This window comes from Lactuca saligna, chromosome 4 (genome assembly GCF_052625555.1).
Source record: "Lactuca saligna cultivar CGN05327 chromosome 4, ASM5262555v1, whole genome shotgun sequence".
In the NCBI taxonomy this organism is placed as follows: Eukaryota; Viridiplantae; Streptophyta; class Magnoliopsida; order Asterales; family Asteraceae; genus Lactuca; species Lactuca saligna.
Genome location: NC_136420.1, coordinates 99,935,126 through 100,006,375, shown reverse-complemented (window position 1 = coordinate 100,006,375; position 71,250 = coordinate 99,935,126). Strand labels below are relative to the sequence as shown.

Genomic DNA, 71,250 nt, shown 5'->3' with positions numbered 1-71,250 from the left:
TGTCATAATGGGCTATGGAGAAGACCTGGGAAAGGCATTCCATTGGTACAAGCACGACTTTGGAAAGAGCGAGCACTAACGGAGAGTATTTGAGGCACTCCACCATAGGATACATGTAATTCTCGTAAGCCTTAGGGTTGAGATCAATCACCAGACTTTGTTGAGCACGGATTGGAAGAATATTTGTACGGGAGGAGGTTTCCTGAACTGATGAAGAATCCGCCATGGTTGAAGGTAGAAGATGATGAACAGTAGATGAGAAATCATCCGATTTTGCTCGTTTGAGATTTGAATGTGGTAAATTGGGAATGAAGCAGATGTGTTCCTTTTATACCGTGGGTAGAGGAGAGAGAAAGATCATCCCCAAATCTTATTGATACAATAAAACGGTTTCGGATTTGACTGAAGCGCGACGGTTGGCACCCCCGATGATTACGCATGAGAGAGAAGAACTGTTCCGTTTTGCATGCGTGCCCATCACCTCACTATAGAGGCCGTTACTCTGTCGGCTGAGTCAGCATCTTATCTGTTTAATAGCTGTCATCCAAACATAAGATTAAAAAGTAACCGAACGAGAGGGTTGGAAAATCAAAGATTTTCGTGCATAGAGTGTGAAAGATAAGCAAATAAAGCGAGATATATATGGGAAGTTGTGATGTCAAAATAGACACAAAACAGTTGATCCCGGGCACGAATCACTTTCTTCAAGGTCAAGAGAGACCTTAAAGTTTTTGTTTGGCTTCCCGTTGAATTACGATCAATCACTTTCTAAGAAGTGTGGAAAGGCATCTTTTTGTTAGGCATAAAAGGGTGGCTTTCGCTTCAATTTAGAAACACGGACCTTGACATAAGACCGAGACTAAATGAAGTACTTGTGAGACCGATGTGGTCTGTTGAACAAGTAGGCTGGATAACAGATATAGTGACTTGGAGAAGATATATGATGGTGAAATCTCAAAAAAAAATTGTAAACTGGATTCTAAGGGAAGAAATGTTATGGTAAATAACAAATTCATAAGAATCGCACAACCAAAGAGAGATTTCATGTTGACCGTCAATTCATGATAGGTATTGAATTTTGGGTTGCACTAAGCGCGTAGTGACACGTGGCTTAGATCCTAAACACAGATATTTTGTAACCATAAACCTCAGTGGTTAATTCTGAAAGTCTCAAGGGTTACGATATGGGACCGAAATATGATGGAGAAGAGTAAGGTGGTGAAGAAAAGCGATAGTACCTCTGCTGAAAATAGTGACCAAGCAGTAAACTCTCAACCCATATGAGAAAAGAGTAAGGTAGCTCAGGATTAGAATATATGGAACAACCTTATTGGGAAGACAAGGTTTGCATATACCTAGTCATTAAGGCTTTTATTCAAAATCAGTTGAGGCTTTGGACAACATGCAGCAGCATGCTTCTAGGGACGCTTAACTAGTTAATATAAAGTATGAGAATCAAACCTATCCCAAGTAATTTTTAAACAAGAATGAGATAAAAATATTTTTGGAGATTTTAAGATTGTGAAAAGAGAAAAACCAAACAAAATAAGTAAAAAAAAAATTAACTGAACCCGAAATCGACCGAACGCTCGGTTCATTTTGGTTCCTAAAAAAAATATTTTTGGATTTTTGGAAAACAGCTTTACAAAACGGAAAAACTAATACAGAATAAGAAAGAATAATAAATAATAAAATAAAAAAAATTGAACCGAACCCGAAATGGACCGAACGCTCGGTTCATTTCGGTTCCTAAAAAAAATATATTTTTGGATTTTTAGAAAACGGCTTTACAAAAGTGTACAACCATAGACAACACCTTTTTGAGATTGAGTGAAAATATGTGTTATGGGACCGAACCCGAAATAGACCGAACGATCGGTTCATTTCGGTTCCCATGTGAACCGAACCCGAAATGGACCGAACGTTTGGTTCATTTCGCTTCATGTCGCTCCTTACTTTTAACTTTGGGATGGAGTCTTTGGTACCGATTCGGATTCCATCATTCCCAGACCATGAAGGATTTTATTGAAACTGGCTTCAGGTAGGGCTTTGGTGAAGATATCTGCCAGTTGATCGGTGGTTCGAACAAAGTGAATTTCGACATTTCCATCCTCCACATGATCCTTAATGAAGTGATACCTTAGTGCTATATGCTTGGTCTTAGAATGTTGCACTGGGTTATGACAGATCCTAATTGCACTTTCTGAATCGCAATATAGTGGGATCTTTTTCATGTTAAGTCCATAATTCCTGAGTTGGATTTGGATCCATATGACTTGAGATGTGCAGGAGGCGGCTGCGATGTACTCTGCTTCGGCTGTAGAAAGGGAAACGCAGGTTTGCTTCTTTGACTGCCAGCTGACCAATTTCCCATCAAGGAATTGGCAACCCCCTGTGGTGCTTTTTCTGTCTAGACCACATCCTCCGAGGTCTGCATCAGAGAAGGCTTGAACGAAGAAGCCTGAGTTGGATGGATACTATAGACCGAGAGAGGTAGTTCGCTTCAGATACCTGAGTATATTCTTCACTGCAAGCATATGAGGTTCTCGTGGGTTCGCCTGAAACCTAGCACAATAACATACGGAGAACATGATGTCAGGCCTGCTAGTAGTAAGATACATTAATGACCCAATCATTTGGCGGTATAGCATAATGTCAACTGCTGGCTTCTCCAGTGAAGGGGTGAGTTTGGTTCCGAATGCCATTGGAACCTTGACCTTTGAATCTCCCATCATACCAAATTTGGTAAGAAGAGTTTTGGTGTATGCTTCCTGGTTGATAAAGATGCCTTCGGGTCCCTGTCTAATATTTAATCCAAGAAAAAATTTAATCGAACCCATGGAGCTCATTTCAAATTTAGTCTCCATCAGCTTTCTGAATTCAGCTGTTAAGCAGGGATTCGTTGAGCCAAAGATGATATCATCGACGTAAATTTGTACAATCATAAGGTGGTTACCTTCCTTTTTACGAAAGAAGGTTGGGTCAACCGAACCTTGTTTGAATTTAGACATCTTTAAAAACTTTGTTAGCGTTTCATACCAGGCCCTAGGAGCTTGTTTCAGACCATAAACCGCCTTGTCCAGAATATAGCAGTGATTTGGGAACTTCTCATTGACGAAGCCAGGAGGTTGCTCCACGTAGACTGTTTCTTCGAGTTCTCCATTCAGAAAAGTGCATTTGACATCCATTTGGTAGACCTCAAAGTTTTTCTGTGCTGCATAGGCCAGAAAAATGCGAACAGATTTCAGCCTTGCAACTGGAGTGAAAGTCTCTTCATAGTCAATTCCTTCCTCCTGACAGTATCCTTTCACTACCAGACGTGCTTTGTTTCGAATCACATTCCCTTCCTCATCCATTTTGTTCCTGAATACCCATTTGAGACCAACAACTGATGCGTTTTGAGGAGTTGGAATGAGGCGCCAAACTTTGTTCCTTTCGAATTCGTTCAGTTCGTCTTGCATAGCTTGAACCCAATCGGAGTGATCGAGAGCAGTGTTAACTATCTTGGGTTCAACTTTTGAAACGAAGGAATTAAACATACAGAATTCTACTTTGGAGAATAAGGAAGTTTGTTTTGCCTTAAGTTGTGATCGGGTCATAACCTTTTCAGAAACATCACCTACAACTTGAGAGACCGGATGATTTCTGGTCCATTTGATGAGAGGAGGGTAATTTGGATCAAAGGAAGGATCCAATTCAGCGTTTACCATTTCTTCTGGTTCGGATTAACTTTCATCGTCATAGAGCATATTGGCATTCTCCCCCTCGAATGAAGAGCTTTCTGGAATAGTCGGACTTTCGGGTATAGTGAAGAGTTCGGGTGCTCCGGTGCCTTCAGATGTTGTTGAGTGTTCAGGTGCTACAGTACCTTCAGGTGATCTTGTGCCTTCTGGTGTTATGGAACGTTCGGGTGCTACAGTACCTTCAGGTGCTACAGTATCGGCATGCTCCCCCTCGACTGAAGCGCTGGAACTGGGCACTCCTTCATTCATTCTCCTTGTAGCATCTTCTACTAGTTGCTTCAGATGATCCACCGTGTTATCTGCTGTGCTAGCTTCCAAGTTAATAGCCTTCTCTGGTTCATCAAATAACTCGACAAACTTCTCAAAGAGATTTGCAATAGATGCTGTGACTTGACCTGTTTGAGGAAAGATTTGACCAGTTGAGTCTTCGTTTGCTGTTGACTTTTTGACATAGCTATCATCAAAGGTCACGTAATACGTCTCTTCTATTTTCCTTGAATGTTTGTTTAATACCCTGTATGCTTTAGAAGTGAGAGAATAGCCCAGAAAAATCCCTTCATCGGCTTTGACATCAAATTTGTTGCAATGCTCTTTAGAATTGAAGATGAAGCACCGGGAACCGAACACATGGAAGAATTTAACATTCGGTTTCCTGTTGTTGATGATCTCATAAGGAGTGAGCGTGAATCGCTTATTGAGATATGACCTGTTCTGTGTAAAACAAGCTGCAGATATAACATCAGCCCAAAAATATAAAGGTAAATAAGCAAAACATAGCATGGTTCGAGCTGCTTCACACAAGGATCGGTTTCGCCTCTTGACTATTCCGTTTTGTTGAGGTGTGTAGGGAGCTGAGAAGTTGTGACTAGTTCCTCTTTCCGCCAGGAATTCTTCGAATTCTTTATTTTTGAACTCCAGGCCATTGTCGCTCCTGATGTTCCGAACGACTTTCTTCAGCTGTACTTCCACCTGCTTGATGAACATCTTTGGCTTGTGAGTCGCTTCAGATTTAAGCTTAAGAAAGAACACCCAAGTAAAACGCGAAAAGTCATCAACAATAACAAGAATGTACTTGCTACCGCCGATACTTTCAATTGATGATGGACCACACAAGTCAATGTGAAGTAACTCTAGTGGTTCAACAACTTTTGTGTTTATTATTGATGGATGACTTTGACGACTCTGCTTCCCCATTTCACATGCCGCACACAAATGGTCTTTATCGTACTTGAGCAATGGAAGACCACGAACGTGACCTCCAGTGACAAGTTTGTTGATATCTTTAAAGTTGAGATGAGAAAGCCTTCGGTGCCAAATCCAGCTTTCGTCAGATTGTGCTTTTGATAACAAGCAGATTGCTGGATTCCCTTTGATTGGTTTGAGATTTAGGGGAAACATTTCACCTTTGCGCTCTGATTTGAGAATAACTTTGTTCGTTCGCTTCTCAATAATTTCTGAACCCTCATCATCGAATGAGACCTTGAGACCAGTACCTCCAACAAGTTGAGATACACTGATGAGATTATGTTGCAGTCCTTCTACATATGCAACCTTCCTGATCGTGAAGTCACCGTTTGTAATCATTCCATAGCCGTTTATGGTTCCGAAGGAGTTGTTCCCGAAGTTAACATTTCCACCGTTTGAAAAAGACTTGAATTCCCTTAGCTCTTCCTTCCTCCCTGTCATGTGACGTGAGCAGCCACTGTTGATATAACATTCTTCGTCGAACTGCTCGTCACTGATAACCTGCACAAATTAAACAGATTTAGGAACCCAAAGTTTCTTGGGTCCACGTGAGCCTTTCACAGGAACAGGAGTAGTAAGAGAGATGTCAACAAAAGATGTTCTTTTTATTAACGTTGTTTCATCTTTCTTTTTGATGGTGAAAACCTTAATCTTAGTGTGATTTGATGCTTTTGGTTTGGTCTCGGATTTAACTGACGAAAACTTTGATTTCCCTTTCAGGTCAGTTGGAGATTTAGGTTTTTGAGTTTGAGTAGAATTGGATTTAGAATGGGGTTGAGAAGAAGAATGATTGGAAGAATTAGAAGAGTTAGAATGAGAGAATTTAGACTGAGATGATTTCTTGACTTGATATTCTAGGTGACTCTTTCGGTTTTGATTATCAGTGGGACCGAACCTAGAATTTTGGTCTCTTTTTCTCTCTGAACCGAACTCCTGCTTTCGATTGATACTGTTCTCTGAACCGAACTTCTGCTTTCAGTTGATACTGTCCTCTGAACCGAACTTCTGCTTTCGGTTGTTATTTCTCTCTTAAGATCCAACAGTATTTTTCTATGACTTTAAATTTTTGTCACGATATGAGAAATAGGCATTTTGAGACTGCCAAAACTGTTTTCTTTCAGAAAGATTCTTCTTGTATCTCTGATTCCTTTGTCGTTTTTGATTTCTCATCTGTTTCGGCAGATGATGGATGTTCGCCTTTTGTTTTTGACTGGTGTCAACAGGTCCAGTTTGAACCGATCATGATTCACTTGAATCTGCTTTTTCTTTAGGAACATCTTTTGTACCACTAGTACTCGGCACGTCAAAGTTATCAGGCTTGTTCAGTGGCTCAGAAATATATCTTCCTTTTGTCTTCTAGGATGTTTGCTCTGATAGACCAACAGTTTCATCAGCATTGTCGATAGGAGCCGACCAGAAGAACTCATCACAACCATCAGCATTGTCTTCGTTTACAATGGCTGTGAGTTCGACTGTATGATGTTCGGTTACACCTGTGACCTTATACACCTGATTTGGTGTTGTCCTTACCTTTTGGTAAACAACAGCTTTTTCTTCAAGTTTCGGGGACTTTTGTTGGGACAAGCGAGCGAACTCCACAGAATTTTCTGAGATGAGATTTTTGTGGATTTCAGGTTCACTCTTGACAAACTCAGAGCAGTCAACTTCATCCTCTACAGAGATTTCACTCATGTCATTATCCTCATTAAGCTCAGATGCATTTTCAACATCAATTTTATTTTCTGAGCTCAAATTGGCATTCAATGAGTCAAATTTTTGTATGGTTTCGGTCCTTAGATTCAGTTTGTCATTTTCATCCAAAAGGTTTTTCAACATGTCCTTATGGTCTTTGGACTTAATAAAAGATTCAATTTTGTCTAGACCATACATATACGTCGGATTAACATCCTCAAACGAAACCACACTTTCACAATTTAATGCTTCAGCGTCGATTTCATCCTCCTTAAACTCAAGAAAAGGCAAAATCATACGATGAATTTTCTGCCCTATATCACAGTTCAAATGAAGTTGAGTGATATTATTGTAAAGACACTTAGCAATCAAACAAAAAACATTTCGCTGTTTCAAAAGTTTCAAATTATCTCTTTGCAAATAAATGTTTTCGTCCTTGGTTTTGATTAACTCTGACTCCTTCAGTTCGATCCACATCCTTTGTTCCTCACTCTTCAAAGACACCCTGCTTATTTGGTCAGTTAGGTTAGAATTGGTGACTCGAGTTTGAGTTAAGCTGCTGTCTAGATGAGAAATTCTTGAATTAACATTTTTTAATTCTTTTTCATATGAGCATTGTGGGACTTTAAATGAAACAAAAACGGATTGTACCTTCTTGATCAGTTCATCAAGCTCGTTGAATTGCACACTGAGCGGTTTTGCTGTAAAGCACATGTCCTGTTGCTCCTTCGTGTCTTTGTTCCCGCCATCTGTGTTATATCCCCTCATCTGAGATACATCGGACACCATCAAGCATCTTCCACTGCTATCCTTCTCTTTCGCCACATAAGCTTTTCCATGAGAAGGCCTTATTACTTCATCATCCTCGGAGTCGGTTGACCAAACCTCCACTCCTCCGAATTCATCATTTGCTATCGACCCCTGCACAATCAAAGCATTATAGACGGGTTAGCAGTAGATTTCATCTTCCTGATCTCATCCAGCTTTTTCAGCAACAACGCTTATTCATCTTTTTCCTCTTCCTTTTCTGCCATTTTCTTGAGGACACAATCTTTAGCATAGTGATTCTTTCCTCCACAGTAATAGAAGCTCACTCCCGAATCTCCTTCAGCTTTCGGTTCCTTCTTTGATTCTTCGGCTTTCGGTTCATCTTTGACCTTTTCAGAGCTATAACTTCCCTGCCAATTGCGGTTCTTATTGGTGGGAAATCTTTTCTTGATGAACCTCTTGGGGTTTGATACCATCATAGCATAGTCTTCAGAAGTAAGATCATAATCTTCTAAGTTGAGGTCTTCATCTTCCATAGCCGCTTTACTTTTGGATAGTAGGGCCAAGGAACCTATGCTTGAAACTACATTTTTCTCCTGTAGTACGATCTTCTCTTGAGATTTCAGAATGCCCACCAGTTTCGCTAGAGAATAAGATTTGAATTGCTCATGCGCTTTAACTGTAGACACTACAGCTCTCCACTCAGATCTGAGGCCGTTCAAAAACGTTACTTTCTGCTCAATTAACTTCCTTTCAATATCATGTTTAATCATCTTGCTAAGAAGATAATTGAAGCGATCGAACGTTTGAGTCACAGTTTCTTCGACTCCCTGCTTGAATTCACCAAACTCGGATAAGAGTAAGGTTTGAATGGAGTGTTCAGGATCTTCGTCCGTAGAATACAATTCGCGAAGCCTGTCCCATATTTCTTTGGCAGTAGTGCATGAACTCACCAGCCTGAAAGTGTCAGATTGAAGAGCGAATCTGATTAATCTCAATGCTTTAATATTGCACTAAAATTTATCTTTTTGGTCTTGGGCAACATCTTTAACATCTTTCAAAAGATCATTATACTCCTTCTGAGTTTTAATAATCCTTGAAGTTGCAGAATGAGCAAAGGGTCCCGATACGATTGCTTCCCAGATGAGGTATCCATTATCCTCAGATCCTATAACATAATCTTCAAAGTGATTTGCCCAGACTTCATAATCTTGGGTGTAAAGGATGGGAATCATCGTTGTTGATCCAATGTTGTTCGAAATATTAATGGGATTAGATAGCAACTCGTCCATGCTTGATTGAATAATCTGTTTGAAAGATCAGACTTGTAATATATAATATTAGGGCAAAACGAACAAGTAATGAGATACGTCAATTATGGGGTGACGGCTCAATAAATATTAGTTAATGCGGAATAAACCCTAATAGCTTCTTTCACAGAAGAGATGTGTATGAATTACACAGCCTCCTGCTCTGATACCAATTGATGAGATAAAAAATCTCTTAGATCGATTAGATCTTTGAAACATGTATATAAAGAATGTAAAGCAATGTAAAGCAATACTCAAGAATGGATTTGAATGTGCCGAATGATTAGAACTTTCAATCCTCAGCAGAGCTCGATGAAGAACTTCCGTTGTAGAGGATTCTAGGGTTACAAAAAGATATCTTCTACAATTACACCGTAAAAACCCTGATCTATTAGTTACGTAAAAGATGCATGCAAACATCTATAAATACACAAACCCTAGAAAATAAGATACGGATGGATAGGCCCATACCGCATAAAAGATGGGCTAGGAAGCGAGCCCAAGACGCAACACCAAGAACCCAACACAATCCATGCTTAGTGTTCCATCGAACCTTCACAATCGGTATGCGACTTTGTTTCGTACGCTTCACTTCCCTGTCCATTATCTCAACCGGTTCCTCGATGAGCAGGAGATTCTCGTTTATTTCGATCTCTTCTAGAGTAATGACAAGGGTTTCATCTTATAAGCACTTTTTCAGGTTTGAGACGAGGAACACGGTGTGTACGTTGCTGAGCTCCGTAGGTAGTTGTAGCTTATAAGCCACCGGACCAATTTGGGTAAGAATCTCAAACGGTCTGATGTATTGTGGATTTACTTTTCTGTGTTTCCCGAAATGGATCATTCCCTTACAGGGAGAGACCTTTAATAGAACCTGATCTCTGATTTGGAATTTCAGAGGCTTTCGTCGTTTGTCAACATAACTCTTTTGTTGGTCTCGCGATGCTTGGAGTTAGATTTTGATTTAGATTATCTTTTCTATCATTTCTCGAATGATCTCTGGTCCTGTAAGAGTGTTGCTTGGTGATTGCCCTTTTGCCAGCTGGGTGTCACCCACCTCAGCCCAGTAGAGAGGCGATTTGCATTTGCGACCATACAAAGCCTCAAAAAGAGCAACCCTTATGCTGGTGTGATAGATGTTGTTGTACAAGAACTCAATTAAAGGAAAATGAGTATCCGATCATTTGACAAAATTGATCACACAGGCTTAGATCATGCCCTCAAGTGTCTGGATGGTTCATCCGATCTGGCCATCGGTTTGAGGGTGTTAAGCAGTGCTAATGTCTAGTTGTGTTCCCATCGCCTTCTGGAACGACTGCCGAAAACCGTGAAGTAAATCTACTATCTCGATCTGAGATATTAGATACTGGCACCCCATGAGGTCTCGCGATCTCTTTTATATAGATTCATGTTAATCTTTCAGTCTTGTACGATTGTTTTATTGGCAGGAAATGGGTGGATTTGGTTAACCTATCAACAATCACCCAGATAGCATCCAATCCATCTTCTATCTTAGGTAATTTGGTTATGAAGTCCATGGTAATCCTTTCCCATTTCCACTCGGGTATCATTGGCTATTGTAATAACCCCGAGGGCTTTTGATACTCCAATTTCACTTTGGCGCAAGTGAGATACTTGCCCACATAAGTGGTGATCTCTACCTTCATATTTGGCCACCAATATTGTTGTTTGATGTCCAAGTGCATTTTATGCGAACCTGGATGAACGGTATATCATGTTTTATGAGCCTTGTTCATGACTATCTCTCCGAATCCCCAAATTTTGGGACCCAGATTCTATTCATGAAGTAGTAAGCTCCTTCCTCTTTGGCTTCCATGTTTTTATCCATCCCACGCAGTGTTTCATTTGCAACATTCTTTGGCTTCAATGCCTCTAATTGGGCTCCCATAATCTGTGAGTTTAGGTCGGAGTGGATGGTTATCGATAATGTCTTCACCCATCGACCTAAGTATTCTTTCCTGCTCAGGGCATCGGCTACCACGTTAGCCTTTACTGGGTGGTACTTGATCTCACATTCATAATCATTTAGCAGCTCCACCCACTGTTGCTACCTCATGTTCAGCTCCTTTTGGTTTAGAATGTGCTGGAGGCTTTTGTGATCCGTGAAGATGGTGCACTTTGTATCGTAGAGGTAGTGCCTCCAAATCTTTAGGGAAAAGACCACAGCTCCCAGCTCGATATCATGGGTGGTGTAATTTACTTCATGTGTCTTTAATTGTCTGGATGCGTAAGCTATCACCTTTCCATGCTGCATGAGGACACAACATAACCCTTGGTTCGAAGCATTGCAATAGACTATGAAGTCTTCGGTTCTCTCTGGTAAGGATAGCACTGGTGCACTACAGTGGGCTCACTTCAAGGTTTGGAAGGCAGCTTCTTGCTTATCCATCCAGTTCAAATATACACCTTTTTGTGTCAAAGTGGCGAAGGGCTTGGCTATCTTGGAAAATTTCTGAATAAACCTTCGGTAATAGCCTGCAAGACCCAAGAATTGTCAAATTTCCGTTGGTGTTTTCGGAATCGCCCAGCCTTCAATTGCCTTGATCTTGGAAGGATCTACGTGAATCCCTTCCTCACTGACTACATGACCCAAGAAGTTTACACTGCGAATCCAGAACTCGCATTTGGAGAGTTTCACATATAGCCTTTCAGCTCTTAGGGTTTCCAAGATTTGACGAAGATGTTGACCGTGCTCTCCTTGCTTTGGGAGTATATGAGAATATCATCGATGAAGACAACTATGAAATTATCTAGGAATTAGTGGTAGACTCGATTCATGTGGTCCATAAATGATGCGGGGGTATTTGTCATACCGAAGGGCGTCACAACAAATTCCTAATGATCGTATCGAGTTCGGAAAGCATTTTTTGGAATGTCCTATTCTCGGACCTGGAGTTGATGATAACCAGATCTTAGATCTATTTTGGAGAAGTAACTAGCTCCATGAAGCTAGTCAAATAGATCGTCAATCCAAGGGAGTGGGTATCGGTTTTTGACAGTGAGTTTATACAATTCCCTATAATCGACGCACATTCTGAAGGATCCGTCATTCTTCTTGAAAAACAAGACTAGAGCTCCCCAGGGTGAGAAGCTTGGTCTGATGAATCATTTTCTCAATAATCCGCTTAACTGACTAGATAACTCCTGCATTTCGGCAGGAGCTAACCTGTAGGGTGACTTGGCAATTGATGTGGCTCCTGGTATGAGGTCGATTCGAAATTCAACTTGTCTTTCTGGGGGTATTCCCGGAAGGTCTTCAGGAAATACATTCGGGAAGTCGCATGCCATTGGGATGTCTTTAATGTTTATCTCTTCTTTAGCTTTGTCCACAACATGAGCGAAGAAAGCATACTTCTTCTTGTACATGCACTTCTATGCCTTGATGCACGAGATAAGATGAAGATTGGTGCCAGGTTTATCACCATAGATTATTAGGGTTTCGTGATTGGGGAGGTGAAGGCGAACGGCCTTCTCTTGACACATAATATCAACATGGTGGGGGATTAACCAATCCATGTATATTATCACATCAAAAATCCTAATATTTACTGGCTTCAAATCTATTTGAAATGTATCGTTGTTTAGTGTTAATGTGCACCATACATAAACATCTTTGGTTGTTTCGGTTTTCCCATTAGCCATCTCCACCGTGAAGGCTTCATTAAGCTTCTGGAATTGTTGGTTTTGTAAGTTTTTGAATTTGTTACTAACGAAGCTCCGCTCAACTCCATTATCGAATAAGATGCATGTGAAATTGTTGTTAAGTGGGAAAGTACGAGTAACAACCATTGGGTCTTGAATTGCCTCACCCTGAACAAAAGTCAGGATCCTTCCTGATCCTCCTGTCCCTTGGTTGTTGGCTTTGGGGAAATTGTGTTTGAAATGACCGCTTCCTCCACATCCATAACAAGTGTGACTAGCCCTAACGTTATTGTTCTTATTATTGTTGCGGTTGTTATTGTTGTTGTTGTTGTTGTTGTTGTTGTTGTTGTTGTTGTTTGGCTATTAGTTTTGTTGGGGCTAAGATCGGCAGTATCGAGCGGTATGGCCCTTACGGTTGCAACTTGTACATTTCATATCTCTACATTCTCCATAGCGGTGGTAGTTGCATTTGTTACACTTGGACAGGGTTCCCGAGTATTGCCTGGTAGTAGTTTGTGTAGTGGAGGCTGGAGCATGTAGTACTGAGGCAACCTGAGCTGTAACAGCATGGATTGCTATAGTTTGTTGCCTTTTCGATGACTATTGGTTTTTTTGCCCCTTTCGTTTGTTGGCTTTGTTTTTCTTGTTATCCTTTCCCTCTTTCTTGCCTTCAGTTTCTCCATCTTTGTCACCCTTCTTGTTGTCATGTTTGTACAACTTCTTGGCTAGTCGTTTAGCACTATCGTACGTTTCTGGGTTTGTTGGGATTACATTTCCTTGAATTGGAGAGGTCAATCACCAAATGAAGCTTTCAATCTTCTTTCCTTCAGACATGATCATTCCAGGATACAGGAGGGACAACTCATTAAACCTCGAGATGTAAGCATCGATGTCAGAGTTTTGAACTGTGAGATTCCACAGCTCCTGCTCCATTTTCTGGATCTCCCTGTTTTGACAGTATTTCGACATTAACATTTCCTTAAGCTCCTCCCATGGCATAGCATTCGCCATAGGGAGTGCCATGGCCTCTACGTGACCATTTGTGACAACCCGTAAATTATTCCATCGTTGTAACCTGTTCCCGTCAGTAAAACCCGTTTGTCTTTCAATTTTTCTTCCGATAACATTTCAGATTAGGTCATTTAATTTAAGAATTTTATAATGAACTCATGAGTGTTTAAATCCATTAGTAACGCGTGAAAACACCCCAAATTATTATTTGGAAAATTTTTTAGTTTTATTTCGTTGGGTTACAAACAACTAAATCGGGTACGACCAAAAGCCTCATTTAACGTCAGTATCGGGTAGAATTCCATCGGGCCTCAAACTTAAACCATATATAAAGTTGAAAGAACTTCATTTGAAGCTTTTTCACCCTCTCTCTACTCTCTCTCTACAAATCCAAGCTTTTGATCCAAAAGCCACACAATTCAAGCTCCAAATCGGTAAGATATCCATCAAAGCTCATAGATTAACATGTTTAGCTTTCAAATTCGTGGCAAAATCATGAAATAGGACCAAGAACATGTTTTTACGGCCCTGGAACAGCCCTAGGCTGCAAACACACATAATTAGGGTTTTTGAGCCTCAAAACCCTTCCAAACCACTTTTGGAGCTTAGATAAGACTTAGGGGCTTACAATACTAGACTTAGAACACCAAAACCTTAACATTTGAGGGGTAAACATGAGTTTACGGCCCAAGAACATGCTTGGACCATAAACACCCTTTCTTAGGCCATAAACACATTTTAAGGTGTTAAGATGCCCTTTAAACACCTCCTAAGCCATGGAAAAATGTCTAGAACCATCCACCAATGTGTTAAGGGCCTTAAACATGAAAAAAACCATCCCCTTAGGAGTTCACAGCCGTAAACTCCCCAAGTAATGGTTCTTGGGCTGTAAACTCCTATAAGGTGGTTAAATGGTGCCCTAACTTCCTTCTATGGCTTGTACTTAGGACTAGAAACACATGTGATTAACCTAGGACCACCAAGGCACAATAAGAATGGGTACATAAGAGTTTACGGCCGTAAACTCCTTAAATGGTCCAAGGGTTGATCAAGTTCCCTTCCAATGCCTTAAAACCAAGCCTAGCATTACCCCATAAGAGTTTTAAGACCATTAAGCACCCAAGAACACCCCCACCATGAGTTTACGGCCGTAAACTCATGGGGACATGGTCTTAGGGCCTTAATCTCCATATGGAGTTTACTCTTAAAGAACAAACTCCATATTTAGGCCATACACCCCCTTAGATGCTACCCGGGTCACTCCTAAACGTGAAATAAAGTGTTTTCGCGCCTCGGAGTGTACTGTCTTATCTAATTAGTAGTTCAAAGTCTAATTATATACAATTATGTATCTTTTCATATTATATAGGAACGTCGCGCGTACTCAAGCCCCGAACTGACATTTAGCATCCTAGCCGACACATTTCTCATCTGGTGAGTTCATACCCCTACACCTTTTTCCGTGTTTTCAATGTTTTCAGGGGGAATACAAGAAAAAGTACAAGAATATCCTGTACTCAAACTTATTATTTCGATTGTAATGTTTCATTTTCCATATGCTTGTAACACTGGAAACCGTTTTAACCAACCGTTTAACTTGCAGGGTTAGTCTTCAAACTAATTGTAAATCTCATTACAAAATATTATAATTTATGTTATGTTTTATAATTTACGAAGGATTCATGCTAATCATAAACTAGGATTATTACTAATAAAACACGCCTTTGGATAGTACCAGAACTTCGAAAATGCAGCTAGTGCACGCCTTTGGATGGCACCAAAACTTCAAAAATACAACTAGTGTATGTCTCTGAGTGTCACCATAGTTTCGGAAATAATTCGAAAGTACGCCTTTGAATGTCACCAAAACTTCAAAAATATAGCTAATGTACGTCTTTGATTGTCATCAGAGTTTCAGAAATACGTCTAAAACACGCCTTTGGATGTCACCAGAACTTCGAAAATACAGCTAGTGTACGTCTCTGAGTGTCTCCAAAGATTCAAAATTTCGTTTATTAATATATTCCTTTGAGCGAAATTAGAGTTTCGAAGATAACATTCTTGTTAAGTATAGTAGATATTCGAAATTCGTATATAAGATAACCAGACTTTCAGAATACTTATCATAATACTACAAGTATGGTAGATACTAATACATTGCATTCCGAATCGATAACCAACCACCGAGCTTCAGGCAAATAAGGGTTTTTCCTGGGATAACAAACTATTCATAACCAGACTGTATAATAAATGGATAACCAAACTTACATATAAGAAAATATGGGATTTTCTTGGATAACGAACTGTTCCTAACCGGATTGTGTAACAAGCGGATAACCAAAACTTTACATATAAGAAAATATGGTATTTTCTTGGATAATAACTGTTTTAGAAAACTAAAGGAAACTTGTTCATTTTCATAAAGCAAACCGCTTATGAACTTACCAGCTTTGTGCTGATTTTCAAATTGCTTGTATTCTCAGGTCCACATTAGACAGGTACACAGCGATCTTTTGGAGAAGACGGAGCATTTAGTAGACTCATCTTAGCTTTTGTTCATATGATATATATGTATAATACTTGTAACACTTTGTTTTAAGACAATGTAAATATTCTATGTAATGTAATGGTTGTGTTTACTACGCTTACTATATGCATTGGTTGTAATACTTTACATGACGTCCTACGCCCCGGAACGTTTCCGCCATCGGTTTCGGGGTGTGACACCATTCCACCAGGAAAGTGATTGGTCGACAAATATGCAGGATGCAAACTTAACCTTGCACTCTTTGAGGCATCTGTAGGTCTCGAATACTGATTCAACCTTCTCTATCCATCGCTTAAGGGTTATCATGCCTCCCGTTCCATTGAAGGTTCGAGGCTTGGCCTTCGTGAAGTCTTGGTTAGTACAGACCTTTTAGGTCCTTGGTTCATCCCCTGATTTGAACTTCTGGCTCCTTTCCCGCTACCTCCTTCGTTATTCCCGTTGTGAAACTGTGCCAGTGTTGCGGTAACCGCAGTTGACACTGCTGCTTGGAATGCAGCCGAATTTACCTCCGGTGGTGTTGGTGCCATGTTGTTTCCATGATTTGGTCTTTAAGGCATCTTCCTGTCATGGAACGGAAAGATGTGTATTTAGTACATTATAGTTTTGAGATTCCTTAATTATAGAACGGTTTCGTTGATTTGGTTTTATGTGTAAATGAGTGCATACAATTAGCATGAAATAAAAATAATAGAACACATAGCGAAGAACAACATATATATATATATATATATATATATATATATATATATATATATATATATATAGGGAAAATGGAATATACATTACAGCCCCACCTAAGCTTAGGTACTAAACCTCTTGAAAATACATTGTTTTACTATATAAAGATTATGATTAATGGATTCACGACTAATACTTCAAGATGTAAATTCAAGATTGTAAGGTCGAACCTTATAACTGATCACTCAGCATCAGCACGTAATCGAGCGTCAACATCAGCATCAGCACACAAGTTGTTCAGTGTATATTTTTATATACAATATTTTGTAACGGACTTAGTATTTATCTTGTTTCCATAGTTATCGTTTATTAGTTAGCTGGAATATCCCTGATTTGTAGGGATTGTCTAGAATAGTTCTATATAGTCTTTTTGTACAAGTTTGTGACATGTCGTCTTTCATAAACCCTAATAGTCGCTTTGTGCAAACAGTAATCTCTTTGTGAGATTATCATTCTTAGTGAAAGTTCTTTGTGAAACTTCTTTGTTCTTATTGATAGTCATTGTTTGATAAATTGTTTGATCTAAGGTTCTTTCAATTCGTATCAAAGCAGGTTTCTTTTATCAAACAAATGGCTTCATCATCTTCCTCTTTAAACTCATCAAATCATCCTTCTGCTAAAATTCCTCCTTTTGATGAAACCAATTTTGCTATGTGGAAAATAAAGGCTCTCTATGCATTAGAATTTGTAGATGAAGACATGTTGGACATCATCGACAAAGGTCCATATGTTCTGATGTATCAGCCCTTGAAAAATAATGTTCCTGATGGTGTCATGAAGAAAACACCTAGAGAAAACTGGACAGCAGATGACAAAAGAAAGAATGGTCTCGATGTTCGTGCTCGGGCTGCAATCAGCTATGCTTTGCCATACAATATCTTTGGGCTGGTTCAGAACTGCATCTCAGCAAAAGAAATGATGGACACGCTGACTGTATCTTTTGAAGGCACTGAAGAAGTCAAGGATACTCAAATAAATGATCTAAACAGAAGGTATGAACATTTTTTTGCAAAGAAAGGTGAAACCCTGACTCAAATCTTTAACATGTTTAATACTCTTGTTAATGATCTGTGGAGACTAGATTAGTTGAAGCATCGAACTGTTCTAGTGCATAAGTTTTTGGATTCTCTGGGTGCAGGTTGGGAGAATCATGTTGATGTGCTGAAAAATAGTGAGACGGTCAACACAATGGACTTACAAAGTCTCTACGGAAACCTTCGATACTATAAGGAATCCAAGCTTCAGAGAAAGGAGCTGATGAAGGATGCTCAGCGTGAGTCATCAGTGGCATTATTCTCAAACAAAAAGCAAGTGTTAGAGTCAGACACTGAAAACCATTCATACACTGATTCTTCTAAAAGTGAGACTGGTGATCTGGAAAAGCTTGTTGCTAGTGCGGCTTTAATTGTGAAGACTTTTGAGAAATCAGGCCAAAATTTCTCAAAGTTTCAGAAGAAGATGAGTGGGAAATCTTCAAAAAGATCAGATGTTGACAAGAAACATGCTACTGAGAGGAAAGGGAAAGCTCGGTGCTTTAACTGTGGTAGCACTGATCATTTTGCAAAAGAATGCAAGCAAAGAACCCAAAGCTCGGATGAATACTGGAAGCAGAAGTACAGCAAGTTGGTTGAGAAACTGAAAGCAGAGAACTTGGAACATAAAGTTCTTATCGCTGAAGAAGAAAAATGGAAGACTGATGAGGAGTCATCAGATGATGAAGTTAAATGTCTGATGACCAAGATAGAAGACACTGATGAATGTAAAGTCAGCAACAGTTCGTTTGATGCTGATATGTCTGATGCAGTTGAAAACCTCAGGAAGCACAACACTGATTCTCCTTCAATGTATCAGGTTCAAAACTTTGTTTCCTATTCAATGAATGAAAAAATCAAAATGTTTTAGTATTTGGGTGTTCTTAATTCTAAGAAGAATCAAATCATAAGAGATATGCAGAATCAAATTGATCTTCTTAAAACTGAACTATCCTTGAAAAATAACATTATTGACACTACTCAGGAAAATCTAAGAGTTACTAGTTTATCAAATTCCTCGCTATCTGTTGAAATTGATAAACTTAAAGACCTCTTGAACAAAGAACAAACTGTTTTAAAACTTTGGGCTAAATCTCACAAAAATGCTAATTATGTTATTTCTGCTCAAATACCTCATTCATGTGAGAAAATCCTTGGGGGAAATTTTGTTGAAGCTGAAAAAGTTTTTAAATCTCAAGAAAAGGAATCTGAATTTTATTCCATGAATGAATTAAAAGATAGTTTCAAAAACAAATTTATCAGCAACACTTTTATTAATCAGAGTCTCATTGATGAATACTGTGTTACTGATTCTAATGGTGTTACTGAGTGTAATATTGAAATTACCGGAATTGATTCTACTTCTTACCCTGCACATCTTGAGAGACCAACTCCTCTCACTGAAAATATTATCGCATTTCCTATCTCAAACGGAGTGTTTCATGCTGTTCATGAACAACTTAAACATTATCCTGACTGCAGTGTTTCAGTACATAAGTCTAAATCTGATACTGATGTCAGCTCCTTATCCATCACTGATCATAGTTCTTCTGACACTGAATTCTGTAGTAATTCAATGTCAAATAAAAGGACTCAAAGTTCACTTGGTGAATCTTTCAAATCCAAATGTGTTAAATCTAGAAATGTGCTTACCAAGAAAAACTTTGGTACTAGAGTTTGCTACAGATGTGGTGACACCACTCACAAAATCAGTGAATGCAAGTTTGATAAAACATCATTAAGAGCTGATAACATCAAAGTTAGAAATGAAAGATGGACTCTTAAATCAAATTCTTTAAACTGTCTTCCTAAAGAGTGCTATAATATATTGTCAAATAACTTTGTGAATGACCCATCTTACAATGGGTCAGTGTGTTCTAACTAGTTTTTTTAGTACTACAGGGTCAGGAGCATCGTTGGCACTTAGACAGCGGTTGCTCAAGACATATGACAGGATCCAAGTCTCTCCTGGAAGACTATGTCAAGAAAACTGGTCCTGCAGTAACATACGGAGACAATGGAAAGGGGTTTACTAAAGGATATGGAAACATCAAGTGCAATAATGTGGTGTTTCAGAAGGTTTCATATGTAAAGGGTCTCAAACACAATCTCATCTCAATCAGCCAATCGTGTGATGCTGATTATGAAGTTCATTTTACAAAGAAGGAAGGAAGAGTCGTCAACACTGACAAGAACATTGTACTCTCAGCAAGTAGAAAAGATGATATATATGTTCTTGACATGTTCTCAAGTGAAAAGGCGCTGATGCAATGTTTCTTTACAAAGTCTCAAACCAATCTCAGCTGGATTTGGCACAAAAGGTTCTCTCATTTGAACTTTAAGAATCTATCTAAAATATCCAATCAAGATCTAGTTAGAGGTCTCCCAAAACTCATCTTTGTCAAAGACAAGATGTGCTCAGCGTGTGAACAAGGAAAACAAACCAAGTCGTCATTCAAACCCAAGTCATGTTCTAGCATATATGTTCCTCTTCATTTACTACACATGGACTTGTTTGGATCTATTCATGTTCGTTCCCAAGGAGGAAACAAGTATACTCTGGTGGTTGTGGATGAGTTTACTCGATTTACATGGGTGGTTTTCTTGAAGAAGAAAAGTCATGTTGCACAGGAAATCATCTCCCTGATTCGTCAAAACGAGACACTGATTGGTCTCAAAGTTAAGCAGCTAAGGAGTGATCATGGCACTGAGTTCCGGAATTCAACTCTTGAAGAATTTTGTGATTATAAAGGCATTGGGCAGAACTTTTCAGCTCCTCGCACACCTCAACAAAACACATACTGATGAGAATTTTACAGTCTTTGCCGATGGTTAGACAAAACACCAAGCTCTATCACATGCAACTATCCCCTCTTACCAATCTTACACTGATTCTGAGATTCAGTGTGACAAAACACATGCTGATGAGAATCTAACAGTCTTTGCCGATGGTTAGACCAAAACACCAAGGTCTATCACATGCAACAATCCTCTCTTCACCTTCTTCTCACTCAGTGTCTAATGATTCAGTAAGAAATACCACTCACTGTTAAAGACTCGACACTCTGTACCAATGGTTAGATAATTACACCAATATCTATCACACGCACCAATCACCTTGCTAGCCTTAAACAAGCAAGTTGTACCTTGAATTGACGACAAACTATCTTTCAGCATGTAACTTTTCGTGACAATGATCTTAGCGCTTCCGCAGACACTGATTGTAGTTTCCTCTTCAGTACAACAGCTCTTTTTACCCAACGGTTAGTTTTTTGATTTGACAGTCTGTCAAGATACGCAGTTATTTTCGATAAAGATAATCATTACCTTTTTTTAACCGTTTAATCCCATATTTAAACCTTTTCACCTCTCTCCCAAACCTTCCTCCCATTATTCAAACTTCTCTCTCTCTCTCTCTCTCTCTCTCTCTCTTAAAAAAAACCCTAGAACCCTAACTCTCTTCAATGGCGGCATCACTGTTCACTTTCTCCTCCACTTCAAGAATATTCGTCCCAGCTCCAAACTCTCCTCCTCTTCCCATATACATCAAAGCCACAAATGTCGTTTTCAACCCTGATATACCAGATGCTCATCGCGGTCTCGGACTTGATGATTTTGTCAATTTCTTAGTCTCCTGCCAACTTCGATACGCTATCAGTGAGGTTCCATCAGAGTTCTTTCCCGAACAAGTATGTGAGTTCTACTACACCGCAACGGTTAATGATGAAAACAACGTCATCTCCGGGACTATTGGGCGTGGCCGACGCTTAGTTTTTATCACCGCTGATCTCCTCAGTGTTGCGCTCAGGTTACCAATTTTTGAACCATTCTCTGAGCTTCCAACTATTGAACGCTGTCGACGCCTCTTTGATCATCTGGGCTATGATCACTCAAAGGCTGGTGCTCGATTAGCTCTCATTTTGCGTCAATATATAACTCCATGATGGAAATTCTTCACCGGGGCACTGTGCAAATGTGTGGGTCACAAATCTCGCAGTGGTGATCAACTGAGTACTTATGAGCAACAAGTTGTCTGTTCCCTTCTTCTCAACAAACGTCTTGATTATGGGGCTTGTTTCTTTATTCAGCTTGTCCAACTTCTTCATGCCAATGTACACGCTGATCATGTCCCCTTTCCACACTGGATTGCTCTTAGCCTGGATAAATTTTTTGCTGAAGCCTCTACTCCCACTCTGGAAACCCCATCCAATCCCCACGCATGTCAGTACGAATGTATCAGGATGATCCAATGGCAAATGACATCGGCATCTCTGATCGAATGAGAGAATGGATCGCAAATCCATATACTGTTCATTCACTAACCGTTGATACTGATGAAGGAGTTGATGGTAACAACGAAATTCATGCTGATCAACAAGCTGAAATGCAGGATGGTGGTCATCTCTCCCCTCAACTTTCTCATCATACTCTTTCTGTCACTGAAAGGGTTCACTCAGCTCAAGGGGAGCAACCATCTCAGGGGGAGCAACCTTCTCAGGGGGAGCAGCATCGCTCACAAGAACTTCCAGGTACTCAGTTCATTCAAATCCCGACCTCAGCATTTAATGAGCTTCTTACACTGACTCGAGACATAAGTCAGCATCTTCTACGAATTGAGGCTGATGTCCATTAACTGAAGGGAGTTCTTTTGTCAACTCCTTCCCCTAGCCCAATCCATGACGATGATCAAAAAGGGGGAGAAACTGATTCTGTTGAGCTTGGATCTAAAGATAACATTTTAAACCAGACCGAGCCACCACAGCCTGTGCACCAGTCTGATAAAATAGCAGAAACTGAAAAGCCTACTGACGAGTCTGATAGACCAGCAGATACTGAAAAGCTTGCTGAAGATAGTGAGCATGATGATGAGGATGAACATGATGATGAGTGTCAGATGATGGATATGAACTTGATTGATCCTATTGTTCCAGTTCAAGGAGAAGCCTTAGATGATGATGAAGATGAACATGATGATGAGTGTCAGATGCTAGACATGAACTTCATTGATCCCATTGTGCCAGTTCAAGGAGAAGACTCAGATGTAGCTAGCGAGGATCTTCAACCTCTATTTCGCAAGCGCAAGGCAGCAGATACTGAATTGGCTGTTTCACATACTGATACTTCTCTTCCCAGCAAGAAACCTAAGTCCATTGTCAGCATATCCAATTTGGCAGCTGAATGGAACATGTCTCCTAATCAAGTTAAGCAAATTCTTGATGAAGCTAATAAAGCTCAGCTTCTAAAGAATATTGCTTAAGCTGATGAATCCCTCATTCAGCATAAACTTCAGGCCAAAGGATCCTTTGAAGCTCAAATGCAAAAGTTTTTAGAATATCAGTCCAAATCTAAATCTTCACAGCCTCCTCCCAGTAGCAGTAAGTCGAGGACTGATAGTGTTCTCGACAGGATTGATCGCAAAAGGTTTCAAGATGTTCTTAAACGAAGAGTGAGCAGTGATAAGATCATCAAAGTTAAAGCCTCAAAACCTCGTAACGAGAAAATTCTTACTTTGTTGATCACTCGTCAAGGTCTTCAACATCCGTACACTGAAGTTGTCAAGAGAGATGAGTTGGTCAGATACGGATACTCTGAATGGATGGAATTGCTCGAATTAGCATCCAAGCAAACTTCAGCTCTCTCTTTAGAACTGACCTGTTCTCTTCATTTACTGATCAAGAAAGTTCAGCGTCTGGATCTTGTTCCTACACAGTGTCCTCAACAGCAAGGCCCAAGTTCCTCAGTTCTAAAAATCAGAAGAACTAGATTTCAAGTTGATAGTGAAGATGTATTGGTTCTAAATTTTGGTGCTGAAGGAATAAACAACTCTCTTCCTATCGGTGTTGAGCCGGTTCAACATAAGTTCATCTCTGTTCCTGAACATGGAATGTTTTATCTTGATAAAAACAGGAAAATGTGTTTTCAGCGCACTACAGAAATTCCAAGAGCTCCAACAGAACATCTTTTTGGTTTAAGACAGATGTGCATGAGTCATCAAGATCTCTCTGGAGAGTTTTACATACTGGTTGCTATAGAGTTACTGAATACAAAACATGAGCTGCTGGATAGTCCTTACTGGCCAGTGAAAGTAGAAGCTGAAGCTGAGTATGAAGAATTTATGTCCAGAGGTGTTCTAGTATAGCTGTTTTTTGAACATCCTCATATTGGGGGAGATTGTAAGGTCGAACCTTATAATATGATGATGTTTGAAACTGATCACTCAGCATTAGCACGTAATCCAGCGTCAACATCAGCATCAGCACACAAGTTGTTCAGTGTATATTTTTATATACAATATTTTGTAACAGATTTAGTATTTATCTTGTTTCCATAGTTATCGTTTATTAGTTAGCTGGAATATCCCTGATTTGTAGGGATTGTCTAGAATAGTTCTATATAGTCTTTTTGTACAAGTTTGTGAGACGTCGTCTTTCATAAACCCTAATAGCCGCTTTGTGCAAACAATAATCTCTTTGTGAGATTATCATTCTTAGTGAAAGTTCTTTGTGAAACTTCTTTGTTCTTGTTGATAGTCATTGTTTGATAAATCGTTTGATCTAAGGTTCTTTCAAAGATCGACACGATAGGGTTTAGGGTTTAGGTTTATGTTTAGGGTTTAGGGTTTAGGGTTTAGTGTTTAGATTTAGGGTTTACGGTTTAGCTTTAGTGTTTAGGGTTTAAATTTAGGGTTTAGGTTTAGGTTTAGGGTTTAGAAATGTTCACTTGGATGAAGTAATAAACGATAATTAAGGAAAGAAAACGGAGATGATAAAACGATAATGAAAGAAAGAAATGTTACGGAGAATAATATATTTACCAAGTGAAACCAAACCGGGTATATTTAGCATGTTAAAATGACTATTTTAGAGGTTTAGTACCTAAGCTTAGGTGGGGTTGTAATGTATATTCCCTATCCCCATATATATATATATATATATATATATATATATATATATATATATATATATATATATATATATATATATATATATATATATATATATATATATATATATATATATATATATACACTTGGAGTTGCATATTTGCGTTATGCATATATGTATAATAATAATAAAGCCATTTATTAAAAACAATACTAACTGTGAAGAGTGAATGTAAAATTTATCTCGTTTAACTTGTCTAAATCTTGTTGCCATTATTATGTTGTCTAAAACTTTTGTCGTTCATGTGAAGAGTGAGTGTAATGTTTCATTCAAATGACTAGTATATAACTTTTGTGCAAGATAAGCCTTGTTATGAGCATTTTTGCTTTCTACATTTTGAAAAAAAATACTCCTTTACAATTTATCTTGTGCCTATTCAACTTTGTATTTTCGTTTTCCTTATAATTTCATATTGTTTCTTATGAGAGCATCTCACTTTAAAGAATCCATTCTTTATAACAATAGGTAACCTACTACTCTGAATTATCATAACATAGCACAAGTTAATACGATTTCATATCCTTTTAACAACAATTTATACACTCACATTTCTTCAAATTACTTGAAAACAGACAATTGCAGATTATTATAGAAAAGTAAAATGAGTTTCATAACAACAAGCATATGATATGGCTACAGTTAAAGTCTCCTCCAACTTGTTTAGATACATATATTTATATCCTGCAACTTCCAACTCCTTTTATAACACTAGAAAACATCCGAAAAAATAAAAGGAGAAGATACACCAGATATATGTGATCTTGTTATCTGTTTTAAGCCTCAGCAGCCTTCTTGTCTGGAAGTGATTTATTATTAGAACGTTTAGTTTCATAATCCTTGACTGCTGCTTTAATGGCATCCTCTGCAAGCATGCTGCAATGGAGTTTCACAGGTGGAAGAGACAAGTGTTTTGCAATCTCTCTGCAACAAACAACAACCATTATCATCATGGAGTCTCTATTATTATATATACAGAAATCTAATATATTTTCTGGTTTTCTTAAACATCAGTATTTACATGTAAAAATGACTATTAAGTGAATAGAAAATGCAGTTGAACTCACGTGTTCTTGATAGTGAGAACTTCTTCCATCTGTTTTCCTTTGACCCATTCAGTAGCTGAAAACAAAAAGTCAACACTTAGAACAAAGATCTTAGCACAATCCATCGATGAACTTCAGCATATGTAAATGTTAGAGGAGTAGGTTTTCAGATCAAACAACATAAAAGAACTGAATGAAAATACATGACCATTTTATCCTTCTGTCTAAAAGTGATGCTTAATGACCTTGATCAACTTATATTGCATCAGATGGGAGGATAAGTTTCATGTAAGGAGAGCAAACAATCATATTAACACTTAATAGAGTGATTTAAAGAAAACAAACATTCATAATAAGTACTCAACTCAAACCTATTTCCAAATTATAACTAGAAGATTTAAAATAGGCATATGATGGGTTTTATGCACTTAACACATATGAAAGAGGAGGCATCTGATAAAAAAACACTGAAAGTACAGGTTGCTCTGTACACAACTTTGTATAAACTGAATTTCGGATCCAACCTTCGATTCTGAACAGAAAGGCTTCAGTTTTACTATGTTTCACTTTCGATCTTAATCAAACAAAATCAATTGAACTATAGATGACTTCTCCCATATTCTTGGAAGCCATTTCCAAATTTGACTAAAACAGGTATTCTAAATCAAGGTATAAATTCTAATATTATGAACATCAAAGGGCTTGTTATAACATCAAGAATCTACAAAGAATTCGTCTTATTAATAAACAGGGCTAGGGTTTTGGAAAGGAAAACTAACCAACAGAAGAAGAAGCGATGGCAGAACCACAACCAAACGTTTTGAAGCAAGCATCCGTAATCTTCCCAGTCTCTTCATCAACCTTAATCTGAAGCTTCATAACATCTCCGCAAGCCGGCGCACCCACAAGCCCTGTTCCAACGGTAGGATCGTTCTTATCAAAAGCACCGACGTTACGAGGATTGTTGTAATGGTCCACCACCCTCTCGTGGTAAAACCTCGGCAGAATCCGAGCCACCACCGGTGCAGATGACCGTGTATCGGCTAATCCCAACCCTAGAATCCTTTTAGTAGCGTGCCTCAACATTTTCGTGACTATTTCTCCTCAATTGAAAATGAATTGAATTGCGATGTAAAACTATTTTGAGTTTCGGTTTACGAAGATATGGATGTGAACGGAGGGAGATAAGATCGACGAGCCGGTGTTACTGGGTTAGGTTTAGACTTTAGATGATTCGCTAACCCATGTCGCGTTTCTTACATTTACTACCAGAAATGGTGATTTTTTTTAAGCCATTATATCGTTTATTCATCTAGATTACTATTACACCCCGCTCCGAGTTGTAGCAAAGAAAAGAAGAAAAGAGAAAAGAAAGTAAGGAGAGAAAAGAAGAGAAAATAAAAGAAAAAGAAATTGTCATTTGTGCTCCCGAGTTGGAGAGAAAGGAAAGTTAAATATTTTGTTCTTTTTTTTCAAATCCTTCCAAATCGAAAGGAAAGTTAGGAGGGAAAGTTTTCCTTCCATTTCTTTCCACTTCCTTTCTTTAACACCTCGTTCCCGAGTTCAACTTAAAGAGAGAAAAGAAAGGAAATGGGAGGAAATGAAAGGAAAGTAAGAGAGAATGGTGCTCCCAAGTTTCATTAAAGGAAGGAAATGGAGGGAAAACTTTCCCTCCTAACTTTCCTCCCGTTTGGGAGGATTTGAAAAGAAATAACAAAATGTTTAACTTTCCTTCCATTTCTCTCCAACTCGGGAGCACAAATGATAATTTCTTTTTCCTTTCTTTTCTCTTCTTACTTTCTTTTCTTTTCTCTTCTTTTCTTTGCTAAAACTCGGGAGCGGGGTGTAATGAAACTCGGGAGCACCATTCTCTTTTACTTTCCCTTCATTTCCTCCGATTTCCTTTTTTTTCTCTTTTTAAGTTAAACTTAAGTTGAACTCGGGAGCGGGGTGTTAGAAAAAATTTCATTCTGTCTTTAAACTTTTTGTCAAACTTTCTTTTTTATGGATGATCCAACCGAAATAAGCCTGGTATACAAATGATCTTTATGACTAATATTGTTTAAAATGTTATGTTAAGTGTTTATGAAATGACAAAAATATCATTTACTTTTTTTATATATTTATTTTAATATCTTGTTAATTTGAAATAAGAAAAAAGTGGGGATCACCCACACAACATTATTGATATGCTCCCCTTTCTTCCCTGTAAATTTCTTCACCAAAGAATGCATCTAATACCTTTCATGGAGGTTTCCAAACTAAGATGGTATGAGCTTGCCCTAGTTTTACGGTTGAATGCTCTTCAACACTACTTCTTGCATTTCATGCTTCCATTCAACTAAGGCACAAAATAGAAGGTTACACCCTGTCTTGTGTAATCATTGATAAAAAAAAAAATAAAAAAAAAGAGATGAAAGAGAGAGACGTATGAAGGCATATTAGGAGGGATGATTCTCTTTTAGTGGCAACCCTTTTATCAGACCCAATGTTGTAAACCCTAGAATCGTAAATCCATCGACTCCTGCTAAACAGGTACGAAAGATCTTTGATTTCAGGATTTTTTTTTTAGTATGCTAAACAATATTTGATATTTGATTTCATGATTTTGAGTTCTTGTTCTATAAATTGGAAATTTTGACATTTAAACTGGAACTTGTGATTTCATGATTTTCGAGTTAGTACAAAACTATCAAAAAATTTCTTATGGAACATTAAACCACAAGAACACTTCAAGTTATGCTCATCTTCATCTTCCCTATAACTCTGTTTCACATCACATTGGAAACGACGGAGGGTAGACATTAGATTACCTTATGGTTGTTACGGATTGGAACTAAATAAATATGAAATAAACTATGGAGATGGATAAATGTGACAAAAGGAAAGGCACGTTAGATTTAGTAAAGAGCTACGACTAGGGATTTGGTATGAGAGAATATGGAAGACGGTTAGTGTTCTATAGTTTTACAGACTATAGAGGGAGTATGAGGGTAGAGATGGACGATATGTATGTGGTGTTGGGATGCTACAGGGGTGACATGACCATGAATTCTAACTACAAGCCTACCACCACTTTCTATGTAACACCTCGTTCCTGGTATGCATTTATTTTAATTAAATGTTCTTATGGGAAGAGCTACTCGGCGAGTTGTAGCCCTAACTCGCCGAGTAGATGTCGAGTGGATGCAGGTTTTAAGTGATCTACTCGGCGAGTAGGCCAATCAGGAGGAGACCCTAATCCTTAGGGTTTGCACCCTATTTAAACGCCTTTTCAGCCCCATCTTAACCCCCATTACCCTCAGAGCAATCCTTATCGAAACCCTAGCCTCCATTGGTGAGTTTGAGTGATTTGATGCCTTGTGAAGGGACTTTTGGTGCACTTTGGAGCAAGTGGAAGAAGGGAGAAGTTGAAGAGGTCAAGGAAGGGGACTTAGATCCATAACACATTCATTTGTGGTCATCCATTCGGGTAATAAAGTTTCCATCTTGGTTATTTATCTATTAGATCTTGTTTGTCCCTAAATTGTTGCTTTTAAGCCCTAAAACCCCAAATCCTTGAAGAGAAACCTTAGGGTTGGGTTATACTTCAGATTTGGACTCTCATTACCTTCTGGAAGTGTTAAGTTTCAGTCATATTGGTGATTAAGGTCCCTCTTGAGCTTAGAACCCATTAAGAGCTTAGTTCGGGCATTTGAAGCCTCTAAAGTTATGCATGCACGTAAAGTTTCCAACTTTACGTGATAAGCATACCCTAGAAGCCTGGATCTGTGGGTTGGAGCCGCTGCATGGCTCAAATCAGGTCTGTATGGAAAAAGGACTGAATGTACTCGGCGAGTAGAATGATGGACTCGGCAAGTCCTATGCAGATAGCCGTGGACTCGGCGAGTTGGATGAGCAACTCGGCAAGTCCGATGAAGATTGCCTTAGACTCGACGAGTTGTTCTTCAACTCGGCGAGTCAGATGAATTTGGACTTAGTATGTATGCATCGAGGAAGAACGCGTCGAGTCTTCGCTAAGCTCGACGAGTAGAAACGGGTGTAGAACTAGAACAGATGGAGGGGACTCGGCGAGTTGGCGAGCCAACTCGGCGAGTCCGGTCAACCAGGAAGTTGACTTTGACCAGGATGTTGACTTTGAACGGGGGTAAAATTGTGACATCCCCAATTTCACGGCCAGAAAAGACCGATTTGTTTATGCTTTGTTTTTAAAATCAGAGTAATCGTTTAAAGAAAATTGTTGCGGAATTTGTCCCCAAAACAAGATATGATAAGAATTTATCAAAGCATTTCTTAAAGAAGAGTATTTTTATTATATAACAAATCTCGGGATGTCATGTTCCGATACAGACACATAAGCATAAACAGAACTTACATTTATTTACACTAAATGATTTACGTCTCCTTTAATCTCTCAGTAAAATATGTCTTCGTATTGATACCTGTGATACAAAGAAAACTGAGTGGGTCAGGCTTGGGAGCCTGGTGAGCATATAGGGTTTTCAACCCACAATAATACATTTGTTATATTCCATTATCAACAATCAACCCAAATACCCATCCCCATTATCTTCTTTATTTATTAAGGTTTTATCCTAAGAATTGATTATACTTTCTTCATTTATTCCTAAGGATTCACCTAAGGAACTGGCACACAGTCCATTTGCTACCACGGTTTGTACAACAGGCACTACGTCTCATAGTCACCAGGGTTCATACAATTGGCACTACGTCTCATAGTCACCACGGTTTACACAATAGGCACTACGTCTCATAGTCACCTGGGTTTATACAATTGGCACTACGTCTCATAGTCACCACAGTTTACACAATAGGCACTACGTCTCATAGTCACATGGGTTTACACAAAAGGCACGAAGTCACATCGTCACCAAGGTTTATCAAATAGACACAGAGTCGCATCGTCACCAAGGCTTACTCAATAGGCACGGAGTCGCATCGTTACCAAGGCTTACTCAATAGGCACGAAGTCGCATCGTCACCAACTATTCCATCTACCCATGTTCTACCCAACATTTTTGTAGATATAAATACAAACACAATTTAAATCATTTAACACCCGTATAAAAACATCAATTCCAAATCCATCTCAAATACATAATTAATATATAACACATAGCACATATTTCATAGCTAATACTTTAGATTTATGTATTAGAAGAAAGTACTATGCACTCACGCATATAAACAACAATATATATATATTTATACACATAACACGTATTTTATAAAATACTTCATATTTATGTGTAAGATGAAAGTGACTATACACTCACTTGATCAGAAGATGATCGGGCAACACTACGGCTTGCAGAAGTAGTGTTTCTCCGTAGATCTAGAAGATCTTCACAAAAACCGGGCTCCTCGCGGGCAGCGCTTCGGCTCGGGAATAACGCTCTTCGGGATCCTCGGGGCTTCGGATCTTACTTTGGGGCTCGGGAATATTACCGGGGCTTTGGGGTATGATTGGCACGCAAATCGAGGCAAAACTTAGAGAGAGGGAAGAGTTTGAACAAGAAAAAAATGGCTGAATTCGAGTTCTATTTATAGGCTGCTGGGTCTGGGATTACGCGGGGCGTAATCTCAAATTACGCAGGGCGTACTCGGGTTACGCAGGGCGTACTCGGGTTACGCGGGGCGTACTTTGACGTCACTGTGTGCGTCGACTGGTGGCACTCGAGTATCGGTCAGACAAGTTGCATCCGTCTGAGTACGCTGGGCGTACTCAAATTACGCGGGGCGTAATTAACTCGTCGAACTTCTAAATTGCGTAACTTTCGCATACGAGCTCCATTTTCGACGTTCTTTATATCCATGCGAAGGTTAGACCATACTCTACAACTTTCATTTAGACTCCGTCGGCTAATTTTGACTTTTATTTTTATTATTTATTTTTAGAAGGCCGGGACAGAAAAACTTCGTTATAAATTCATAACTTCTTCGTCTGACGTCCGTTCTTGCCTAACTTTTCATCGTTTCGCTACTAACAACGAGATCTTCGATTCTCATTTAGATTGTTTCGTCTAAAAACTGCTCGATCTCAAATCGAGTATTCGGGCTGCATACCGCTAAGTCGAAACTTCGAAAAATCATAACTTCCTCATACGAAGTCAGATTTTGGCGTTCTTTTTATGCACACTCACGATTTAACGAACTCTACAACTTTCATTTAGATCACTAAGGCTAAATATCGCTCTAACGTAAATTCACTTTTTACGTCATTCAGCGTCATGCCGGTTCTGTCGCGAAACTTCGACAAGTCATAATTTCTTCGTTATAACTCAGATTTCGGCGTTCTTTATATGTACGGAAACCTTGTAACATATATTATAACTTAGTTAAGATTATTCATTCTAAATAATCTTTTATCAAAAAGTCATTTTTGACGCTTATCGTCTCTAAATTGACTAGCCTTGATTTACGGGCGTTACAAAAATAGTCATTTTACCCTAAGATTAGTTATCAGTATCTGACTTAGTGTTTATGGAAATTGTAGCTGGGGAGTTCCGGTTCAGCAGTCAGGCGCTCAGCAAGCAGACTTTCAGCAGCTACTTCGAGGTGAATTACCTTCCAGTAGCGGTGGGTCTAAGGCCACAATGTTGGCCCACTAGTAGGAATTGTATGATTAGATGGTTGTCTCTGTGATATTCATCTAGGGTTGCCACTACTTGTGTTATGTTTATGTGTTTGTATGATATGATGCTATGTGCTAGCAATAGTAGGGGAGATAGTCCCCAGGTACCCGGTCGAAAGGACCGAAGGGGAGACCAGCACCCAGATATGCTAGTCAGTATCCGGTCGAAAGGACCGAAGGGGAGACCAGCACCCAGATATGCTAGTCAGTATCCGGTCAAAAGGACCGAAGGGGAGACCAGCACCCAGATACGCTAGTCAGTATCCGGTCGAAAGGATCGAAGGGGAGACCAGCACCCAGATATGCTAGTCAGTATCCGGTCGAAATGACCGAATGGGAGACCATCACCCAGATATGCTAGTCAGTATCCGGTCGAAAGGACCGAAGAGGTAGGTCGGGCACCCGGATATGCCTGACAAAATTTGTATGTTATATGGTTATTTGGTATGCGGTACGTTGGGGGAACTCACTAAGCTTCGTGCTTACAGTTTTTTAGTTGTTGTTTTAGGTACCTCTTCAGCCAAGGGGAAGGAGCTGACGCGGTAGCAGCATATCACACACACGTTCTTGTTTTTCCGCACTATGAGACATTATGGGATTTGTACTCTGATATTATTATGATTTACGTCCTGGTTTACAAACGTGGGACATGTTTTATTAAATTATTAGATTATATGGTTGAATGTTATTTTGTTACTAATGTTTTTGCAAATCACTTAATTAAAAATGAAATTTTTGGTCCATAATTTTTGGGATGTTACAAGTTGGTATCAGAGCCCTGGTTTGAGGGATTCGAACACACCTTCAAGGGTGTCTGAACTCAAATCAAGGGATTACAAGATTTTGAAAAAGAAAAATGTTTTCTAAAAGGTTAAGTAAAGAATCTTAAGAAAGAACAAAGTGTGTGATGTGCGCGACCGGCCGAGCTCAAGTTAGTATTCCCCAATGTACCTATACAAGTTTATGTATGTTTATCTGTTTTAGTAGAACAGCATGCTAGAATAGGACTAAGGATCTACGAGTGATGCCTTATGTGCCTGCTTTATGTGCTTCAGTATATGAAAATTGCATGCTAGGGTTGAGTAGACAACAATAGGATAGCCCGTTTAGGTTATGCCTGATATCATGAGCTTAGCATTGTATGCTTGTACAGTTTCCCATTATGAGGATAGAACTGCTTGAGTAGTATCCTATGTCTGAATGTTGCTTGCTTTGTGCTTTGTGTGACTCTAAGTGATGGGAGTTAGCCATTAGATGAATGCGTCACGTCACATGCGAACATGGTTGAATAATCTCAGAGTGCTAGACTTGGCCCTATTGCGCAACTCTTGTCTGAGTCTAACCATTGTAGGGACGAGTCTTTTACTTGAAGGATTATCTAAGCCTCGCCGCATGTGATGGTATTCAGGTGATGGCTAGTTGGCATCATAAGGAGGCTTTCAACAGCTGAGGACTGGATCGGGTATAGTCAGAGAACTCCCTAGGGCAAGCCTAGGATGGGAGTAGCAGAGATTTTTAGCAATAATAGTGACTTGGTGGAGTCAAGGCAGTACTTGAGGAAAGTACGGATAGATGTGGAAGGTAGTACGGGCCCGTACTACTGGAAGCAGAGGATCCGTACTCGAATCAATGAAAGCTGAGATGAGATCAGGAAACTTGTGGTAGTAGTGATTCCTCGAGATATATCAGTGTTCCTGACGTTTATTATGTTGTGTTTCAGAATGGTGGTATTACGCCCTAGACCAGCAGTTGGCAGTTCAGGGGAGGGATCGGGTTTGGGATCAGGTTCCGAGCCGGTGGATGAGAGGCTACACGATTTCATCAGGTCAGAGATCACCAGGGGCATCCTTGAGTCGACCCCCATTATCTTGGGGTCGATCAAGGAAAGGATAGTTGAGCTGATGGAGGATCGCCTTCGGGCATTCAGGAGCGACTTGGCATCTGGCCAGTCAGGAACTTGCACACTATCCTTCAAGGACTTCAGGGGCAGTAGTGCGCCGGATTTCCATGGGGCAAAGGACCCCATAGCTGCCAGGCGATGGATTGCAGACATTGAGTCTGCACAGTTGACTAGCTTCTGCCCTGAGGGGTCGAAGGTGAGATTTGCAGCAGGATGTCTGAGGGATCGATCTAGGGATTGGTGGGAGTCCGTTGGTGACTCGTTGGGAGCCTCGGCTGTCGAGGCCATGACCTGGTCGGACTTCGTGACCAGGTTCAAGGCAGAGTTTGCACCAGCTGTCGAGCTTCAGCAGCTGACCAGGGAGTTTTTGGATATGAGGCAGACGACGGAGACCGTGGCGGAGATCACCGCCAAGTTCCGGGAAAGGGTGTTGTTGGTGCCCCAGTATACGGGAGATGAGGATATGAGGAGGACCCGCTATCATGATATGTTACGAGCTGATATTCGGGAGCATGTTAGTTTTTCAGCTTGTCCTACCCTGGACTCTATGATTGCCAGGGCAAGGGAGAGGGAGATATATCTAGAGCACATTTGGAAGAGGAAGGCGGAAGAGGGTCATGTTATGGGGGCTTCGGGGAAGAAGCCCAAGGGACCAGATGCGGTGTCGAAAGGCCAATAGGGGCGGGGCCGCTGCAGGAAATGCGGCAAGGCGCACGAGGGAGCATGCAGGTCGGGATCATCAGGCTGCTATAAGTGCGGCAAGTCTGGGCACTTTAGCAGGGATTCTACCGCCCCTATGCCTGTGGTACAAACATCCGAGTTGCTATGTTTCCATTGCAACCAGAGGGGCCACAAGAGGGCTAGTTGCCCCCAGTTGATAGCCATATCGGCGCCAGTAAAGGCGCCAACTCCAGCGACCCTGCGGATCACGGATGGCCGACAAGGCAAGGCAGAGGCTCCAATGGTGAGGAGTCGGGCGTTTCAGTTGACTACCGAGGAGGCACGCGCCGCACCCGATGTGGTGACGGGTATGATTCTTTCCTTATATTTCATTTTCATGCTGTTATATTATTGATATGTGCTATGTGTATATGCTTTAGGATCGTTCCATGTGAACGATATCCCTGTTCAGGTGTTGTTTGACTCGGGTGTCACCCGATCGTTTGTTTCTCTTGCGCTTAGCAAGAAGTTTTCTGAGTCTTCAGGCATGTTGGAGTGCCCTTTAGAGGTGGAGATCGCCGATGATCGATCGGTACGTGCATCAGCGGTGTTCAGAGATTGCGTTATGAGGATATTCGAGGAGCGCTACTTGTTGGATTTGGTTCCCATTCCGTTGTGTGGGAACAAGGTGATTATAGGAATATATTGGTTGAGCCCTAATGGGCGGTGATAGATTGTGCACGCTAGTGCGAGTCAGGACCCCAAGTGAGGGAGAGTTGGTGATCTATGGCGAGAGGCCACAACATGGACCCACAGTATGTTCAGCAGCGAGAGCTAGGCGCTACCTTCAGCAGGGTTGCGCGGGATATGTCGTGTATGTGGTGGACACCCGGGAGGCGGGTAAGGCGACGGTGGACGAAGTTCCAGTGGTGCGAGACTACACTGATGTGTTCCCAGAGGAGCTTCCTGGAATACCTCTGGAGCGTCAGGTAGAGTTCAGGATCGACCTAGTTCCTAGTGCAGCTCCGATAGCCAAGGCACCGTATCGTTTGGCTCCTCATGAGATGCAGGAGTTGTCTACACAACTATAAGAGCTATTAGTCAAGGGATTCATTAGACCGAGCAGTTCACCATGGGGAGCCCCGATCCTGTTTGTGAAAAAGAAGGACGGATCTCATCGGATGTGTATAGATTACCGAGAGTTGAACAAGGTAACGGTGAAGAACCGTTACCTGCTCCCAAGGATTGATGACCTCTTTGATCAGTTGCAGGGAGCATCTTGGTTCTCCAAGATCGATTTGCGTTCAAGTTATCATCAGATGAGGGTCAGAGAGGAGTATGTGCAGAAGACCGCGTTTCGGACGCGTTATGGCCATTATGAGTTCATGGTGACGCCATTTGGGCTCACCAATGCTCTTGCCGCGTTCATGGATCTCATGAACCGCGTATGCAGACCGATGCTGGACGATCTGTGATAGTTTTCATTGATGATATCTTGGTTTATTCCAAGACGCAGCAGGAGCACGAAGAGCATCTGAGGGAGGTTTTGGAGACTCTGAGGAGGAGAGCTTGTATGCTAAGTTCTCCAAGTGCGAGTTCTGGTTGCGCGAGGTGCAATTCCTTCGGCACCTTGTCAACTAGAATGGTATATTGATCGACCCGACCAAGATAGAGGTCGTGATGAGATGGGAGGTTCTGAAGTCTCCATTCAAGATTCAGAGTTTCCTGGGTTTAGCGGGATACTATCGGAGATTCATTCAGGACTTCTCCAAGATAGTCGTACCCCTGACACGGTTTACTAAGAAAGTCGTAGTCTTTCGATGGGGGCCTGAGCAGCAGGCAGCATTCGAGGCTCTGAGACAAAGGTTGTGCGAGGCGCCAATCTTAGCCCTGCCAGAGGGGGTAGAGGATTTTGTGGTATATTGTGATGCGTCCATTTCAGGGTTGGGCGTGGTGCTGATGCAGAGAGGGCACGTCATAGCCTACGCCTCGAGGCAACTGAAGCCTCACGAGGCGAACTACCCGATGCATGATTTAGAGTTAGGGGCGGTGGTCTTCGCCCTTAAGATTTGGCGACATTACCTCTCCGGGGTTCAGTGTACCATTTACACGGACCACAAGAGTTTGAGGTACCTCATGGATCAGCCGAATTTGAACATGAGGCAGCATCGGTGGCTTGACGTGGTGAAGGATTATGATTGTGAGATCCTTTACCACCCGGGGAAGGCCAATGTGGTGGCTGATGCGCTTAGCCATAAGGCGACGCCGATCAGGGATATTTGCATGAGGATAACAGTGGTGACTCCGCTTTTGGAGCGGATTCGGGAGGCCCAGCAGGAGGCCCTGAAGGAGGAACACTGGAAGAGTGAGCGCATAATGGGTCAGGTTTCCTCCTTCGACCATGACAGCAGGAGATTATTGACATTACACCGCAGAGTATGGGTGCCATACCTCGGGGCGTGCGTCAGATTTTGATGGAGGAGGCGCACAAATCCCGAATCTCCATTCATCCCGGGGCGACGAAGATGTATAGGGATCTTCGTCTGGACTATTGGTGGCCCTACATGAAGCGGGATGTGGCTTGGTATGTCGAACGGTGCTTGACCTGCAGGAAGGTCAAGGCCGAACATCAGAGACCGCATGGCAAGATGCAACCGTTGGAAATCCTATTGTGGAAGTGGGAGGATATTACGATGGATTTTATCACAAAGCTTCCCAGGACCGCGCGAGGAGTGGATTCTATATGGGTCATCGTGGATCGATTGACCAAGAGCGCCCATTTTATTCCAATTCAGGAGAGCATCTCGGTCGAGAAGTTGGCCGACATCTATATCAGGGAGTTAGTGGCGTGACATCTTTACTTCCAGGTTTTGGAAGAAGTTTCATGATGAGTTGGGTACTCGCCAGCATCTCAGCACTGCCTTCCACCCGCAGACGGATGGCCAGAGTGAGCGAACCATCCACACTCTTGAGGATATGTTGCGGGCATGCATGCTGGATTTCGGCGGTAGTTGGGATACATATCTTCCGTTAGCCGAGTTTTCGTATAACAACAGTTACCATGCGAGTATTGACCACCCTCCTTTCGAGATGCTCTATGGGAGAAAGTGCAGGACCCCGATTTGTTGGGGCGAGGTTGGTCAGCGTGTCATTGGGAGCACCGAAGTGGTGCTCAAAACGACAGAGTTGATTCAGCAGGTTCGTAGTAGACTGCAGACTGCGCAGAGTCGGTAGAAGAGTTACGCCGACAGGAGGCGTTGAGACTTGGAGTTTCAGGTGGGTGACATGGTCCTTCTGAAGGTATCACCCTGGAAGGGTGTCATTAGGTTCCGGAAGAGGGGCAAGTTGGGCCCCGGGTTCATTGGTCCTTTTAGGGTTTTGGCCCGGGTGGGTCGGGCCGCCTATCGATTGGATCTTCCAGCAGAGCTTAGCCAGATCCACAACACTTTTCATGTTTCTCAGTTGAGGAAGTGTTTGGTGGACAAGTCAGCAGTTGTACCCTTGGAGGATATTCAGGTGGATAGCAACCTGAATTATATTGAGAGACCAGTTGCGATCTTAGATCGAAAGGCGAAGACTTTGAGGAACAAGGTGGTTCAGTTGGTGAAGGTGCAGTGGCAGCACCAGAAAGGTTCAGAGTGGACATGGGAGGCGGAGGAGGAGATGAGGGAGCACTACCCCGAGTTGTTTCTGGACGCAGCAGACTTCGAGGACGAAGTCTAAGATAAGTGGGGGAAAATTGTAATTCCCCATTCCTGGTACGTATTTATTTTAATTAAATGTTCTTATGGGAAGAGCTACTCGGCGAGTTGTAGCCCTAACTCGCCGAGTAGATGTCGAGTGGATGCGGGTTTTCAGTGATCTACTCAGTGAGTCCACGCCTGGACTGGGCGAGTAGGCCAATCAGGAGGAGACCCTAATCCTTAGGGTTTGCACCCTATTTAAACGCCCTTTCAGCCCCATCTCAACCCCCATCACCCTCAGAGCAATCCTTATCGAAACCCTAGCCTCCATTGGTGAGTTTGAGTGATTTGTTGCCTTGTGAAGGGACTTTTGGTGCACTTTGGAGCAAGTGGAAGAAGGGAGAAGTTGAAGAGATCAAGGAAGGGGACTTAGATCCATAACACATTCATTTGTGGTCATCCATTCGGGTAATAAAGTTTCCGTCTTGGTTAATTATCTATTAGATCTTGTTTGTCCCTAAATTGTTGCTTTTAAGCCCTAAAACCCCAAAGAAACCTTAGGGTTGGGTTATACTTCAAATCTGGACTCTCATTACCTTCTGGAAGTGTTAAGTTTCGGTCATATTGGTGATTAAGGTCCCTCTTGAGCTTAGAACCCATTAAGAGCTTAGTTTGGGCATTTGAAGCCTCTAAAGCTATGCATGCACGTAAAGTTTGCAACTTTACGTGATAAGCATGCCCTAGAAGCCTGGATCTATGGGTTTGAGCCCCTGCATGGCTCAAATCAGGTCTGTATGGAAAAAGGACTGAATGTACTCGGCGAGTAGAATGATGGACTCGGTGAGTCCTATGCAGATAGCCGTGGACTCGGCGAGTTGGATGAGCAACTCGGCAAGTCCGATGAAGATTGCCTTAGACTCGGCGAGTTGTTCTTCAACTCGGCGAGTCAGATGAATTTGGACTTAGTATGTATGCATCGAGGAAGAACGCGTCGAGTCTTCGCTAAGCTCGACGAGTAGAAACGGGTGTAGAACTAGAACAGATGGAGGGGAATCGGCGAGTTGGCGAGCCAACTCGGCGAGTCCGGTCAACCAGGAAGTTGACTTTGACCAGGATGTTGACTTTGAACGGGGGTAAAATAGTCATTTTACCCTAAGATTAGTTATCAGTATCTGACTTAGTGTTTATGGAAATTGTAGCCAGTGAGTTCCGGTTCAGCAGTCAGGCGCTCAGCAAGCAGACTTTCAGCAGCTACTTCGAGGTGAGTTACCTTCCAGTAGCGGTGGGTCTAAGGCCACAATGTTGGCCCACTAGTAGGAATTGTATGATTAGATGGTTGTCTCTGTGATATTCATCTAGGGTTGCCACTACTTGTGTTATGTTTATGTGTTTGTATGATATGATGCTATGTGCTAGCAATAGTAGGGGAGATAGTCCCCAGGTACCCGGTCGAAAGGACTGAAGGGGAGACCAGCACCCAGATATGCTAGTCAGTATCCGGTCAAAAGGACCGAAGGGGAGACCAGCACCCAGATATGCTAGTCAGTATCCGGTCGAAAGGATCGAAGGGGAGACCAGCACCCATATATGTTAGTCAGTATCCGGTCGAAATGACCGAATGGGAGACCATCACCCAGATATGCTAGTCAGTATCCGGTCGAAAGGACCGAAGGGGTAGGTCGGGCACCCGGATATGCCTGACAAAATTTGTATGTTATATGGTTATTTGGTATGCGGTACGTTGGGGGAACTCACTAAGCTTCGTGCTTACGGTTTTTAGTTGTTGTTTCAGGTACCTCTTCAACCAAGGGGAAGGAGCTGGCGCGGTAGCGGCATATCACACACACGTTCTTGTTTTTCCGCACTATGAGACATTATGAATTTGTACTCTGATATTATTATGATTTACGTCCTGGTTTACAAACGTGGGACATGTTTTATTAAATTATTAGATTATATGGTTGAATGATATTCCGTTACTAACGTTTTTGCAAATCACTTAATTAAAAATGAAATTTTTGGTCCATAATTTTTGGGATGTTACACTCTCCTTATGATTTCTTCTCTGATCACGTACCTATCTGAAAGCATCTCACCAAGTAAATAAGTGTTGTTGTTTTGGGCTCATGTTTTGGGAAGAGATGAAGAAGTGTGTATGTTTTTTTAGATACATTATATGTATGTATGTGCTATGAGTTCACGTGAAGAGTGAGGAAGATGTAGTTTTGAGAGAGAGAGAGAGTCAAGGGGAGGGTTGATAGGATATGAGTGGAAGGAAGATACATACACACACACACACACATATATATATATATATATATATATATATATATATATATATATATATATATTTGTGTGTGGGTAAGAACCTAAAATTTAAAAAGATTTGATTTTTAGTCAATATTGACTAAAAGGACAAAAATGGTCAATTTTGAGAAAGAGATGAGATTATGAAGTTGTAGCTTCATGAAAATTACCAAAAAGAGTTTAAGTCACTTATAAGAGGTTAGATGAGTAAGTTCAAGAGAAAAAAAATGCATGAGAATATGCATTTTGGCCAAAAGGGTAAAATGAGAAATTTTATGTTTTTAGGCCAACTTTGTGACTTAATAGATTAAGACTTGTATTATGTCAATGATATATGACTTAATAGAGATGTAAATTATGTTCCCACCTTTCATGTGGATATAAAGAACATCAAAAATTGGAATGAAGAAGTTATGAGGGTTAGAAGTTGGTACAAAAAGTCCCCCCTTAGCTAGAATGGAATCAGCAGTACACCTTGCATATCTCCAGGTGTCGTGTTGTGGCAAGTAGTTCACCATAGATCAGTGAGCAATGAAACAGATTCAAACATGGTCCTCCTTGTCTTAAAAAATGACAATGTACTTTGGTCCCACTGCAAGACAAGATGTTCGCCACAGCGTGGTAGCATAAGTCGCTGCCATTGACCACGAGTCAATTGACCACCACAACGCAATGTTGCATAGAGTAAACCACCTGTCCAGTCTTTATTTTTGTCAAAAATACTCTTATTTCCTTAGAGGAGGGAGCTCAGGCGATTTTGAGGATGGAGTATGATCAAATGGCGATCTAAGGTGTTAGAGGCAAGGAATGAACATCAAAAGCCCCTAAGGTAATCATCTTGTCCATTGTTAAGCTTGTAGGGATTAAATGGTGATATGTAAAATTAAGTTAGATATGAATGATTACCCTTTAGAATCTTGTTAATTAATATCATTGGTAGTGTTTAGAAGCTTTAAACAAGCTTAAAGTGTGATTTCCAAAGTGATATATATATATATATATATATGTGTGTGTGTGTGTGTGTATGAAGTTAGGGTTTGAAACCCTAAACTAGGAATTATGTTAATTGATGCATTAGATGTTATATTATGATGAATTAAGTATTATGTGATGCTTAATTCATCGATTGGATTAAATTTAGAAGTAGAGAATTAAATGTTAGAATTATGATCACTTAAGTGATCATTTTAACATTAAGAAGTAGAGAATGAAATGTTAGGATTATGATCACTTCCTGAACATTTAGATCTGTAACGTCCCATTTTTCACAATAATTTTTTTCAAATTTTTATTAAGATAAAATCCATTTTCATAAAATCAACTATAAATAAACCATTTGTTCCATAAGTCTCAATCCAAAAATCAGAGTATCATAAAAACAATGTGAAATATTTATCATGAAAGCTGCTGATAAGTGTGTATAGTCAAGCCTTTGCCTTCCCATGATCATCAGAGGAACCTAGAACATTTAATACGTAACTGAAAGTCAATACTTATCGAGGTCCCCAAAATATTTCATACAACACAAAATAAACATTCATATCACCAATGGGTCTGATCCAACCAAACGAGTCCCATCAATCCTGAGTATATTAACCCAACCAATGTGTTTCAGCCAAATGGGTTCATATCAACCCTGAGCTCACATTGAACCAATAAACATGCAACATACAAGATACAAACAAAACCCTACTAGACATACAATCTTGTCATAACAACTATGTTATAAGTAGTGCAATGAGAAAATCCACCTCATAAATAAATAAGATAATCATCACTGAATGAGGAATATAAAAGCTGGTCTCACATACCAAGTAAACATTTGGAAATGGTTCATTGGCAATCTCCTCCTTGGACAAAGGTTGAAACTGATATGAATGGCTGAAAGGAGGAGGCACTTTATCATACCCTAGACCCTTTGAGTGATTATGTTTAAATTACATGCAGTGGTCTATCATGTTGGCAACTACCTCACTTGATACATCAAATTTTCTAAAATCAAAATCAACAGTTTCAAATTTGCCCTTTAATGTTTCAAGTTCAGTAATTAACTCAGCGTTCTGTCTTTTTATGTAGTTATAATTTTCACATTTATTATTGTAGTCTTCCTAAAGTCTTCTGAAGTCCTTTATTTTAGTTTCTAACTGGGCCTTAAGAGGTTTTTTCCTTTTTTAAGTTGATAACCCTCATATCTAAGGTCCTTTACTTCTCTACGCAATGTTTCTATTTCTTCATGAAGAATTTTAACATAATCAATACAAGCTTGAGAGCAGGAAGGCAAACTTACCTCATTTTTCTTGGGTTCAGAAGCAGAAGAGACCATCATCGCAAACTGCAGCTCCATCACTTGATCTTCAGGTCTTGATATATTCAGGGCCTAAATCTGATTCTCCCAGTCAAATGACTGAGCAACCATAGCCTTCTCACAGTTGACCTAAGCACCGCCCCGATTGTTTCCTACTGCAACCATTGTCTTGTCATTGTTTAATCTTCTATTCGACTTCGGGCACTCACGAGCAAAATGACCTGGCTCGTGGCAGTTAAAACAACGCAACTTTCCTTTGCTGAAACCTACCTTTTTATCAGCACTCATCCCCCAGTTATTCTTCCCCGTCTTCTTCGCAAACTACTTTGCCCTGAAAACTGCCATGGTAATTTGCCATGTAATATCAATTTCTTCTACGTCTTCAGGATGAATCTGATCAAGATCAGCAAATGACAATTGTGGTTGAAGGTCTCCAGCTACAAGAGCATTGTAGCAGTTAACAAGTCCTGTAGCGAGAGCAAGATTTTCATCACATTCCTTGGCATTTAAGGAAGAAGCCATATTAGAAGGAGAAGCAGCTTGAGTAAAAACAAATGATTGGTTCTGAGAGAAAGGCATGGATGATGCAGCGGAAAGTGAAGTAGCTGATGGAGTGGAAAATGATTGAATCTGAGCTTGCTGAGCAGCAAAAGGCTGTCCTGTATGGGAAAAAGAGAGAGATGAAAGAGCATTGTTAGATGAGATTCCAAGGTTTGCAGCTGAGTATGAATTCATATGATTTATCTCCCAATGTTTATCATCAATATCACAGGCCTTGATGACTGTCATCATTTCAGCAAGACTAAGGCGACTTAGATCTTTGGTCTTCTTGATAACAACCACATTCATGTCCCATGACTTTGGGGGAGAATTCAATAGCTTTTTATTTATTTCAGACTTTGTGAAAAAGATCCCAACTACAATCATCTCGGTGGTGAGAGTTGTGAATCGCTGCAGCTGTGCCTCCAGGGTTTCTACAGGAATGTAGTTTAACATGTTAAACCTTTGTCGCAGCATATCCTGGCGGCTCTCCTTCATGTCTTCATTCCCTTCATATACCTCAATTAGGGCTTCCCACAAAGCCTTTATTGAAGTATACTCCCTAAAACCCTGAGCAATATCTGGAGAGAAGGCCATGGTTAGAGTGGCCAAAGCTCGTTCTTGCTCCTTAACCTTCTCAAAATCTTCATCAGTGTAGTTCTCAATAGCTTTGTTGGTGACTTGTCCGACAACAGTGGTGGTTATTCTGACGGGATTCTTATGATGCTTCTCCAAATCTTGAAGTCCTTCATTTTAATGTACTTCTCTATCCTGTATTTCCATTCAGGAAAACCTTCAGCAGACAGCAGTCTTGGAATGCGTGTGGTTGTGCCCATGACAGAGTCCAGCTCATGGTGATGTGTTTGACTTTGTGAATCCATTGATTATTAATTTAAAAACATATATTTTATTTTATTTATTTTTTATAATTTTTTTTTTGAGTTTCTGGTCAACACAATAATTTACGGTCAAAGGTGGTTTTCGGCCGTAAACTCGGTTTACGGTCAAGACTTTTGTGGTCCAAATGATTACGGTTTCTGAATCTAAGTTTGCGGTTATTGAAGATACTTGATGTACGGTCTAAGAGATGAGTTTACAGTCCAAGAAGGTTCTTGAGCTTGCAGCCGTAAACTTTTGGCAGTAAGCTCCCAAAAGTTCAAGAAATCACGTTTTTAGAATAAACTTGATCCCCTTTCGCAGTAAACATCAACTCCAATCTCTAACAGTGAGGAATATGGCCAAAAACTCAATTGTAAGATGCCTTGACACTGGTTTTGCTCTGATACCAATTGTAAGGTCCCGAAACGGATCTTTCCAGTGATCAAGCAAACAAAATAATCGACAATAATAAGAATGAAGTAGAGAACAAGCTTGCACATGCTTCTATTAACGAAAAACGTCTGGTACAACTTGTTTACAGCAACCGTGGACTCTATGGCATCAACAACCATTAAGTTACCTACATAACCTCTATATATAGTGACATGGGCCGACTCTAGGTTTACGGCCGTAAAATTATACCATTTCCGTAAACTATAAACAGAGCTACCAAAACTGCATACATACCCAAAAGAACCTATTACAACGAAAGCCTAGACCAAACCATTAATTAGACCCTTCAATATATATATATATATATATATATATATATATATATATATATATATATATATATATATATATATTAGCACTAAAATGAAGTAAACAACGTATTAATAAATTACTAACCTTGTGCTGGCCTGAAATTAAAGCCAATCTAATTTCCATACCTAGTTTCAAGTCATTAATAATTCCCTAAAATAACACCCTTTACAAAGCAACCATCTATATTCATAATCCCTTTTTATCCAACCTTGCATCACTCATTGAAAATACATATAAAACTTGATAAAAGGATTCTTCTTATTTAACATAGTATTCACATCCATCTTCACAGTAGAACCAAGGGTTAACTTTTAATTCCTTACCATATGACCATAACTTTGCATTCAACTAGATTAACCCCAATCAAACGCAACACATGTTTTTTCCCTTCTACATTGTCTAACAGTAAATTCAATTCTAAATTTCTATTGGACCTCTAGTCTAAGCTGCCTTACAATCATTTTCTGCTTCTGGAATACTTGTTATGTGTAATGACTCACAATCTATACATACTTCATTGTTAAAACCACCTTGAAATTCCTAGCACAATTATGCTCACTAATCGATGACTTTATTGGAAAGAGTGTTCCTCACTAGTCAATGAGCCGCACAACCTAAAAGTACACAAACCTAAAAAGTCTTATTGTACCATTCGTCTTGCCACATAACTGATAACTACTTACAACAACATAATTACAAATCATGTGTTTCATTTGCTTAGGATTTTGAAATCTCACCCCTAGTACCAACTTATGTTTTTTCCAATATACAAACTCATTGGAAGTAGAATGATCTTGTCCTATTGGTTCATTCTCTGATACTTCATCAAAAACTTCCTCTTGTACGACAATTTGTTGTTGTTATTGTTATTGTTGTTCTTCTTCTTCTTCTCTTGGGTTGGATTCTTGATTGGTTTTTTCTTAAAAAACAAAGTTTACTAAAAAAGAGTCCTTGCTTGTCTTCTTCAAACAAGTTGTTTCCTCATTTAGTTCAATATCATGGGAGAAAATATCTGAGACCATGTCTTCATAATCATCACCCACAACACTACATTGATGGTCATTTGGACATGCAACTTCCCTTTGGTTGTATTAGTCTTCATCAAATCATTCTTCTAAACCTAGCCCAAAGTGAGCTATATATGTAAATTTTTTTTTTTGCATCCGTCACTCCTATATCTAATCCCAATAATCAAATTCAATTTTATTTAATCTTAAACTATTTTTTAAACAAATATTATGCTTGCAATAATAAAGCTTCTCACACCTTTATTGTGTTAATCTTTTAAAAAAAGTTATGCATTATTCACCATACCAACAAAATACATATCTCCCGGAAGATGTTTTTGCCTTTAGAACATGTAAAAGGGTACCATACAAATACTCTTTGGTAGTTAAATTCTAGTTGAAGGTACAAAGACATTGCCATTATACCTAGATTTAGATGTTGCTCTTCAGTTTCAAGAACACATTGAATGTTTGATAGGAAAATGTTTTTTATGGTGTTAATAAACAGTAAACTGAAATGTTTATTAACAGATATGGATGAAATTACATAGATACAAAAATAAACCTACTAAATGCCATGTATGAATGGTAACAAGTTTACCGCTTCCTCATTTTCTTGGTAACGGTGTTTTTAACATCTAAGTACCACCTTTAAACATGTATACGACAATTTCTTTTAAGGATGTATTTATATCAAAATTTATATATATTCTTTTGGGACAAGAATGGCATTATCTATTATATGAATAGTGGAGGGACCATTTTTGTAATTCACGTCTTCTACTTTCAAGTCTTTGAGTACACATTTGTAGATTTTTCCACTTTGAAGATCCTAATCCAATAACTTTGCTCAACTGTAGAGGTAATCTGTTAGGCGAACTGCTCTTCGGGATAGAGCACCGATCAAAGCTGCTGACATAGACGAACAACCTTGTCGAACTCTCACACTCCTAAAATCCTCCTACCAAGAACCCAACAAATTCAATCTGTTAGTTCTCTCAACTACCGCTTTGTTTGCTTCTGATTCGATTACATATCGTTAGTTCACCCAAAACTGGTGTCTGGCTGGGTATCACTTCTTTTTTCATTTAAAATCAGCGATCCATATTAAATTCTTTGATCAATGTTCATGTCAGTCGCTTAAATTCGCACAATTTATTGGGTTAGCCTTGAATTTTATAGAAAGAAAAAGGGTACAGTGATTCCAGTTAATCGAAATTCGAAAAAGTCCATATCAGGGGCTCATTATTTATTAGTTTTTTACAATTATTAGCTGAACTTGTAGTTATATTATTAATTCCCATGTGGGTATGATAAATTTTTGTATCGATAATGTGATTTGGTATACTGTATTTAATGTTAAACATTTATTGATTGTTGTTTGTGCGTTCGTTTGGTTTTACCTCTTTGGTGCCTTCGTATGTGTGGATTTCTGAATAATTTATTTCTGAATTGTCTGTCTGTTTATGAATTGAAGTAATGGAGGAATCCAATTTGATATTGACCTGTTTAGGAGGTGGTTAGGTGGAGAAAGTGATAACATTGAATTTAGCAATGAATATAAATGAAGAACCCAAGAACATAAATGAGAAAAGTAACTCAGAAGAGGGAGAAGATACAGGAAAAGAAATGGTTCCACCTGTTGCAAATTCGATTCACAGATCAAGTTCAAGGCCACAGCTTGATCTTAGTGGAGCAGCCATTCAAGGGAATTTTGAAGAAAGAGATCCCACCATTCTTTTGCCTAATCAATCTGATGATATATCTCATTTGGCATTAGACATTGGAGGTAAATTTTCTTCTTTTAGTTCACTTTCCATCAATTAGTTGTACTTTTACAACATTGCTCTTTGTTCTTCATGAAAAAAAAAAAAGACTTTTTTATTTGCTGTGTTTCTTGAATGCCTTTGTAGCTGTAAATATTATCTAATTTCAACGACTTTGCATCAGGCTCTCTCATCAAGTTAGTTTATTTTTCAAGACATGAGGATAGATTAGTCAATGACAAAAGAAAGAAGTCCATGAAGGAGAGATTTGGAGTTATAAATGGTAACAGAAGGAGCTTTCCTATTCTTGGAGGGAGGCTGCATTTTGTGAAATTTGAAACAGCTAAAATCAATGAATGTCTAGAATTCATCCACTCAAAACAACTTCATAGAGGAGGTGAAATTCTTTTGTTACTCTTTCCCTATTATTTCTATTCATTTCACTTATACTTTTCATCTAATTAAACTTATATATGTTTTCTATCATGTATGATATGAATATTGATATGAACATTGGTTAGACAACGACAATGCAGTAATCAAGGTACACACACGTTTTTTTTCATCAATGTTTAATGTTTCCACCTTTATATATTTTTATAGCTTTAATCATTTTACATATGTATCTTGCTTCAATTTTTGTACCTATTAACTTATTATAATGTTTTTGAAAAGGCTACAGGTGGTGGGGCATACAAGTTTGCTGATTTATTCAAAGAAAAACTCGGAGTTAGCATTGAAAAAGAAGATGAGATGGATTGTCTTGTAGCTGGTGCAAATTTTTTACTAAAGGTGCTTTTTCTATTCTATTTCATGAATAAATTTAACTATAAATCCATGCATATGTTAATTAGGTTTTTTTTTTTAAAAAAAACTAAACTTTATGTAGGCGATTCGACATGAAGCCTTCACCCATAAAGAAGGTCATAAAGAGTTTGTGCAGATAGACCATAATGATTTGTATCCATATCTTCTTGTTAATATTGGATCTGGTGTTAGCATGATAAAGGTACTTTTCTCTCTCTTTTTTTTTTTTTTTTTTTTCTGTTCTTTTGATCTTTTTTTATCAAGTATTTTTGCATTTATGTAGGTTGATGGAGATGGGAAGTTTCAGAGAGTTAGTGGGACCAATGTAGGTGGTGGGACATACTGGGGGTTAGGGAGACTGTTGACTAAGTGCAAAAGGTTAACTCTTATTTGACCACTTTGGTCAACTCTTTGACTCTCCACTTTGACTTCCCTTTTAACAGTAGTGTCATTACAGTTTTGATGAGCTTTTGGAGTTGAGTCAAAGGGGAGATAATAGCTCAGTAGATATGCTTGTTGGGGACATTTATGGGGGATTAGATTACTCAAAGGTAAATGTTATGTCTTTTTATGAAAGTTTATAACTTTTTCACTCCTTTGACTTGATTACCCTTTGATCTCTTACATCATCTCAGATTGGACTTTCTGCATCAACAATTGCTTCCAGTTTTGGTAAAGCAATTTCAGAGAACAAGGAGATTGAAGACTATAGACCTGAAGACATTTCTCTCTCTCTTCTCAGAATGATTTCTTACAATATAGGCCAGGTATGATGTAATAGTGATTTTGTCTTTGATGAAACATGTGTTTCCTTTAAATCCAATGATAAAACCATTTTTCATAGTTGATTAATACTTGTGCATAAGTCCTTAGCATATGTAATATCAAAGAAGATAATGGAGAACGTATATTTTGAATCTGATTTGGATTTGATTTATGTAGATATCTTATTTAACTGCATTGCAACTTGGAATTAAACGAATATTTTTTGGAGGATTTTTCATAAGGGGTCATGCTTATACCATGGACACCATTTCTTTTGCCATTCAATTTTGGTAAGGATTACAATCTTTTTCCATTAGACATTTGATTTTAAGTTTTTAGCAAAAGGATTTAAGAAAATTTTGTTTTGATCTTATTATTATTATTATTTTTTTAAGGTCAAAAGGAGGGGCACAAGCTATGTTTTTGCGCCATGAAGGTTTTTTAGGAGCCTTAGGTGCATTTATGAGTTATGAAAAGCATGGATTAGATGATTTAATGGTTCATCAATTGGTGGAAAGATTTCCAATGGGTGCTCCATATACTGGAGGAAAGATCCATGGGCCTCCACTTGGGGATTTAAATGAGAAGGCAAGTATATGGTCAACAAATATAATATAAGTTATATGATCATTCAACATGCTATCATTAGTTTTTGAATCTTTAATGATTTAATATTTTAATAACTGCATACATTATTCGACTCATTCTCAACTTGTTAATCTTTCTAGGTCAGTTGATAACTTAACATAAAGCAGAATGAGTTGTGATTTATAATAACCATTTAGTGTCAAGATTGATGCAAATTGGGTAACTAATGTCCTTATATGTGATGTGAGCATGTTTTATGGCTTTTGAAGGGTGAATACAAAGGTCCAGATCTTGTATATAGCAATCAGAGAGAGAAAAATGTGTAACTTGATTGGCAATTCTATCTTGTATCTGCTTTTAATATATATATCTCTTATGTAAAATAGAAATAGGAAAGATCATGTATGGGTTTTGCAATAAAATTAGTGTCATATTCAATGCTTTGAAGAAACTGTGTAGTGTGTAGAGTTATTTATGTGATATTGGCGCATCAGTAAGTATTGTAATCCTGTTGTAATGATGAAAATCTTTGTGATTTAATGCCGATTTATGTATGTATTGCTTATGAAATCCAAAATGAAACGGCTTTAAATGGGTGGTCACTTTTTGCAATAAGTTTTATATACCATTGTCAATTTCCAATATTAAAAGAAAGTTACAACATGCATTCAGAAGTGACTGTGATATTTAGGTTAAAAAGCTTTATATTTTAGCATTTTGTTCATGTGCCAATTTTATTAAATCCTGAACTAATTCAATTGGATTTGGAATATTCAAGTTGCATTTCATCACTTTGGTATATAAATGTTCATATTGTTCATGTAGTCATGATCTTTTGATCTATGTGTTTCTCTAACTTTGCATGATAACTTTATTAGAATGTTAAATATTATTGTTTATTCTTTTAGAGCTAAAGGTTACTACTTTATTGACATTGTATTGAATTTGTAACTTATTGCAGATATCATGGATGGAGAAATTTGTACGTAAAGGAACTAAAATAACTGCTCCTGTTCCAATGGCTTCTCCAAGAACTACGGGTTTAGGTGGATTTGAAGCTCCATCATCAAAAGGAGACACCCTTCGTTCTGATGAAAGTAATTTAAATGTTGGTGTTCTTCATCTTGTTCCCTCATTAGAAGTCTTCCCCTTGTTGGCTGATCCTAAAACGTATGCAAATCACTACTATCTTTTATCTTTATATGTTCATTTGCTTCCATAAATTAGTATCTACATCACTACATGTTTGAATGATTAAAGATTCATCTTTTTTACAGATATGAACCCAACACTATTGATCTTGCAGAACCCAATGAGCTTCAGTAAGTTTAAAGCTTTTATTTGGGTCAATGAGATAAAAGGGTTGTTGTTCTTTTTTTTTTTTTTGTTATTTGGATATTTGTTTTGTTGCAGATATTGGTTCACAGTGTTGTCTGATCATTTACCAGATCTTGTTGATAAGGTAAATAGGTTATATATTACAAACTTTCTTTCCATACCATGATTGAATAAAACAAAAACTATTAACAAACAGGAAGGAATCACATTCCATTCCATTAGGCAAAATGAAAGTTTCTTTTTCATTCCAATGGAATGAACCATTCCATTCCTTCCTACCAAACACTACCTCTAAAGTTGTTAAAAAATTTACAGGCAGTGGCAAGTGAAGGTGGAACAGATGATGCAAGAAGAAGGGGTGATGCATTTGCTCGTGCTTTTTCTGCACATTTGGCAAGGTAAGACTAATTAAATTCCATAAAAAAATTATCTAATTTGGAAAATTACAACAATATAAAACCTAAATTTCAAAAGCTTGCATCTTTTTGCATAATTTTTTTTTCAAACTTGTTGTATTTTACAACTGATTACAGGTTAATGGAGGAGCCTGCTGCTTATGGAAAGTTAGGGTTAGCAAATCTGCTTGAGTTGAGAGAAGAATGCTTGAGAGAATTCAACTTTTTTGATGCATATAGCACTATAAAACAAAGGTATTATACTATTATGTATATAATTTATTTTTTTATTTTTCTTTAAACAAATGTAAAATTTCATTTTTTATGGCAGAGAAAACGAGGCATCACTTGCTGTCTTGCCTGACCTTCTAATGGAGCTTGATAGTATGAGTGAGGTATAAGTTATAACACCATTTAAAAGGAAAAAAAAAATTACATAATTAACACAAACTCCTTATAGAAATACAATCTTTTCATCAATCTTGATGCAAACATTGTTTGACTTTCAGGAAACAAGATTACTTACATTAATAGAAGGTGTTCTTGCTGCAAACATATTTGATTGGGGATCTCGTGCTTGTGTTGATCTTTATCACAAAGGAACAATTATTGAAATTTATAGAATGAGTCGCAAAAAAATGCAAAGACCTTGGAGGGCAAGTCTATTTTTTTTGCCAACAATTAATTATTCATTTTACATTACATAATCTTTTTTAACAAATAAAAAAATCATTTTTTTAAAATATTTTTATATGCTAGGTGGACAATTTTGATGCGTTTAAGGAAAGAATGGGTTTTGGGGAGAATAAACCGCCACGTCATAAACGGGCTTTACTCTTTGTGGACAATGCGGGCGCGGATGTTGTTCTGGGCATGCTTCCATTGGCCCGTGAACTTTTGCGCCGTGGAACTGAAGTGAGTTGGTCAAAGTCGGTCAAGGGTTTGAGTCTCAACAGCTACAGTTTGGGAGTTTTAATTCCAATGCTGACTGACATTTAATTTATTAGCAACATGATCCAACCAATTTTTCATATAAGACAAAAAAGATAATAGTAAAATTAAAAATTGGACTCCTTCTCTCCTCCATGTGTCATGCATACATTGGTTAGGTTAAATTTCTTTTATTACATAATTATTTGGTTATTAATCAAACTTTATCTTCATTAAAGAAAATAAAACACACTAAATATGTAAAAGAATTTTCTTTACAAATAGAGAACAATATTGATATATTTCCATATATGTTATTTTTTTAAAATATATTTCTTATATATTTGAAATATAAAATAATAAAAGTAATTACATCTTTAATATATTTTAAAATAAAATAAATTGTTTATATTTTGTATAATTCAATAATAATTAAAGTTGATAATAAATTAAAAAAAAAACATTTTTTAATGAAAGATCATGTTGGGTTGCTTGTAAGGTAACAAAAATTGATATCGTTGCGTTGTGTATGTGGAGGAGAAAGAAAGTATATATATATATATATATATATATATATATATATATATATATATATATATATATATATATATATATATTAAATTAAAAAATATTGAGTTGGTTTGTGTTGTTGATAAATATATTCTTATACCAAGTCACCTATGTGGGCCAACATTGAGATTGCTGGAAGAATAACCTTTTTGCGGAACTTTTTTCTTTTTTGGTCAATGTAGAAAAAAAGATATGAAATGACATAAATACCCATAAAAAGTTATTTACGGATTCTTTTTTCAGGTTGTGCTTGTTGCAAATTCTCTTCCGGCACTAAACGATGTGACTGCAATGGAACTTCCGGAAATTGTAGCCGAGGCTGCCAAGGTTTTATAAACTTCCTTTTTTTTTTTTTTTTTTTTTTTAAACAAATCTTTTAAAACATCATTTTTTTTTTTAAAAAAAGAAAATTATAATGAAGCAAAGATTGTTAAAACAAACAGCACTGTGACATTCTTCGTGGAGCTGCTGAAGCTGGTGGCCTACTTATGGATGCAATGATCAGTATTCAAGACAGTCCAAGAGAGAAATCATCTTCAACTCCATTAATGGTGGTTGAAAATGGTTGTGGGAGTCCATGCATTGACTTGAGACAGGTCAGCTCTGACCTAGCTGCTCTTGCCAAAGATGCTGACTTGGTATGCTGACCTGGATTTTTTTTCTTCAAAATTCTATATTGCAAACGAGTTTTTATTGTGAACTTTTTGTATTTTTCAGGTCATTTTGGAAGGTATGGGGCGATCTTTACATACCAACTTTAATGCTCGATTTGTTTGTGATGCTCTCAAGGTAACTATAGCATCGTGTACTTTTTTTTTTGTTAGGATGAGATTGCTATAATTGTGTAGATTTTCAAAGTAATATGTTTGTGATTTGTAATGAATATTATTTATTTATTTGTTATTTTTTTTTTGTAGCTTGCGATGGTGAAGAATCAACGGTTGGCTGAAAAGTTGATTAAAGGGAACATATACGATTGTGTGTGTAGATATGAGCCAGCAAGCTAATTGAAAATTCAAAGCTTTTGTGTTTCCTTACTTTTTTTTTTTTTGGGATAATTTATTAATTATTATTTTGGTTTATCACAATAATTTTAAATTAATTGTAACGTATATTATGTATTAAATAAGTAGTATGATGATTGTAACTTTTATATCAAATGATCTAAATGAGAGAATTTTTTATTATAAACATTTAGAAGTGTCTACAAAGAATAATATGTGTCACTAGTGGGGTTATTATTCTTGATTTTGCGAGAGGTTCCGAGAAGTTCAGTATTTGTTATTTTTACGTATTCCACCCCTTTATTCTTGTTAAGTTCTGTTTCGGTCCTCGATGTTTTGATTTGTATGAAAAATGGTATTTTGTAGATATTTTATGCGTTATTAATTGGCCGACATTGGTTATTGTTTTATATTAAAATTTTGGATGAAATCATTGCACGTATCATCTTGTATTGTAGTGGAATCTTTTTATATATATATATTAAAAGAATATATGACCGACTTCAATGTATCGGAAAATTATACAATGAAACGTTTTGAATTCAATTTTAAAATATGTTATGAATTTTTAATTAAACAAGAAATCTGGTTATTATAATTCAATTTTTAGTTTATGTAACTACATCTTATATTTGATTATAATAATTTAAATATTATCTTAAAGAGTATATTTTGTAATAAAAAGTTAAATAAAGGTATGTTTTTGTGTTTATGGAAACTTTCCCGAATAAAAAAAAAAGACATGTAGATTTAGCTTAATAGATTAATAGTCATTAAATTGAGGTGACTCTTGATTTTTCAAAAAGCCGTATAACAAGTCTATAAAGGAAAAAATGTGTCGACCTAAGCCATTATATACATGGAATGATAAAGGCGAGTATGAAAAATGTATTTATAGTGTTAAAGTCCAACGGATATGTGTTAGTAAAGTCATCACGAAACAAACACAAACAACATTTGTTAACTGTTGTAAACGTAAGCCACAAGTTTAGAGGAAACATTGGTGTTTGGCAACTAATTTTGGAAAGTATTTAGCTTTTATTTTTTAAAATGAAAAATATCGTTTGAGAGTATTAGTTTAAAGCTTTTATTTTACAGCAAATTTTTTTTTAGACATGATTGATAGTTGGAAGTTTTAATTTTTATTTGTGTAGAATTATTCAGAAAATTAACTGTAAATTTTTTAAAATATAAGATTATATAAAACTAAAAGCTACTCCTTAATATAATTTTTTCTTTGTTACAGGTTTTTTCTTAAAACAAACTAAAAGCTAAAATATCATTAAAAGCCCTCAAAATCTTCACTGAAAGTTTTCTTTCTAGTTCTCAGTTTTGAGCTTTTAATCTATGTCGTTTTATATGATTTTACAATTTTAAAAAAATACATCGAGAGTAAATCATTAAAATTAAAACATTAGTAATCTTTGCTTGATACATTTGTGTTTTTCTTAATTATCTAAGGCTTGGGGCAGTGTCGGAGCAAAGATCTAAATAAAAAGGAGTAAAAAAGTATCCCAAAATTTTTTTTGAAAAAAATTACACTAATAAAGAATTATATATATATATATATATATATATATATATATATATATATATATATATATATATATATATATATATTAATTGCCAAAATCCTTTTGTGTGAGGTAAATCACTATTCATTTCAACTTTTCTTTTTACCCGTCGATTGTAATGTCATCTTCTTTTCTTTTTCTATAATGTTGCCACGATTTATATTTTTTTTCCTATTTACAAATCCAAGTTTACTAAACCCAAATCATGTTATATATTATCAAGCATGCATTATTAAACGTAAAATAATAGTTTTTGGAAATAGTTATTTAGATTCTGATTATAGAAGATTTTCATATTTATAATCTTTTCCTCTCATTTAATTTTTATTTAACAGTTTTTACCCCTGATAATTTTAAAGTTAAATTATTGGTATTTTATATATTACGATTTGATCCCCTATTATATTTTAAAGTTACACTTCGACCCCTTACATATTTTTTTAATAATCTTTTTTTTTTTTATCAATTTCTTCGTCCGTCTCCTCCGTACATAATTATTTGTATCCAAATTTTATTTTGATATTTTTATGCTCCAGTTTATATGGTTTAATCGTCTCCATGGTATGTATGGTGTCGATCTGCGTTTTTGAACATACCGGGGGCGGGGACTTCCGCAGCATTGCGCGGACGATCAAAATCCTAGTTTTCTTAAAAAATCAAACAACTGAAATTTTTCCGGGAACCACCTAGCTCCACCCATGACATGGGGAGATTTTGAAAAGTAAATGACTCATAAATCAGAACTATTGTTTTAAATACATATCAGGTAAGATTCTATTGTGTTTAATGAAATATTATATTGATAGATTGACTTAGTATAGTAAGAAACATTTTCGATTTTAAATTATTCAGTTGATTATACAATAAGTTTGTCGTTAAGAAAATGAAAAATGTTTTACGTCAATACAGTATGTGACTATATGATAAAATGCATGCCATATAATGACACTTGATAGAAACAAAACGAAGCAAAAGGCATGACATTTGATCAACAAATGAAAACCACAAGTATTCAATGATCATTGTTGTTAACAAGCATATGCATTTCTTTCCTGATTGACTTTTTTGCATTTACGAAAATGCATTTAACATGTTATGTACTAATGTTTACCAATTAAATAAAAAACCATAAACTCTTAAATATATACGCGTGCCATAAATATTTTATGTGATTTGTAACAATAATTAAGGGAGCCAAGGTTTTTCTTAGGTTGTGGTTGAGATACTATCCACTTTGTTTTTTCTTTTTGAGTTTTTAAAGATTGTTATATTTGACAAACTAAAAAATAGCTTATAAATATTAAAAAAAAAAAAAAAAAACTATTTGTACTAAGGTTTCAATCTGTTTAATAAGTTATTCTAAAACTCTTTTCAATATATCATTTATTAATTATAAAAAAATCAATCTTTTACATGTATTTTAATATCATTTTTATTTATCAACTAGTTTACAGAACTATATTTTTTTATCGATCATCAACTAACTTTTAAATTAATACATTAAAGATAATCTTAGCATTAATCCTATAAATATGTATAGACCCCCCAACGATGAAAACCTGATGGTTAAAAAGTGAGATTTCATATGAGAGTTTAGGTTTGAAACCTTTAAAATATTACTAATATTCTACCATTAACAAATTAATCTAGACCATTCATGGTCTATGGTTTACCATTTATTTTTAAATGTGTAAAAGATACACAAACATATCTCGGTATTTTAGAAGGCAACAAGTTTTAAGATTAAACACGTTTAATTGTTATGGTTTAATTAAGTAGAAATATAAGATAAGGAAAGTGGAAAACATGAATTATTTAATTATTAGAGTAAAAACCGACTTAATTCACGTGTCCACTTGCCCAAGAAACCCCAAGAGTACAGAACAAAATGAAATTGTGGGCAATTCCGTGGGAGAGAGGATTTCTTAGCCGACCCTCTCCCCCTTAAAACCGGTGACACCGCCACCAGTTTCCGCCGCACTGCCTCGGCCTCTCTCTGTCTATCGATATTTCTGAGTCGGTCGTTTCTTCCTCAACATAATCCATTGGCGTGCCTATTGTTTACTCTTTTACTAAGCGGTTACCAAAATTATCACTTTCGGGGATTTAAATTTGCCTCCTTCCTCGCCTTTATTCATACCGACATGCGTGAATGCATACACACATACAGTATACATACACATACACATATCTTCTTGTTTTGATTCACTGAGTTTGTTTAACGTTTTCGAATCGTAGATTCTTCTTTTGGATTTTCTATGGCGGTATATACCCAGCGTTTTATCCAAGCGAAAGAGATTCTCCTTGATTAATACTGTTTGATTATTAGGAATTTAGGATAGTCCGATTGTATCGGTTGTAATTTGTTCTTTGGTTACATGCATTGAGTTGAAGGTAGGAATTTATAATTTGATTGCTTAGTTTTTAAACAATGTTGCAACTGTTGCCGGCTGCCATGGATCCGAGATTGGTAGGCGATGATGAAGGAACCTCCTCGAGTTTTGGTGGTGACGATGAAATCCGTCGTCCGATTACAGAAGACTCCGTTTCTGGGGGGAGTTCGGAAGATGAGGATGATTCTTCATCTATTTCTGATTGTGAAAGTGTTATATCCGGAAGTAGAATCGTCGAACATGCCAGGATTCAACCAGAAGGGTTGGTTCGATTGGATGAGAGTGAAAAAATGTACGGGATTATCGAGAAAAAGTTCATATCGAGATTGGATGTTCATGGGGTTAAGGCTCAAATTCAAAACATCCATAGGAATCTGTTCAATACCAGCGCGATTACCCAAGCTAGACTGAGGTGCTTCCAGATTTTCTCAAAAGCTGTGGAGATTAAAAATGAAGGTGCGGCTAATATCAAGTATGCTTGGTTTGGTGCTTCAAGGGATGAAATCAACAACATCATTCTGCACGGATTTGGCCATGAGAATATTCAAAAGAATGGCTCTTTTAGTCATGGCGTTGTTCTATCTCCTGATCATTCCCCACTTGAAAGGTCGGTTAATTTTAATCCATGTTTTTCTAATTCTCTTCCTAACTATTTCATTTTATTAATCTATTATATATATCAACAGTGTGGAGTCTGCAATTGTCGATGAAGATGGGGTAAAACACCTTCTGCTGTGCCGAGTGATATTGGGTAAATTGGAGCTTGTGAATCCTTCTTCTACGCAATGCCACCCGAGTTCAGAGAATTTTCAGTCGGGAGTCGACGATTTGGTTTCCCCTAAAAAGTTCATCGTATGGAGCAATCAGATGAGCACTCACATATTGCCAGAATTCGTCGTCAGCTTCAAGACACCATCGAAACCTTCAAACGTGAACAGTAAGTCACCTCAACATTCTCATGATTCAATAGTCAATTTCATGATACGATGGACCTCGATTGATTTATATACACAATTTTATATATGATTCAGGATCTCAATCAGATGGAGTTCGAATTCAGAAACCCGTTTCCCCATGGATCCCAATTCCAGAACTCATTGCAGCACTTTCCAAGATTCTGCCTCCTAAATCCATGAAGGAGATCACACAGTATCGTCGCAGTTACATTGTAAGTGCTAATAAATTCAAATTATACCTTTTTCATAAAATTATGGATTCGTTTTAATGGTTATTGGTATGATTTTACAGGAACATAAAATCTCTAGACGTGACATGATACAAGGAATCAGAGAATGTACAGGTGACAGCCTGTTGCTGATGGTTCTAAAAGATTTCACAGAGCAGCGAAAACATGGCCTGAATTGAAGTAAAGAAATTGTGGTTTAGGATGGAAGAAGGGTATTTTGGGGAATAAGTGAAAACTAACAGGGTACTTGATTTTTAGATATGTTTTAGGTTATACATGAGTCTAATGTTGTACCCTTTTTTATAGTTGAAGCAATTGTAAAGCTCTTGACTTGGAACTTTTGATTGTTTTGGGTACAACAATCAAGAAATAGTTTTGTCATTTGTGATATGAAATCTTGATTTTCTTGTATTATTGCAATTAGTTGTTTTGGGTATAACCAATTAGTTGTTTTGGGTATAATCAAGAAACGATAGTGTTGGCTTTAAGGGTTTATTACTCTATAATTTGCAAGATCAATTATACATTAAATTAAACTAATTAATATAGGAAAGTTCAAGAGAGAATAATATAATTTTAACATCTATATTTGGTTTTTAACATTTATATTATAAAAAATTTGAACATAACAAAGCAAAAGATTTACTTGGGTTTACACCCATAAATTTTAGTAATTAAACACTTTTATATATAGAAAAAACGAACAATGACACCTAGGAGGTGAATAGAGAGAGGCTAAAATTCAAGAAACCAAGGAATTTCTAAGGTCGGACGGAGTGGAGCGAGGAATTTCTAAGGTCGGACGGAGTGGAGCGGGAGACCTTCCCTCACTTTGGAACACGGTTGAAGGGAGCTTTCTGCGGGAAAGGGGTGGGGGAGGGGGTGCCGCACATTCTCTCCTCATTCTATTGGACAACTTTTTTTATTTTAAACCTTTTTAATATTTATAAACTAAAAAAATATAAAAAATATATCAAAATTCATGGTTTTTAATTCTTTATAAAATGAATATAATATATTAATGAAATATATTTTAAAAAAATATATATAAAAAAATAGTGAGGAGTTTTTCACAAATTTCTTGGGTTTTAGGTGAGAAAAAAAAAAGTGAAAGGAAATGATGATGTGACCCACAAAAAGTGAGGGAAGCATCCCTCCTACACCCTCCGGTCTAAGGAAAATTTATTCATATATCGGTAGCAAGTGAAAATTAGGTAGTTGTATTGGTGATAAGAATTTCTAAGAAAAATTTATTCCGACATCGTTAGTAAGTGAAAATTAGGTAGTTGTATACTTGTATTGGTGATGTATATGATGAAAGAAAAAGACAGTAGTTTTATGTCCTAGAAGGTTATATAGAGTGAGTATTTTTTTTATGGTTTTATGTCATATGAGGCTTATATAGAGTGGGTATTTTTTTTTATGGCATCCCAACTCACGCGTAAAAATGTAACAAACACCACCCCCATCTCTCTCTCTCTCTCTCTCGCTCTCTCATCTAGAACTTAGTAATAAAAATCATTCAAACTCTAAGTCAAAACTAAAAGTCAAACATAGAAATCAAACACATAAATTTAGTCAAAGCTGAAATCAAAACCACAAATCAATCACTGCAAATCAAACCTGAAAATTTATTTAAACCATAAATCGTAATCTATGACTGGAGCTTCTAGGAGACCTTGTAAGGAAATAATTGCTTTTTAAAGATTCTCTCTCTCTCTTTCTCTCTCTCTCTCTCTCATCCAGAACTTAGTAATCAAAAATCAACTGTAATACGTTTGACTCTCACTAGTGACTTGCTAGTGAGTGTCTATTAATAAAATTGTCGACTCCAAAAAAAAAATAAGTAATCAAAATCATTCAAACTCTGAAGTCAAAACTAAAAGTTGAATATAGAAATCAAACACATAAATTTAGTCAAACCTGAAATCAAAACCACAAATCAATCACTATAAATCAAACCTGAAAATTTATTTAAATCATCGATCATAAAACTTGCATGTTACAATTTTCCGACACACTAAACTATTTCAAACCCGCAACATAGTGCGGGTGATTTTTACTAGTTACCATCAAAGACCTATGCTAGTTGAGTAGCTGAAACACATTCCGTATGAAAATTTTGAAAGTCTTTTAAAATATTTTAATTCATTTAAGAAACCAATTTGCAAATTTAAAGTTCTAAAATATCAGATACAAGCAAGAAATGTAAACTAATCTATGTATAATATTTAATAAGGGTAAAAAAATAAATTATTCAATTGTAAAAAATATAAATAAAAAAAAGATTAAAGTTGAAGGGTTAGATTCATAACATGCAAGGGTTAAAAATGAAAATATATATTTATTTTTAGGAAAGTACGATTGGAAAAGATAACAATGGTGCCACTTATTTATAAAAATAACCTATTTCTACGGTACATTTCGAAAATCAACCTACTTTTACAAAAAAAAAAAAAAAAAAAAAAAAAAAAAAAAAAAAACCCAATATGTGCGTTTTCTATTTTTAGTATTTCCTTTTGTGTGTGTTTGGGATTATTGATTGTTGCTTATGGTAACACGGCTTGCATCACATATGACGACGCTCCCTCCCTCTCCCTCTCTCTTTCATAATATTTCTTAGTTAATTTTTTAATCCAACAAAGGTCCGTGTCCGTTCTCCATGGACGTGATTTGTTTGTTTCCTTTTCTTTATTAATGTCTTCTTCTCGGATGTCTCATAGATAATTTTGTATCTTGTAGGATTCTGATTCAATTAATTGCGCCTAACAGAGGTTTCCTGATTGATTTTAATCGATTTCGCGTTCAAGGTTGATGATAGACGTATTCTGGTTGGCATTTTCAAGTAAATTTAAATTCATATCTCGCCTTTTTTAAATAGTTAGGTTATTTTTGGGCGATATTCAACTTTTGAATTTGTGGCCATCATCGGTCCCGTATTCGTTAATCCTGCATCACAGTTAGGGTTTCATTTATACAACTTGGATTGATTTTGATTGGAGTCCCATAAGTGGTGGCTGTTAGAAATCACGATCTGCATAGGTTTGATACGGGGTTACTTAGAATTAGTTGAAGAATTGAGGAATACTATTAGCATTCTACATCAACAACAACAAAAGTATAGTTGTGTATGCCATTTAGTCTTTCTCCTTTTGTAGTTACGGTATAACTGGATTGCGGATTCAAGTTGTTTAGGATTTCTGATAGTGTTTTACTGTTTTCTCATTGCTGTATAAAGTTGAATGTGGTTGTGACGAGAAACAAATGATAATTTCATCATGAGAAGGATGAGAAAATTGTTTGCCCATGGATGCATCGGAGAGACCATTAACTAATCTGATAGGTAACCTCAGATCCTGGATCCCTCGGAGGTCTGAGCCTGCTAATGTGTCGAGGGATTTTTGGATGCCCGATCAGAGTTGCAGGGTATGCTACGAATGTGATACCCAGTTTACCTTATTCAACCGAAGACACCATTGCAGACTTTGTGGCCGAGTTTTTTGTGCCAAGTGCACTCATAATTGGATCCCTACTAGACCCAGTACTCAAAACATAATCAGGGAAGAATCAGAAAAGATCAGGGCCTGTAATTACTGCTTCAAGCAATGGCAGCAAGGTGGGTTAGCTGGTTCCATTGATCATGGAATCCAGGATTCCAGTCTTGATCTCAGCACCTCTCCATCAGCTGTCAGTCTCATTAGCACCAAATCTAGTGGCACTGTTGACAGTAGCAGCATTGCTTTTACATCTGTGCCACAATCAGTCTGCTCTTATAACCATTACTCTACTGGAGTTACTTCGCACCAATCCGTTGTAATGGAATCAAATCTAGATGAGCAGAATGATCTAGCAGCAAGGAGCAATGAACTATTTCTTGATACGGGAACTCGGTCTCCTAGTGGTGATGACTTTGATGAAGAATTTGCTTATCAGCTAGCTACTAGTGGAGGACATGTTTTGCAGATGGATAATGTCTATTATGATGAATTACAAATGGATGATATGGATAACGACTATGAATCACATAAAGTCAACCCTGATGCAGAACCTCATGATGTAACCAGTGTTAGCAGTTGTTCCTTACAAACTGCTTTTGATCACACTGTCTCTGAGGCAGTCCAGCTTGAGAAAAAAGAGGATACACATACACGTAATGTTAGTGATGACTGTGAAGCTTCTTCATCTTCTATATATGTTGCACAAGACGTCCCTGAACCTGTAGATTTTGAGAACAATGGAGTCCTTTGGCTACCTCCTGAACCTGAAGATGAAGAAGATGAGAGGGAATCTCTTTTATTTGATGACGATGATGATGATGGAGATGTTGCTGCTGGAGAGTGGGGGAGTTCAAGCAATTTAGGAAGCGGGGAGTGTCGCAATAGGGAGAAGTCAAATGAAGAGCACAAGAAAGCCATGAAGAATGTAGTTGATGGACACTTCAGGGCTTTAGTATCTCAGTTGTTGCAGGTTGAAAACCTTCTTGCAAGTGAGGAAGACGAGAAAGATAGTTGGTTAGAGATTATAACATCTTTGTCTTGGGAAGCTGCATCTTTGTTAAAACCAGACACAAGTAAAGGTGGAGGGATGGACCCCGGAGGTTATGTGAAGATTAAATGTTTGGCTTCAGGGTGTCGCACTGACAGGTAACAAATTTTGTGGTATATAAAGTTTTCATTTTTTGTTCTTACTTTAATATTCAGTTTTCTTTTTCCAGTATTGTGATTAAAGGGGTTGTTTGTAAGAAAAATGTGGCTCATAGACGGATGGCATCAAGAATTGAGAGGCCTCGTTTCTTGATTCTTGGAGGGGCTCTTGAATATCAACGTGTTTCTAACCACCTGTCAAGTTTCGATACTCTATTACAACAGGTAACAGTAAATCCATGCTTGTTGTACATGGAATGAAACATTTTGTGAATTGGTATTTTCTTTAGGAAATGGATCATTTAAAGATGGCTGTGGCAAAGATAGATGCTCACCAGCCTGATGTGCTTTTGGTGGAGAAATCAGTATCGCGATATGCGCAAGATTATCTTCTTGCAAAAAACATATCTCTTGTTTTAAACATCAAAAGACCACTTCTTGAACGGATAGCCCGATGCACAGGTGCTCAAATAGTTCCATCAATCGATCATCTTTCATCTCAGAAACTGGGATGTGCAGATATGTTTCATGTTGAAAGATTCTTGGAAGAACATGGAAGTGCTGGACAGGGTGGAAAGAAGCTAGTCAAGACACTCATGTACTTTGAAGGCTGTCCAAAACCGTTTGGTTGCACTGTAAGTCATTCCATTACCATTCCCATTAAAACTTAAAAAGATAAAAAAAAAAAAAAAAAAGATTAGCTTTTTAAATATTATGTTGTTTATGTTGAAATTCTCAGATATTACTGAGAGGGGCGAGTGGCGATGAGTTAAAGAAAGTGAAGCATGTTGTTCAGTATGGAGTTTTTGCTGCTTACCATTTGGCTTTAGAGACTTCTTTTCTTGCTGATGAAGGCGCCTCACTGCCCGAACTGCCCTTGAATACTACCTTAACCGTAGCACTTCCTGACAAAGCATCATGTATCGACAGGTCAATTTCAACAATCCCTGGTTTCACCACCCCTGTGAGTGAGAAACCTTTGGTGAATGTAAATGTAAATCACTCCTACCCTGAGCCACAACAAGTGAACAGTGTCTCCATGTCAGAAATGTTCTCTACCATCATCAACCAAAAATCAGAAGCAAAACAGTTCCCCTTGGAAGGGGTGGTGGACCCCACTACTTCTAGGGCACTCGGGCAAATAAATACCCATCTTGTTGGAGACTATTTTGAGCCTCCACAGGCACAAGGTGAGGGTAGTTTATCCCATGCTACTTCAGATGCGTCATCTCTGCAACTGGATGTAAAGAATGGGAAAGAGGATTCTGCTACTTCAAAGGAAGAGTTCCCTCCTTCACCTTCTGATCACCAAAGCATTTTGGTTTCCTTGTCATCCAGATGTGTCTGGAAGGGGACAGTTTGTGAGAGGTCCCACTTATTTCGCATCAAATACTACGGGAACTTTGATAAACCACTAGGGCGCTTTCTCAGAGATGACTTGTTTGACCAAGGTTATAGCTGTCGTTCATGCGAGATGCCTGCAGAAGCACATGTGCAGTGTTATACACATAGACAAGGAACCCTAACCATATCTGTGAAGAAGCTGCCCGAATTTTTACTGCCCGGAGAAAAGGAAGGTAAGATTTGGATGTGGCACAGGTGTTTGAGATGCCCCCGGACTAGCGGTTTCCCACCTGCAACTCGTAGAATAGTGATGTCAGATGCTGCTTGGGGTTTATCATTCGGGAAATTCTTGGAGCTCAGTTTCTCAAACCATGCTGCTGCTAGTAGGGTTGCAAGTTGTGGTCATTCTCTACATCGTGATTGTCTACGCTTTTATGGGTACTTTAAAAAAAAACAAATTTTCTCTATATTCTATATTGTAATTTGTTAGTTTCATCCTTATATTATATGCAGATTTGGGAAAATGGTTGCTTGCTTTCGTTATGCATCAATTGATGTCCATTCTGTCTTCCTTCCTCCTCATAAACTTGATTTCAAATACGAGAATCAGGAGTGGATTCAACATGAAGTGGATGAGGTTTGGTTGTTGTTGTTATACTACACGAGTGATTAAGCTCCGATTCCACGAGGGTAAATATGTCTTTCTAATTGGAATTTACAAACAGGTTGTGTACCGGTCGGAACTATTGTTTTCAGAAATTCTTAACTCCCTAAGTCGAATGGCAGAAAAGAAAAACGGGCATTTGACAGGGTCGGTTAATGGTGTGACAAGAATCCCACAATTAAGACGACAAATTGCAGATTTGGAAGTTATGTTACGAAAGGAAAAAACAGAGTTTGAGGTGAGTTGATGAGCCGTGCTTCTATTCTTTTTGACAAAATTTGATTTATTTTATAATCAAATCTATGGACTATGATATTGTCACAGGAGTCGCTGAAAAAGATTTTACATCAAGAGGTGAAAAAGGGACAACCGATAATTGATATTCTTGAAATCAACAGACTGCGTAGACAGCTTCTGTTTCAATCTTACATGTGGGACCACCGCTTGGTGTATGCATCAAATGTTGACACCAATAGCCCCCGATCCAACCTCAATGATTTTGAATCCGAACACGTGGATATTAATAACAACCATAAAGTTGTGGATTCATGTGATGTTTCGGATGTTGGGGACATTCACAACCATGAAAATGTTGAAGAGGATATGAATCAAAGTCCAACAGAAGAAAACGAGACAAGTCTATTTTCTGAACCATCAATATCTTCAAATCCAGGTGTGCGTAGAGCCATTTCAGAAGGACAGTTTCCTGTTATGGCAAGTTTATCAGACACTCTAGAAGCTGCCTGGACAGGTAACCTTCAAAAGGATACAGCTTCTGTTTTATCCGAATCAGACTTAACAGAATCTTCACTACTCGAGAAAGGTGTAGAAGAACAAAGCTGTGGGACAAAAACGTCACTTGTATCTCCTGTTTTCTCAAACAAAGGCTCTGAAATCATGGAAGATTCCACGAGTTGGTTGGGTATGCCGTTTTTGAACTTCTATCGCTCTTTAAACAAAAACTTCACAACCACTTCCGAAAAACTCGACACCCTCAACGGTTATAATCCCGTTTACATCTCGTCTTTTCGCGAATCAGAACTCCAAGGTGGGGCTCGCTTGCTTTTAGCCGTGGGCGCAAATGACACCGTTGTCCCTGTGTATGATGACGAACCCACAAGCATCATATCATACGCTTTGATTTCCCCTGATTATATCGCGCAGGTGTCTGATGACGATTCCATCTATTCACAATCTGCTGACTCATCGGCATTCCAATCCTTTAGCAATTTCGATGGAATGGCATTGGAATCTTTCAGGAGTTTGGGAGATGATGGGATTCTCTCCATATCCATGTCTGGCTCCCGTGCTTCCCTAATCTCTTCGGATCCTTTATCGCATACAAAGTGTTTGCATACCAGAGTTGAGTTCACAGATGACAGTCCTCTTGGGAAAGTGAAATATGCAGTGACTACTTATTATGCGAAAAGGTTTGAAGCTCTGAGGCGGATTTGTTGCCCTTCTGAGATGGATTATATACGGTCTTTAAGCAGGTGTAAAAAGTGGGGTGCACAGGGTGGTAAAAGCAATGTGTTTTTTGCAAAAACATTAGATGATCGGTTCATTATCAAACAAGTTACAAAGACAGAACTCGAATCCTTCATAAAATTTGCTCCTGCTTACTTCAAGTATTTATCCGAATCAATTGGCACCGGAAGTCCTACATGCCTTGCAAAGATTCTAGGCATTTATCAGGTAATTATAGCAACCTACTTTATATGTCTTTTTATATATATATATATATATATATATATATATATATATATATATATATATATGTATTGTGTTTTGTAATGCTGATTTATTATGTGAAGGTGGTGACTAAGCATATGAAAGGAGGGAGAGAAACGAAAATGGACGTGTTGATTATGGAGAATCTTTTATATGGAAGGAATTTAACACGACTTTATGATTTAAAAGGATCATCAAGATCACGTTATAATCCGGATTGTAATGGAAGCAATAAAGTTTTACTTGATCAGAATTTAATTGAAGCAATGCCAACTTCTCCTATATTTGTTGGAAACAAAGCAAAAAGATTGCTTGAAAGAGCTGTCTGGAACGATACAGCTTTTCTTGCTGTAAGTTTTCCCTTGTATATTTTTTACAAACTTTTTGTTAATTGTTCAAATTTCTATATATGGGTTTTCGAATCTATGATTATTACTACAGTCTGTTGATGTTATGGACTATTCTTTGTTGGTCGGGGTTGATGAAGAAAAGCATGAACTTGTTCTTGGGATTATCGACTTCATGAGACAGTATACATGGGATAAACATCTAGAAACGTGGGTGAAAGCTTCCGGAATCTTGGGTGGGCCCAAGAACGCCTCCCCAACCGTAATTTCACCAAAGCAATACAAGAAAAGATTCAGGAAAGCAATGACAACTTACTTTCTGATGGTCCCTGATCAATGGTCTCCTCCTACTGTTATACGCTCAATATCCCAAACTGATCTATCTCTATCTCTATCTCTATCTCTATCTGAAGAAAACAACACCCAAACCCAAACCCAAACTGGAGATTAATTTTCACATTTTACCCATTTTAAATTATACTTTTTGAAATTCACTTGTGGGTGTTATATATTGTTTTATTATTTAACATTCCAAATATAGTTTTTTTTTTTTTTTTTTTTCATTTTGTAAATTACTGTCATATTATTGTTTGTATTCACGTATTAATTAATAATGATCATTATAATAATATATTTAATTTCTTTTTCTCATTCCGTTTTGGGTGGGTCATTATCAATATCATATATAAAAATAGAAATAAATAGTCACACGACCTACGAATGCGATGGCTAATATGTATGTAATTTAGCCCCACATAAGTCTTCTTTATTGGTATGGTTTTCTGCTTTACAAAGAAAAAGAAAGTGCCAAAAAGAGAACACACAAGAACTTGAGTAAAGTGAGGCCTTTTATTTCATGATCAATTCATTATTCACATACACATAAACACAGACACCATGTTTTTTCTCCCTTGATCGTAAATAAGTTAGAACTTAGAACTGATGTGTTTGGCAGCTAGTGGCAGATCCACCCCAGAAGTCAAGTGGGTTGCACAGTTGACCATAGACACCATTGACCGTTGACCATAAACACCGTTGACCGTTGACCGTTTCTTCATCACCAGTCTTAAGTCTTTTTCTGCGTTTATGGTTTGTTCCAACTAGTGTAGCCAGAGACTTCTATCACAAAAGCATCACCCGACCCTTTTTTATTTTGTTTAGGTGGAATAAAGCTAGGTTGGAGAATTTCAATTGAAGATGGTCCTTGTGTTGATTTTCTTCTTTTTACATATATTTTCATTGTACCCTGTTATTCTGCTAAACAAGATGATAATAATTAAACAATAATTTAAAACTAGCATAAAAATGCCCCTTAAACTAAACAATAAGAAACCAGAAACAAGATAATAGGTAGCCTCAAATAAAACTCTCTATCACAAAAAACACAGAACAATATATAATGGTTCACTCATAAAATTAAAATAGGGTAAAATGAAGTGTCAATAAGTCAATCAGACTCAACTTATTCAAAATTTGGCCATTTTCACTTTCGATAATACCCTCTAATCAAACAGATAAAATCTTCTTATCTAATATACCATTTGGTTTATATATATATATATATATATATATATATATATATATATATATATATATATATATATATATATATATATATATAACAGAGTTAACAAAGGTCCTATACAATATTCTTAAACAAAATCAATACAAAACACTAAATTATAAAACACCATTAAACAGATCAGTTAAAGAAAATTAAAAATTTTCATCTCTACTAAGCTTAGTTTGTTTCCCTATCCCATATAACCATCAATAGCAAACCTAGCCAAACTAACAAATCCATAACACAAATTAATCTTTTGAGAGTGTTAAGTAAAAATAAAATCAGTTTACAAATAAAAAATCCCAAATCAGAATTCATAAACCATTCAAATCATTTCATCAAATCAAACCCATTTGGGAAAATCAAACTAAATAAAGGGAATAAACTTACAACGATGGTGGCGAGCGAAATTAGACAATGGTGGTCCATTTGTGTGCGACGGTAGATGGTGTTGCTCAGCTGGTAGTGAGCGAAGTTTGTCACTGCGTTGGCAACGCTGTAGCGATGTTGTGCAACAGTGATAAGTTCCGACGATTGTAGACGATGCCGGCAGCTATGGAGTACTAAATTTCGGTGGCTGCCGAGTGTTTAATTCTGTCATTGACTAAGTGCATTTAGTGACTCAAGGCATTTGGTATGCTAGGTCAAAACTCTAAAGAAATAAGTGAAAAATCCGAAGAGAGAAGTGAGAATGAGTGGGAGTAGTGGGGGACTGTTAGTGGAGACCATAAGCTGATTTGTTTTAATATGTATTCTTGGTGGGGCCCACTTTTAAGTGGGGTCCATGCACACCCTTCCCATACGACACGTACTGTCTGTACCGCTGTCCGCCGCCTGTAGGAATCTCCGACGACGGGAAACAAATTACTCAACATGACATAGAAATATAATTAAATAATGTTTTGTATACACAGATGCTCACTCATGGTGTAATGATTTCATAAATGCAAACTGTAAAAATATTAAGATGCTTTAAAAGGGACGTAGATATCTGTTTGATCGGCTTACGTGGGAAAATGCACCAACCAGAGCTTGTCCAGACGGTAGGTACGACCGACGATGACTACCTCTGTTTTCTGCTTTGTTTGACGGATTATTTTCCTCCGCCGATGCAACGTCGCCGACGACAGCCGCTACCTTGGCGCTTTTCACAACCTTCTTCACATTTTCATTGTTTACCTTCTTGTTCGTTGCATTTAAAGGC

General features: G+C 37.9%; 5 protein-coding genes across 7 annotated transcripts; 4 read left to right on the top strand and 1 right to left on the bottom strand.

The window, feature by feature from the left end:
• Positions 1 to 17,369: 17,369 nt before the first annotated feature.
• On the top strand, positions 17,370 to 17,804 carry LOC145039977 (uncharacterized). The gene has a single exon (XM_078987970.1). The coding sequence runs from the start codon at positions 17,370 to 17,372 to the stop codon at positions 17,802 to 17,804; it is 435 nt and encodes a 144-aa protein (XP_078844096.1).
• A 7,447-nt stretch (positions 17,805 to 25,251) lies between these two features.
• Positions 25,252 to 27,006, bottom strand: LOC145042479 (iron-sulfur cluster assembly protein 1-like). The gene is made up of 3 exons (XM_078990919.1): positions 26,516 to 27,006; positions 25,758 to 25,812; positions 25,252 to 25,614 (listed from the first exon to the last, which is right to left on the bottom strand). The coding sequence occupies exons 1-3, from the start codon at positions 26,820 to 26,822 to the stop codon at positions 25,467 to 25,469; spliced, it is 510 nt and encodes a 169-aa protein (XP_078847045.1). The 5' UTR covers positions 26,823 to 27,006; the 3' UTR covers positions 25,252 to 25,466.
• A 20,237-nt stretch (positions 27,007 to 47,243) lies between these two features.
• PANK2 (pantothenate kinase 2) lies at positions 47,244 to 54,789 on the top strand. Of its 3 annotated transcripts, none has more exons than XM_078990915.1 (23): positions 47,245 to 47,425; positions 47,951 to 48,226; positions 48,388 to 48,600; positions 48,725 to 48,747; positions 48,879 to 48,995; positions 49,093 to 49,212; positions 49,294 to 49,388; positions 49,468 to 49,561; positions 49,646 to 49,777; positions 49,953 to 50,065; positions 50,171 to 50,363; positions 51,325 to 51,533; positions 51,641 to 51,685; positions 51,777 to 51,825; positions 52,017 to 52,099; positions 52,235 to 52,351; positions 52,428 to 52,491; positions 52,606 to 52,752; positions 52,856 to 53,011; positions 53,840 to 53,923; positions 54,040 to 54,234; positions 54,314 to 54,385; positions 54,514 to 54,789. In XM_078990915.1, exons 2-23 carry the CDS (start codon positions 47,992 to 47,994, stop codon positions 54,601 to 54,603), a joined length of 2,646 nt encoding a protein of 881 aa, XP_078847041.1. In that variant the 5' UTR covers positions 47,245 to 47,425; positions 47,951 to 47,991; the 3' UTR covers positions 54,604 to 54,789. The 3 variants fall into 3 exon arrangements, with proteins under 3 accessions (XP_078847044.1, XP_078847041.1, XP_078847042.1); XM_078990916.1 differs by having other exon boundaries at positions 47,245 to 47,506; XM_078990918.1 differs by lacking the exons at positions 54,314 to 54,385; positions 54,514 to 54,789 and having other exon boundaries at positions 47,244 to 47,425; positions 54,003 to 54,177.
• A 3,250-nt stretch (positions 54,790 to 58,039) lies between these two features.
• Positions 58,040 to 60,173, top strand: LOC145042477 (putative inactive poly [ADP-ribose] polymerase SRO5). The gene is made up of 4 exons (XM_078990914.1): positions 58,040 to 59,174; positions 59,254 to 59,504; positions 59,599 to 59,735; positions 59,816 to 60,173. Exons 1-4 carry the CDS (start codon positions 58,606 to 58,608, stop codon positions 59,930 to 59,932), a joined length of 1,074 nt encoding a protein of 357 aa, XP_078847040.1. The 5' UTR covers positions 58,040 to 58,605; the 3' UTR covers positions 59,933 to 60,173.
• Positions 60,174 to 62,287: 2,114 nt separating this feature from the next.
• Positions 62,288 to 69,120, top strand: LOC145042476 (1-phosphatidylinositol-3-phosphate 5-kinase FAB1B-like). Its single transcript, XM_078990913.1, has 10 exons — positions 62,288 to 62,398; positions 62,496 to 64,396; positions 64,468 to 64,621; positions 64,687 to 65,031; positions 65,136 to 66,178; positions 66,254 to 66,377; positions 66,466 to 66,642; positions 66,729 to 68,099; positions 68,219 to 68,485; positions 68,577 to 69,120. The coding sequence occupies exons 2-10, from the start codon at positions 63,060 to 63,062 to the stop codon at positions 68,931 to 68,933; spliced, it is 5,175 nt and encodes a 1,724-aa protein (XP_078847039.1). The 5' UTR covers positions 62,288 to 62,398; positions 62,496 to 63,059; the 3' UTR covers positions 68,934 to 69,120.
• Positions 69,121 to 71,250: the final 2,130 nt, after the last annotated feature.

Excerpts from the sequence above, each read along its gene's own strand:
- LOC145039977 (XM_078987970.1), top strand. The coding sequence starts at position 17,370 with ATGTGGAAAATAAAGGCTCTCTATGCATTAGAATTTGTAGATGAAGAC.
- LOC145042479 (XM_078990919.1), bottom strand. The coding sequence starts at position 26,822 with ATGTTGAGGCACGCTACTAAAAGGATTCTAGGGTTGGGATTAGCCGAT. Across the intron at positions 25,813-26,515 it reads CATCGCTTCTTCTTCTGTTG|CTACTGAATGGGTCAAAGGA; the intron begins GTTAGTTTTCCT and ends TTTTGTTTTCAG. Across the intron at positions 25,615-25,757 it reads GTTCTCACTATCAAGAACAC|AGAGATTGCAAAACACTTGT; the intron begins GTGAGTTCAACT and ends TGTTTGTTGCAG.
- PANK2 (XM_078990915.1), top strand. The coding sequence starts at position 47,992 with ATGAATATAAATGAAGAACCCAAGAACATAAATGAGAAAAGTAACTCA. Across the intron at positions 48,601-48,724 it reads AAAACAACTTCATAGAGGAG|ACAACGACAATGCAGTAATC; the intron begins GTGAAATTCTTT and ends AACATTGGTTAG. Across the intron at positions 50,066-50,170 it reads TCTTTTGCCATTCAATTTTG|GTCAAAAGGAGGGGCACAAG; the intron begins GTAAGGATTACA and ends TATTTTTTTAAG.
- LOC145042477 (XM_078990914.1), top strand. The coding sequence starts at position 58,606 with ATGTTGCAACTGTTGCCGGCTGCCATGGATCCGAGATTGGTAGGCGAT. Across the intron at positions 59,175-59,253 it reads GATCATTCCCCACTTGAAAG|TGTGGAGTCTGCAATTGTCG; the intron begins GTCGGTTAATTT and ends ATATATCAACAG. Across the intron at positions 59,736-59,815 it reads AGTATCGTCGCAGTTACATT|GAACATAAAATCTCTAGACG; the intron begins GTAAGTGCTAAT and ends ATGATTTTACAG.
- LOC145042476 (XM_078990913.1), top strand. The coding sequence starts at position 63,060 with ATGGATGCATCGGAGAGACCATTAACTAATCTGATAGGTAACCTCAGA. Across the intron at positions 64,622-64,686 it reads TCGATACTCTATTACAACAG|GAAATGGATCATTTAAAGAT; the intron begins GTAACAGTAAAT and ends TATTTTCTTTAG. Across the intron at positions 66,378-66,465 it reads TTCAACATGAAGTGGATGAG|GTTGTGTACCGGTCGGAACT; the intron begins GTTTGGTTGTTG and ends ATTTACAAACAG.